At 35.8% G+C, this 61,696-nt stretch overlaps 5 protein-coding genes and 1 pseudogene across 5 annotated transcripts in view; all 6 read right to left on the minus strand.

Moving 5' to 3' along the window:
• Positions 1-9,552: 9,552 nt before the first annotated feature.
• On the minus strand, positions 9,553-10,530 carry LOC102005250 (olfactory receptor 51L1-like). The gene has a single exon (XM_005380492.1). It carries the CDS (start codon positions 10,528-10,530, stop codon positions 9,553-9,555), a length of 978 nt encoding a protein of 325 aa, XP_005380549.1.
• Positions 10,531-20,748: 10,218 nt separating this feature from the next.
• Positions 20,749-22,549, minus strand: LOC102027838 (annotated as a pseudogene).
• Positions 22,550-27,977: 5,428 nt separating this feature from the next.
• On the minus strand, positions 27,978-31,305 carry LOC102005588 (olfactory receptor 51L1-like). The gene is made up of 2 exons (XM_005380493.2): positions 31,237-31,305; positions 27,978-29,050 (listed from the first exon to the last, which is right to left on the minus strand). Exon 2 carries the CDS (start codon positions 28,974-28,976, stop codon positions 28,017-28,019), a length of 960 nt encoding a protein of 319 aa, XP_005380550.1. The 5' UTR covers positions 28,977-29,050; positions 31,237-31,305; the 3' UTR covers positions 27,978-28,016.
• An 8,365-nt stretch (positions 31,306-39,670) lies between these two features.
• Positions 39,671-40,621, minus strand: LOC102005927 (olfactory receptor 52A5-like). The gene has a single exon (XM_005380494.1). It carries the CDS (start codon positions 40,619-40,621, stop codon positions 39,671-39,673), a length of 951 nt encoding a protein of 316 aa, XP_005380551.1.
• Positions 40,622-48,463: 7,842 nt separating this feature from the next.
• LOC102028179 (olfactory receptor 52A1) lies at positions 48,464-49,402 on the minus strand. Its single transcript, XM_005380075.1, has one exon. It carries the CDS (start codon positions 49,400-49,402, stop codon positions 48,464-48,466), a length of 939 nt encoding a protein of 312 aa, XP_005380132.1.
• A 12,057-nt stretch (positions 49,403-61,459) lies between these two features.
• LOC102028523 (olfactory receptor 52Z1-like) overlaps positions 61,460-61,696 on the minus strand; it is a 17,843-nt gene continuing 17,606 nt past the window's right edge. The window contains 1 exon segment of the mRNA XM_013511730.1: positions 61,460-61,694. Coding sequence (XP_013367184.1) covers positions 61,460-61,694 — 235 coding nt within the window.

Here is a 61,696-nt window from a genome sequence, read left to right on the forward strand (position 1 = left end):
CCATGCTAATCTTCTCGGTAACGTTCCAATTTTAGTGTATGTGCTGCTGAAGTGAGCACTGTATCTTAGAAGTGTTATGGGGTTGACAAGTTTTAAAAAGGTGGCTTGGGGCTGGGGATTTAGCTCAGCGGCAAAAGCGCCTGCCTGGCAAGCGCAAGGTCGTGAGTTCGGTTCCCAGTACCGGAGAAAAACCAAAAAAAATAAAAAAATAAAAAAATAAAAAAAATAAAAACATTGCTCAGTTTGATATTATAAGCTTTTAACTCTAAAACATATCTTAATTTTTTGTAATACAGTCCTCCTTGGGAGTAATTCAATCACATTTTATGAACTTATTTACTTACTTTGTAACTAATACATAAAACATAAAAACTGTACATATTCATACAATGCTATTTGTTGTTTTAATATGTGTGAAAACTGTGTGATGCGTCAATCAAGGTAAATATCTCTAACTCCTGACACACTTATCTTTTCTTAATAGGGAAAGCTTTCAAAATTCTTCCAGTTTTTAAAACTTATAACATAGTTTTGATACCTATATTCAGCTGACTCCACAGTAGGACGCCAGACTTTCTATATCTATTACACTGCAATTTCATATTCTTTTTCCATTCCTTCTACCTCCCAATCACCCCTAACTCTTATAACAACCATTCTTCGCTCAACTTCTATGAAATGAACTTTCTGTAGTTAACGTATGAGAGAGATTATGTGATATCATCTTTCTGTGCCTGATTTATTTCACTTAATATAATGATCTCCATTCTTTCATACATATTGTCACAATCACAAGGCTACATTTTTTTTGTGGTTCAATAGTACTCAATTTTGAATTAGGTGTGGTGCTACACACCTGTAATCTCAGCACTCCTGAGGCTTAGGCAGGAGAATTGCTGTGAGTTCGACAGTCTGCGCTACATCATGAGTTAAATGCCAACCTAAACTACATAGACAGACACTGTCCAATAAACAAACAAAAACAGTACTATTCCATTCTGTAAATGTATTACATTTTCTTTATTCATTCATGAGTTGATGGACAACTACTTGTCTCCTTTCCTTGACTTATGAACAGTGCTGAAATCAACTCATTTGACAGACTGATTCGGATATACATCCAGCAAAAGGATTTCTGGATCCCATGCGAGTTCCATTTTGAAAGATTTAAGGAACCTCCATACCTGTTACTACAATGGCTAGATTGATTATGATCCTACCAGCAGTGAGTAAAGGCTCCCTTTTCTCTATATCATTACAGCATTTGTTATCTTTAGTCTTTTTGTATTAGCTATTCTTTCTGCAATGAGGTGAAAAGTAGTTATATTTTGATTTGCATCTTCATATAGCTATTGGTCATTTTCATGGCATCTTTTGAGGAATTTTTAATTCAAGTCTGATGTCCATCTTTAAAAATTATTTTCATGCTGTTAAGATTTCAAAAATTTTATATATTCTGCCTGTCAACTTCTTACCAAATGCATTCTTTGCAAATATTTTTCCCATACTGTAGGTGGTCTCCTACACTTGATGCCTTTCTTTTTGCCATTCTGAATCATTTTTATTTAATGTAATCTTACTCATCTATGTGTGCTTTCAAGGTCATGTGCTCAAACAGCTGATCATTACAATGTCTCAGCTTTGCTATGTCTGTTCTTATCTTTTTTTCCACTAATTTGGGGTTCTGCACGTTCATATTTTTTAGTTCATTGAAAAAGCAAAATAGCTTGTTTATTTAAGATATTTCTGCTTTTTGGTGGAACTACTGATTTCTATGAACTTCTTTTTTATAGTAATTGCTCTATTCTAGAAGATTTGGTATGTTATTTCTCCATTTTTATTGGCTTTGAAAATTTTAAATCACTTTCTGATGTCTTTTATGAGCCAGGTATGTTCAAAGTACATTGCTTGATTCCTATATTTTTGTATAGTTGCCAGAGTTTTTCTGGCTACTCATCTTTAATTTTATTGCATTATGGGTAGAAAAGATAATGTAATTTTGAAATATTTAAAAATGTTTAGAACTTGTTTTGTGCTCATGAGAAAAACATATATTTTCTAGTTTTTGGTTGGAACCCTTTATAGGTGTGTGTTAGATCTTTGATCTAGGGCAAAATTTAACTCTGCGCTTCCTCTCTTGGGTTCCTGTGAGGATGGTCTGTCCATGGCTGAAAGTGTGCTGGTAATCTCTACAAGCATGATGACTTTGGAGTCTATATCTCCCTTTAGATCATAATATTTGCATTATATATTTGGCTGCTCTGATATTGTGTTCATGAATATATTTAGGATTTTTAATTCCTGTTGTTGAATTGACTATTTTATTACTGCATACTGACTTCCCTCCTTTTATAGCTTTTGATTTAAAGTCTATTCTCTTTGGTAAACTCATGACTACTCTTTCTCTTTTTTTTTTTTTGAGGTTTTTCTTCCCTTTCTGTTTTTGATTCCATTTGCATGGAAGATCTTCTTTCCATCCCTTCATTTTTCAGTCTACATGTCACCTTAGAAGGGAATTGAGACAGGCATGGTAGTGCACATTTGTAATCCCTAAACTTGAGAGGCTAAAACAGGAGGATCACCATGAGTTTAAGAAACATAGTGAATTCAACAAAATGCCCTATCTAGAGAAAAAAGAAGGAAAGAAGGAAAGAACAAAAGAAGAAAAGAAAGAAAGAAAGAAAAAAGAAAAAGAAAGAAGAAATAAATTTCTTACAAGCAGCTTTTTAATTGGGAAATTTAATCCATTTACATTTCAATAACTACTGAGATATCGGATCTTAACTATTGCCAGTTGATTATTTTTTTCCTAGCTTTACTGCTATTGCTTTTGTATAATCCTCTTACATAATTTATTTATGAGTAAGTTATTTTTTTCTAATATTGTTTTGATTCCTTGGGTTTTATTTTTGGTGCATCTATTATAGATCTTATAAAATTATCTTATTATAACAATTTATTTTGTTACTATTTTTTATTTTAATGAGAAATAACAATAACAAAATAACAGCAATGAAGACAAAAGCAAAGCAACACAGAAACAATAAAAAATGATTCAGGATTTCAAAACAAGGTGATAGGAATTAACAATGGCTGTTATGTTACACATTGTTCTGTTCAGCACAGTTGCTCAGATTACCATATGTAAGAATGCAAGACTGATCAGACAGTGAATGACAAAAACAGGTAATAGAACCAGGCTTGGTGGCACATGCCTGTAATCCCAGCACCGGGCAGGGTGAAGCAGGAGGATCATTGTGAATTCAAGACCACCCTGTGATACAAAATAAGCCCAAGGCCAGCCTGAAATAGATAGGGAGACCCTTGCTCAAAAAGACAAAAAAAGTAATAAAAAACTTTAAAAACAATGCAGAGTTTCATTAAACAAGATGGTAGGAATTCAACAATGGTTGTTATACTGAATATTATTGTCTTCAAATCAGTTGTTCTGATTACCAGATATAAACATGCAAAATTGGTCAAGAAGGAAAATTTAAACATTAACTGCTCCTTTCAATAAACCAAAAGACATCAATAATACACTTATCCCAGGTATCCTTGTATATACAGAAATATTTTTTGTTTTTTTTTTTAAGAAAAAAGGACAAAAACAAAATAACAAAAATGAGAACACAAACAAAACAACGTAAAAACAATCAAATGATACAGAATTTCAAAACAAGGTGATAGGAATTAAAAATGGCTGTTATATTACATATTGTTATCTTCAAAGTGGTTACCCAAAAGACCAGATATAGACATGTAAGAGTGATCAAACAATTACACATTAACTCATCCTTTCAATAAGCCAATAGAAATTAGAAGTACAAATATCTCAGCTATCTTGTGTATATATAAACAAAGTTTTCCCTTCCTTCTTACATTTTTTTCTCTTTTCCCTCATTCCAGTTGTGTTTTTCTATTTGAGCATTGTCTTTCCCATTCACAATATCTATTGTACTTTTCAGATTTTATTTACTCTTTCAGGTTCTTATTCTAGGGAGGTAATACAATGTTTACACACAAGTCTGATTTATTTCACTTAGGAATATGGACTGTAGTTGCATCCATTTACCTATAAAAGCCTCTTTCTTTATAGCTGAGTAACACTCCATTATATAAAAATACTACATGGTTTTTATCCATAGCTCATTTGATGGACATTTGGGTTGATTTCCCTATTTGGTTATTACAAATGTCACTACTATAAACATGTGTGCACATATATCACTGGATATGATGTCTTCAGGCTTCCAGGGTCCAAGGCACCGTCCTGAGATGGTAGCGGGGTATACGTAGGGGTCTCAGGCTCCTAGACAGCTCAACAAGTCTTCTCAGGCCAAGGCAGTTCTCACCATTTTTTAGGGGTTTTCTCTTGTAAGAGGATATCTTCTTGTGGACAGTCTTCAAGTTAGGTTTTGGTTTATCTTGTTTGAACTCTTTTGATGCTATTCTAGATTTCTTGCATAAAGGTACAGTTGCAGAAATAAGATCATCTTCCAAGCCGCAACATGGCCCCCTTCAGGAGTGGGAATTTGCACCTCTCAAGGTCCTCTCTCATAACAATTTATTCTGAAGTTACATTACATTAACACGATTTGAAAAACAGAAACAACAAGAATGAGAAATTATATACTGATCAGAAAACTATAAGTGAACAATTTTAACTTTCATATACCATTTTCAGATTTCCATATTCCCTCTCTTAATGTATCAATGTAACTTGTTTTAATTGGTTAGTTTTTAATCTTTGTACTAACGATGTAAATGAATTCCCTGGCTTGATTCAGGTATTAGGGCATTCTGAATTATGTGCATAGTTCTTTTTACTGAGGATTTTTATTTTTACCTTCTCATGTTATTTTCTTACTCTTCTTTCAATTTGAAGAACTCCTTGAGGATCAGTCTGGTTAAAATATGTTCTCTCCAGTTTTGCTTGTGAGGATTGTTTGTAAATTCTCCTCTAAATGTCTAAAAGATCCTTTTAATGAGCACAGTATTTTTGGTTGATAGTTTTTTCCAGCAACTGTTGCCTGCTCTAAAGGATTTCCACAGAGAAGTTTTCTGTCATGCAAATTGGAAAGCATTCTTGTATTGTATCATTTCTCTTTTTTTCTTCTAATGCCAATTCATTCTTTGAATTGTTTATTGGTTCATTTTAGACATACATAGTAATCACATTCATTATAGGAAATTTGTACCTGTACATGATATAGCTTGATTTTTCCAATACCCCTGCCCTCCTTTCAACGTCTTTTCCCCTCCTTATTTACAAAAGCTTTGTTTCCATTTTTTCCTTCTTTTCTCATTTATTTTTTCCCTTCTTTCATTTCTCCTCCCTTCCCTTCTCCCCTTTCCCATTTGAACATTTTCTTCTTATTCTCAATATCTGCTGCACACTTTTGACCTTATTTTCATTTTCAATCTCTCTTACCAGAGAAATGATGGGTTCTGCATTTATTTCACTTGAAGTATGGTCTCAAGATGCCTCCATTTAGCTAGAAATGTCTCAAGCTTATCATTCTTTATGGCAGAATAATACTCCATTGTATTACAAAATTTTTCTTTACCCATTCACCAGTTCATGCTTTTTTGAGCTGTTTCTAAAATTTGGCTATTACAAAGTGCAACTATAAACTTGGGTGTGCATATATTACTGTGGTACAATGCTTTTAATGCTTTTGGAAAGATAATAAGTAGGGGAATAGCTGGAATTGACGGAACTTCTAGTCCTAGTTGTTCAGGAGTCTCCACACTGGTTTCCAAGGGGTTGCACCAGTGTACACGTCTACCAAAAGTAGACAAGGGCTCCTTTACTCACAGCCCCAGGGTTAGTTTAGTGCACAGTGAAGTTAAATGATCATTATTTGCAGATGACATGGTATTCTACAAAGAAAACTCCAGAAACATCATTGAAACAGTCTAGATTTAATAACCAAATTCAGCAGTGTAGCTGGATATAAAGTCAAAACTCAAAAATCAATAACTTTCCTATACACAAATAATAAACTGACTGAAAGAGCAATTATGGAAACAACTTCTTTCACAAAAGTATGCCAGATATGAGGTTCTTAGAAATCCATCTAATGAAGGAAAAGACCTCTGCATTGAAATCCACAGTACTCATAAAAAGGAGATTGAAGAGGTTATCAGGAAATGAGAAGATATCCATTGCCCTTGGATAGGTAGAATTAATAAAATGAAAATGGAGCATACTTCCACAATTATTATACAGATTTAATGCAATCCTGATCAAAATTCCAACAGCATACCCCCCAAAATTAGTGAAAACAATCCTAAAATTCATTTGTAAGTGGAAGAGACCTAGAATAGCAAAGGTAATTCTAGGCAATTATCCCCCACTTAAAATTTTACTACAGAACTACTATGATTTAAAAAAAAATAATAAAAGAAAAGCATGGGACTGGGGAGAAAAACAGACCCCATGATTGACTGAACAGATTAGGAAATGGAGAACAATGCCAGACATATTTCCCCTTTATCTTTGACAAGGGTACCACACACATTCAAAGGAAAAAAGATAGCCTCTTCAATAAATGGTTCTGGAAAGACAGACAGTCCATATGACAAAAATTAAAATCATTTCTCTTTTTATCTTTATTTTTTTACTATTGCATGTCTGCTGTATATAATGATCACATTCATCACGTGGGATTTATACTGTGCATAATGTATCTTGTTTTTCTTCTTATTTTTCTAATTTCCCTTACATCCTTCTGCCTCTCCCGTTTTACAAAAATTCTCTTTCCATTTTTCCAACCATTCTCTTTTCTTTTAATCACTTTCCCTTCCTTCCTCTCCCCCAGTCTTGTCCCACTTCCCATTTGAACAAATTCTTCCTACTTCCCAGTATCTAGTGTCCATTTGCTCCTTATTTGCATTTTCATATCTCTTGTTGCCTTGAGAATCTTCCCCTTAACTGTCACCTTTGGAGGTTAGATTACGAGACAGCTTGGGGCAGACTTGGTTGAGATCCACGTAAATCTGACTGGTGCATTTGACCGAACTACAACTTGAATTTTGTATTCTTCTCTAGTAATGAGACGTTATCTGGGATTATTTCTTTGAATAAGCTTTCTTCTTTGTCAAGTGTTTGAACATTCATAACCCGATTATTTGCTCCTATAATATTGTCCCTAATTTGCATAAGCTTTTTTTATATTATTTCTTTTTTTCTTCCACAATTGTGCTTTTGCAAAGAACCTGTGTTCTTATTCACTAATTTGTTCCTGTTTGACTTATTCTGTTATCGATGACTTCAACTGCGTTTTTAGTTTTGCTCAGAGTGCTTCAGCTCAAAGATTTCTGCTTAATTTTTTTTAAAAGTACTTTCCTCCTTGTATTAAAATTTTGGTTAAGGGACTGAAATATGTTTCTGTGTTTTTTTAAAGCTCTGAATATCCTCACAGAAGATGTTTAAAATTGTGTGTCTAAGAACTAACCTCTACTGATTACTACCTATCAATTCCTGGAAACCTACGTTGAGTATTACTTATGATTATGTTTTCCTGAAAGGCATTGTTGGTTACTGGCAATTTAATAATCTTCCAGGAGTTGAAGGATTAAGAATTTATTTTGGGAGTAAGTACTATTAAATATTTATCTGGCTTTGATTGGGCCGATATGTCTAGAAATTCTAAGCAGGTTACATATTCTTTCTGTATCCCAGGACCACACTGATTATTCAGCACTGGCTAGGTTCCATGTTAAGGTTTTCTGAGAGTTTGTCATTGGTGTGTTACCACTCCTAGTGCAAGAGAGAGATCTGAATCCAGGTTGACACAAGTGCATTGTTGTTATATTGCTCAAAATGAACTGGGGATGTAACTAGAGAGAATAGTTCATTCTTACCAGCCCCTTCCTGGGGCCAGAGTACCCTTAGATACCTTGTACACAGTTAGGAGTCTGGGATCAGGCATTGAAAGATTCCGCTTGGCTCTTGTATGTGAAATTTACATCCAAATTAATTTTCATTTATTCAATGATTGATTTATTTCACCATGAATTATACATATAGTGTTAAGTGAGTGACACTTTTATAACAAGGAAAAGCGCTAATTCTTTTGTTGTTGTTGTTGTTGTCTTTTTGAGACAGAGTTTTGCTATGCAGTTCAGATTGTACTTCAGCTCACTTTGTAGCCCAGGCTGGTCTTAAACTCAAAACGATCCTCCTGCTTCGGCCTCCTGAGTACTGGGATTACATGCATGTGCCACTATGCCTGGTTAAAAGTGCTAATTCTCACAGGTCTTGTTACTCATCATAAAAATGAACGTCAAGACTCATTGGTATTATTAAGACTTCTGTAAATATTAGGAGCTATAAAGCATTTTTACATTTTTTTTTCTTTCTAGTTTTCTTTGAGCCAGTATGAACAAATGAACTAATTTTTTTATATTTTCTTTACAAAGATTATAATACATGTATGACTATATGCAACATAATTTCAGAATTACAAGGACATATCAAACCAAAGATATATAAAAAGTAGGGAATTAGAGCTTTTGTGACATTAAGGGTACAAAATGACAGAAAGGAAGGAACTGAGGGAAGGAAAAGGAAAGGAAAAAGACACTCAGGTATACTATGTACGTGTTCCCATTCCCCATGAGGAATATAATCATTGTACAGTATCAATGTGTACTAGTAAAAATTAAAAACTGAAAAATGGTGAGAGCTTTGTATTTTAAAACTTACATAAAAATTAAAAGTTCTCCATTATCTGTTTCCTGCTGTTGCACACTTGTATGTCATTATGTCTCAATAAGCTACAGTTTCATATTAACATCAGTATGTTAAATAATATACATGAAGACATATTTAAGATCATGGGTTACAGTTACATTTACACTCTAAATATCTACAAATTTTAGAAAATGAAGTCTCAGTTTCCTATAATATAAGAATTGTTTTAAAAACACACAAATTAAACAAAATAATCCCTCCCCAAACAGAAGATGTTTCTAAAATACCTGAAGCAATTATATCTGTTCAGGTAGAGAGCATCCTGGATATAAATATTAGAAGGCGATTCTGATGTAGCATCATGGTTCACTGAATCTGCTCTTAGTCAAAATATAATTTTCTGTCAAAATAAAATGTTACCATCCTCAAGAAAGCTAAAAAAAAAACCCATTTATAAACACCACAATTAAATAACTAAAAGGCATAGGATTCTGTATTAAATGTTACAGAATGTCAAGAAGAAAATAAATAAAATATAGCAAATACAGGCTTAGCTATTCATGGAAAACTTCACAGATAAATAACATTGACTAAAGTTTGGGGGTAGAGGTAGGAGAAACAAATGGAAACTATTTGCAACACACACCTTTGCAATGCACTAAGGCATATACGGATATTATGAAGCATTTGTAAAGTCCAGCTACTCTATCCCACTAGACATAAACTTCCATGATGCTCTTTGGATTCTATTTTATTCTCTTACAGAAACTTTTCTGGCTACTTTTGCTCCAACGTATCTGGTGCACATATTTAATCATAGTTCAACATCAACTGTAGTGAGGAATTTGCTATTTTCTTGAGGACATGGCTATCACAACAGAACTACTTTTGGGGTGAAATAGTAGGTGGAGGAGCCCTTGGCGGATCTGCTCGGTTTTCACACTGTAGATGACTGGGTTGAGCACTGGTGGAACCATTAAGTAGATATGAGCCATGAAGATGTGGATGAGGGGAGAGGAATGCTTGGCAAAACGATGGACAATAGACAAGCCTATCATAGGCACATACAGAATGAGCACAGCGCAGATGTGGGAGGCACAGGTATTGAGCGCCTTTAGTCTCCCCTCACGGGATGCAATTTTTAACACAGAATGAAGGATGAAGGCATAAGACACTAAAATGCCCAGAGAGTCCAGGCCCCATAGCATAACAATCAAAACCAGCCCATATATAACATTAAATTTAGTGTCAGCACAGGCAAGGCGGATCATGTCCTGGTGCAGGCAATAGGAGTGAGAAAGGACATGGGAATGGCAAAAGGTGAAGAAAGCCAAACGAACCAGAACTGGGATGAGTGCAATAGCGCTCCTGAGCAGGGCTGCAATCCCAATCTTGGCAATCAGCGTTGGGGTGAGAATGGTAGCATATCGCAGTGGGTGGCAGATAGCTACATATCGGTCCAGGGCCATGGCCAAGAGCACAGATGATTCAGTGAGGGAGAAGGTATGAATCAGAAACATTTGGACCACACAGACGTTGAACTGGATCTCCCTAGAAATGGACCACAGCACCCTGAAAAGTGTTATCATCGGGGACAGGGACATGCCCATGTCTGTGAGAGACAGCATGGCCAGGAAGTAGTACATGGGCTCATGCAGCCTGGGGTCTGTCCGCACAATGTGCAGGATGCCGCAGTTGCCCATCACTCCAACAAGGTAGAGGAGACAGAAGGGGACGGAGATCCAGTGGTGAAATTCTTCATAGCCAGGGATACCTGTGAGATAGAATGTGGAGGACAGGGCACTGCTGGCATTTGAGGTTGCCATGGGGATCACTGTTCAATCACAGTCCAATTTCACAGTCACTCTCCAATGCAGAGAACATTTGATAAGTCCAAGATCTGTATCATGAAATGAGTGAGATAAACAAGTAACTATTAGGAAGTAGAGTGAAGTTTTTCAAATGGGAAGTAGAACAAGTGATTTAGGGAGGGGAGAGGAAGGGAAGGATAAGGGGATTTTTACAAAGAGTGGGTTAAAAATATTAGAAATAGATGTTTTGCAGATGAAGAGGGGCAGAAGAGTTGGTGGTAACAGGAAAAAAGTGACAAAGAGAGGAGAAAAGGAAATAAAATGTCATATGTACACCTACAAACTCCCGATGAGAGAAGTAATCGCTACATACTTAAAACATGTACTAATGAACAAAGGTAAACAGAAACCAATCAAGAATTTAGCATTTAGCTCTAGATTCATAATCCACTGGAACATTTCTGCTTTGCCTTCCCTTCATCTCATTGCTGGTTATTGTCTGTTATCCCTCTGTACTAACCGGGATCTGCCCTCCTGCCTTCTGTATGCAAATGCATTCAGTGTTCCCTTTAAGCGTAGAAGACTTTCCAAAGACCACACCGCCAGAGAAACACACACATGAACATGCACACAGACAAATTTTAGATTAAGTTTAATATGTAATTTTATTAGAAATTTTCTTGTGCAGTTTCCTGGACTGATATTAGCCCTTTTTAATGACACTTCAGGTGATTTAAAATAGTTCCTTTGTCTGCCTCAGCTTGTGACTTTTCTTTCCAGAAATAGAACACCATACAAGGCACACTTACAGAATTCAAGAAGAAGTGGACAATGTCACTCTTATTTCTACCCATCAATCCACTATTATATAACTTTTGTCACAGGCCTGGTTTTTCACACAATCAGCTCTTTTATCACTTTGCATTTACACTGTCTTCCCAAGCGCTGATTACAATTTAAGATAGACTTTACTGAAATAATATGTAAATATTTTAAGACAGTCTTTAAATAAAATCTACAATTTAGAGAACATTGAAGCAACCCTGACCATGGTTTTAAAAATGAAGAAACCTCTTCCTATTATGTTTCAAACCTGATGACTTGTTTAGAGAATAGTTCTGTCTGTGAAAAGAAAAAAAAAAGCAACATGATATGTCTTAAAGGAATGTATAAAGAAAAGAGTAGAAATGTATAAAGAAAAAACAAAATAAAAAGTAAAGCCAGTATTAGCCTATTAGCATCTGACATTGACGCTATGTGATTTCCACACAATCAAAACAGATAAATGTTTCACCACTCATTCTATGGTGGAGAGATATATCTCTAAAGGATAGAAAGTTGAGCTCGCCCTTTAAATCCAGCTTGTGCATTGTTTGCCAAGCATCCCTTCTCACTGAAATATTTATAGGATAATTTACAATCCACGGGACAGTTCCTCCCACACAAGTAAATAAACTGACATCTTCCTCTGGTGCAAAACCTCCCTAAGCCTTTTAAAATTCTCACTTTCTCTTTCTGTAAGTCTCATGTACATAAACATTTAATAGAGATGCTTAGCAATGATAATTTTCTGGGAAATAAAAAACTATCAACAAGAAATCAGATAAGCAAACCTGTCTGTCCTGCTGCTTATATTATCACCGAATTCTGTCTAGCATTGTCTGACCTGACGCACACAGTGACGCTGTCTCCCTCACTCTGCCTTACAGCTGCATCAAAGCTTGGTGCTCTGACGTTGGGATTTCACACCTCATCCCTTTTTCTCATTTGCTCTTCTTACAACTTTCAGCACTTGGATTTCCGGCATGCCTCATATTTTTAATCCTTCTTTTCAGTTTCCTCAACCATCTCCAGAACTAGAAAATCTACCTTTTTCCTTCCTCACTGCTTACTCAGTTCTGACCAGTTCTCTGATGCTGGGATCTTTGTCTCTCAATGGCCAGAGGAGGAAATACATAGTTAACTGAAGCTGGAAGTCACCTTACCTGAAGGCCCCACCTTGCTCCATGCTTAGTTATTTTAAAGCTTTCAATTGAGGTTTTATGAAGAGGCCGGCCATCAGGTTTCTTCTTAACAGCCTGTCTCTCTTCCTCTGCAGTCACATAGGCCAAACTTACACAGAATTCTGGGCTCAGAGTTTGATTGCTTTGTAACTATACACATGATTTTTTTTCAGTGTACACTAAAGTTGCCTTCTTGGCCAATTGATGATAATAACTGTTTGAAAGAACCATACTAGATATTAAAGAAATACAGTATTTTACAATGAACAAATTAGTGAAATTATATATATATTTACCACATCAAATATTATTCTTTGTGCTAAAATATTTTAAAATGTCAACTGAACATATGGTGAAGCAGAAAAAGTACTGTATCAAAAATACTTAAAATTATCGTTATGTGAAGTGATCACAAAATGATGATGGTGATGAAGATGAAGGCAGCAACTAACAACACTGACAATGAAGCCAGGAGCAATTTTTAACATGCATGAGAGGGCAGAAGAGATGCCCAGCATCTAGAGTATGCTGTCATGCAGTAAGATAACAAAAGTGGGAGGTTCACAAAAATTGATCTAGGTAGCTGTGTGATAAGATTAGCCATTTTCTTCACAATTTCTTTTTTTTTTTTTTCCTGGTACCGGGAATCAAACTCACGACCTTGGGGTTTCCAGGCAGGAGCTGTGCTGCTGAGCTAAATCCCCAGCCCCTTTTCTTCACAATTTCATTCAGTGAAAACACAGCAGAGAGAGATATGAATTGCTTCTTAAATGTTTCCTTTACTCCAAGATTGCTCTGACAATTATGATAAGTCTACCTGTGTGCTTGTTATTCTATATAGTGGTAATTTTGAAAGAAATATGTGCAGGAGAGAAAGTTTAGTTTTACCTTGAAGAGGAATGTGATGCTTGAGACTTCAGTGAGCTGTGACTCTGGTCAGTCATGTTAGTTATTTTGAAATCTCCCTCTCCCTCTCCTTCTCTCTGTCTTTCTCAGTATATATATATATATGTATGTATAATGAGTGTGTGTGTGTGTATATATATATATATATATTCACTAATAAAGAGTCTTATTATTATTCTATAAATTCTGTAAATCCTTATGGTGTAAAAATGCTTGACTTGAATATCCAGCTCCCATCCTTCCTGATAATATCATTTCAAACTTTAGCTCATGTCTTCCTGATCTCTTCCAGCATGCCTAGAAAAGGGTGAGGGAGTTTGTACAGTCTGTGCATAAACAAGAAAGTCTACTTTGTATGCAAAGTGGGGCTGAGACCTCTGGGCCATATTTAAGGTCATATTAAGAGCACTGACACCTGGGATTGGAAGAGACTTTGTATCTGGTGAAATTCAAATCTCATTTTGAAATTCTGCTTTTTATATCAAAAGGAGTCCTCCTCTCTGTGTAAATAACACACCATGGATAGAGATCACTTGCCCTATAGTCAAGAGCATTTTAAATCCTGTCTCTTTGGGAAATCTAACTCGAATTTGGAACTTACAATCATTAACATGAACAATAAAGATATTTTGCTGAAAATTGTGTCCTGAACTTAGGGGAGTGCTGCTCATGCCCTCAACTAGTCTTTGGGTTCTTTTCAACCTTTTTGTGCCTTCCCTCTTCTATTCGTTCATAACAGCACCTCTTGTGTTCTTTTATGTCCTCCAACTTATAAGTTCCCCCCAAGTCTTACGTACTTGATAGAATGGTTCCTCTTGTCATTAGTAAATGTTCTAGTTCTCAGTATAATCAGAAGGAGCTAATATGGCTTCTCCTAGTCCTTAGAGATATCAGGCCCCAGGATAAATGCAGGACAGTGGCTGTAACCCTGTCCCTGCCAACGTTTCAATTACGGTCTTTCCCAAGGTTGTTTCTCCCTCATGTGAATACTATAGTGGCACATTACACTTAGGAAAATGAAGGAATAATGAAGCAGAAATTCCCATATGATTGCTATGCCAATTTTCTAGATTTTGTCAGTAGTTAGGATAGAGGAGTAGCATAGAGGGCTGCAAATAACAATGTAGCAATCAAAAGACATAGCTAGGAGGACAGGGGAGTAGAACATGGGCTTGTGGAGGCTCGGCTCAGTTCGAATCACATGGAGCACCATGCAGTTTCCCAGGAACACCATGGCATAGATGATGCAGAGAGGTTTGGAGACCCACTGATAGTAACCTTCTAAACATTTGTAAGATCAAAGGTGTGGAGTATGGCCATGTGGGGTGTCAGCCAGAAGAGATTTGAAATACATAGGACATTTTGTCTTTAGTTTCACAGCTGTGACTTTTACTTCTTTCAACATGGTATAAAATTTCAAAAGGTGGCCTTGATAAAGTATTGACATTTGTAGAAAATAAAAACTTTCCACAACAAACTATACAAACTGGGGTGGGGGGTTTTATGCTGCATTCTACATTTGCTAGTCTCTCTATAAATAATTTATCTAAGTTGTGCTTTATTTTTCTTCTCTAATTTTCATCATGTATGAGCTTTGTTGCTTTTCTGAATCTCATAATATTGTGAGCTCACATCTGCCACTGAAAGAAAATATAGTAGATGTTAATTTTGAATTAAGGACACCTAAACCATTACCTATTGCAATTTCTGTGTTACCAATGGTGTAACCAGTTTTACAATAAAACATTAGTCATAGAGACAACCTCTTATGACCTCACTTCCTGTAGCTACTCCAGAATTATTTCAGAAATTACACCACAATAATAAGGTACTGTAATATTATGTAGAATTTTATATAAAAAGTCAGTGAAATATTGTTTGTAAAAAATATTTCTAGGATATCAGAATACAAATGTGTTGCATAAGCAGCCCAAATAATTTCTCTGGTTGAAGAATTAGAGTCTTTCTAAAAAAGGAGTAATGTGTGTTTTTGTAAGAATATAATAGCTACAAATATAAAGTTAATATTTACATTACATGAAAACCTAGATGTTATCTTCAGAACACAGTTGAATATTGGAATAAAAGCCTTATTGGAAGGAGTTAAGAAATCTAATACAAATTAAAAACCTACAGTATCACTGTATTCTTTGTTAGTCTCTTACTGGTGTTTGCTACATTAGCTTTTGTTTCCATGTTATATTATCTGTAACATACTTGGTGAGATTTTTACTTCATATATTTAGCACTTATATTCTAGATGGATAATTTTCTATAATTTAACTTTAGCCTGTTGAAGTTTCTTCATGTTGAAGAAAATTTCTCTGCCTACATTAATTCTCTGAAAGAACTTACCTACAATTTGTATTATTTGTTACTATAATTTCTACCAGAATCATAAGTGAAGCTGCATCCTGTAGTTTTCTTTGCTTGAATGTTTGAACTCAATATTTAATGACTGTACTAAATTCAGTGGTGCTCAGATTACCTATTTCTTCCTGAGTGCCAAAGTATTTCATAGGTTTCTTCTAAATTTATTAACTAATTGGCAAATGGCTTCTCACAACATCCTATTATTACCCTTTAATGTCAGTCCAATCTGTAGTGAGATCACCTCTCAATCTTGATAATGACAATTTGCATATGTTATTCTTTCTAGATTGATTTAATAGTGTAGATATATCAACAATATTTTCAAAAATGTAGTTGTTTCATTAAATCTGTCCTATTAGTCTGTACTGTATTTAATTGCAATCTGCTTTGGCATGTTATTGTCTTGAAGTTATTAATATTTTATTCAACATTGAACCTGTTGTTAATCTTACTTATTGTGTAGTTTACATAAGATATTTTATCTTTCATTTGTAAAAGGATAAACTTGTCCTCCTTAGATATTTGTTTGTATAAAATACCACTATAGTACTGTTTTAATATTCTACTCAGCAATTTCTAATATCAGTGTCCATTCTGAACTGTTCTGAACTGAAGGTTTTTCTCCTTCATTAATCATATTAGGGCCGGGGATATTGCTCAGCGCCACAAGCGTCTGCCTGGCAAGCAGAAGGTCCTGAGTTCAATTACCGATACAAAAACCAAAATAAACAACAACAACAACAAATAAAAACAAAGATCATAGTAGTGCCTCTTTTATGCCTGCTAATCATTTGTTTACATGAGAAGTTTACTTTGTTGTCTGCTGGGTAGCTTTATGTTCATATGTTCAGTCAGAAGAACAGTTCCTGAAGAATTGGAATTGCTGATTCGCTCCAGGAGTACTTCTGTGAATACTCACTTACACACGCTCTCTGGCTCATAACATTTTCACATCTGACACAAGGCAATAAATTTTATTAACACTCTAATGCATCAGTCGGGTAAGCATAACACTCTGTGCTGGCATTTCTCCATGATCATATACTTTACTCAAATTCTCCAAGTTTTGCCACTCTTTTAAGAACTTGTACTTTCTTGTCCCTTATATTCAGCTTCTTTTCATCATTCCAACAGTCTACCATGCTCCTTCTCAGTTTTCTGTACCTGTCTTACAGCCTTGTAACATGTATAAGTCAGTGAACCGGGGGAATCTCAATTTATCACTAGCCATGGCTAGAGGACTCTTGTTCATTCATCTCATCTACAACGTTACTTCTTTTCCTGTCTTTTTATCTGTTTCTAAGACAAGTGTTGCAATTTCCAGTTACATTTGGAGACTCAATTTTCATTTTAGTTTTTTTTCTTGCTTCAACTATTCTGAGGCTCTGCTTTTAAGCCTATGCACAATTTAACATTATAATATCACCATGAGAATTGACAATTTTATAATAATGATTACAATGTGATCATCTTAGATGGCCATCAATGGATAATAAAGACATTTAGTGTATGCACAGTATTATACATCCATACATAAGAGCAAAATCATACAATTGGCAAGATCAGGAGTGGAACTAGAGATGATTATATTAAATAGAATAAACCAGCCTCTGAAAGATATGCAGCATGTATTTTCTGTCATGTGGACAATATAGAAAAAGTTTTAAAAGATGACATGAAATTAGATGATCCGTACCTTGCTTGTTGAGAGTAGTGCCAGGTTAAGCCTGGGTGTGTAGGTGCCTTTATTCTAAACTGACTTTGATGGTTTCAGATACATACTCAGGAGTGACATAACTACATTTTATGGTAGTTCTATTTTCAGGCTCTGAAGAACCTCCATATTTATTACCACAGTGGCTGTACTAATTTACATTTCTACCAAACTGTGTAAGAGTTTCATTATTGTACATCCTCACTGCATTTCTGTGGTATGTTTTCTTGACACTGGCCATTCTTCAAGAAATGAGATGAATCTCAGTGTAGTTTTGGTTTGTCTTTCTTTTTTTTTTTTTTTCCAGTACCAGGAATCAAACTCATGACCTTGCACTTGCCAGGCAGGCGCTGTGCCACTGAGCTAAATCCCCAGCCCTGGTTTTTCTTTCTTAATGGTAAATATATTGAGCACTATAAAATGTATTTTAGCTGTCTGCAAAATATACATTAAGCTCACTTGATAAATTATTGAATGGAATATATGTTCTGTTGTGAAGTTTTTTGGGATCTTTACATAGTCTGGATAGCAGTCTAATGTCAGAAGAATAGCTTGTAAAGATTTTTTCCATTGTGTAGTTTGTCTATTCACTTTGTTATTCTTTCCTTCCCTGTGAAGCTTTTTTATTATGTATAATGCATTTGTCATTTGTGTCTATTATTTTCTGAACTATTGAAGTCCTATTCAGAAAATCATTGTCTAAACCAATATTTGCATATTTCTTATATATATTTCTTTAATCATTTCCATATTTTGGTACATATTTATATTTAAGCTTTTGATATATTTTAAATTCATACATATAGAGGGTGTAAAATGGAGATTTAGTTTTTACCTTTTACACATGGATGGCCATCTTTGCCAGTACTCCGTATTAAAGGTGCTGTGTTACATACAACAAGTTTGCCTCCTTTGTCAAGAATCAGATGGTTGTGGATATTGAGGTTTATTCTTGGAGCTTCTTTATTTTTCCTTTGGCCCACATGTCTATGTTTTATGTCAACAACATGTTTGTACTAAAATGACTATAGAGTGTATTTTTAAAATCACATATGGTGATCTTTCCAACACTGTTCAGTGCACTAAGGATTGCTTTGAAGATTTGGGATCTTTTGTACTAACATATAAATTTCAGGATTTTCTTTTTGTAGTACTGTGATGAGTGCCCTTGGTATTTTGGTGGGGATTCAACAGAATGTGCAGATCTCTCTTGGTCATGCAGTCATTGTAATATCATTACTTTCCAAATCAATGAACAAGGATGATGATTTTCATGTTCCATTGTGTCCTCTTTCTTTATTCTGTTTCTTATTTTTCTATTGCAAAGAACTTTCTCCTCCTTTAGTAGGTTTCTTGTTTGTTTTGATTTTTGAGGCTATTGTGAATAGTACAATTTCATGAGTTGCGTCTTAGTTCATTATTTGTGCCCAGGAATGCTACTCACAATACTATTCATTTGGTATGCTGCTCCTGTACTGAATTTATCAGTCTAAGAGATTTTGGAGGACCAGTTTTCTAGATATGGAAGCTTTTATTTTTGCAAAATGACAATGATTTAGCTTCATCTTTCTCTCTTTGTATATCCTATATTTATTTGGCCTAATTGCTCTAGGATTTCAGTATATTGAACCATAGCACTGATGGCTTATTCTTAATTTGAGATGAGATATTTTCAGTTTTTCCTTATTCAGTATTATATATGCTATGGATCTGTTACAAACAGCATTCATTATGTTACAGTAAAATCCTACAATGTCTAGATTATCCAGAGTTTTTATCATGAAGTGACATTTAATTTTATTCAAAGTTTTATCTCAATTTGTTAGAAAGATCATGTGATTTTTTTCCTTGATTTTATTTATATGGTGTTTATACTGATTAACATGTTTTGATATACAGTGCATCTCTGATTGCATCTCAGCCTATTGGCTAAGATCAAGTGTACAATGTCTCTCTGGTATGAAACCTATTTGCTACCTGTCTATGGTGTATATGAACGTGATGATATGATTGATATGTGATTATTTTGTCATAGATTTTTGCATCTATTCTCATCAGAGTTACAAAACATATGTTATCACTTCCTTCAAATATCTAAATATATTGCAACTGTATTTGGAGCTTTATTTTCCCTCAGAAAAAAGATATATTGTGACACTTTATGAAGGAAAATGTTGCCACAGAATATTTTTTACCTGTTCAAAAGTATTTATTATCAGTTTACCATCTTGGTTGAACAATGAAAAATTATATGAGGCTGTACATTTTTAATCTTCAATGTATTTTTCAAATTTCACTCTCTGTGCTTTTCAACATATCTAAGTGCCCAATTAAAGAACTGATTCAATCTTGCATGTCTGTATTTGTTTTCTTGAGTAACCACTTTGAAGTTATCAATATGTAATACAGCAACCATTGTTAATTCCTTGTCACCTTGCATGTAGTTCAGTGTTGCTTGTACTGTTCTTGTGCTACTTTGTACATGGTTGTCTGTTTGTTAATATGTTTTCATTCTTTTACTTTTAAAATAAAAAAAAGAACTGATTAAAGTGTACCTACCATGATCTTCAGATGAAACTCATATCCACTGGTGAATCCCTTGGAAATGATACATTTTTGAAAGACAGAACTTCTCTAACCATCCATATATCTCTTACTGTATCTTAATGTTCTATCTGCTTCAGACATTTGGTCAAAATATTCAATTATTATATGTATTTTACTATCTTTCTTCACCTATTCCAATGTGGGAAAATGTAATGTCTACATTATAACATTACTTAACTTCATCAATGTAGCATTCCAAATTGGTAGGACTTTCCTTTACAGAATTGAAGCAGAGTCAAAATGTGTATACTTTGTAAACATGCATGACTTAATTGTAGAGTTCTGTACTTTATTCATACAAACCTTTTATGGTGGTCACATAATCATTTAAAAACGTTATGTTAAAAAGAGTTAGAGCCAGGTGTGGTGGTGCACAACTGTAATCCCAGCACTCGGGACACTGAACAGAGAGGATCACCAGGAGTTTAAGGCCAGCCTGGGCTACATAATGAGTTTAAGGCTAGCCTGAATTTCAAAGTGAGACCCTGTCTCAAAACATTGACTGATTAATTAATTAATTAAGAACTGCATAGGAAAAGTAGAAAAAGGAAGACCTGTCATGAAATTTGAAACAGAATGAAACAGATATTACATACAAATCTGTTATATATTACCTATTAAAATTTTTCATATCACCTAACCTGTGCAGAAAAAAATCCATTTGTACAATACAAAATAAAGTCTACTTCACAGACTTCAGAGAGTGGCTCAGCTAGGAAAATATTTAGATTAGTTAGTCACAGTAACAAGGTATTCATTTTATATTCTTTCATCCGTGACGTGGTATTGGAATGAGATTAGACATATAGACAGATTAAGAGTAAGTAATTTCAAATGATCCAAATAACCTTCTAATCCCACTTGCAATCTGCATTGTTTGATTGTGTAAAACAATTATGAAAGTCAACTCACTACTTAATGAAAAGTTCTGTCACTGTTTACAAAGTGGACTTGGAGACATTGTTGAGGTTTCCAGCTATTCTCAAGATTACAGTTTTGACAATTGTTTTTCTACCTATCATTTAAATAATCTAAAATATTTGTTATATTTATTCCACAGTGTGCTTGTACAGTTGAACTAACTGTATAGTTATCATACAGTTACAAAATTTTACTAAAATATTCCTTGATCTTTTTGTATGTGACAGAATTTAGCCAGAAAAATCTACTTTTTCCAGAGTGATACAAGAATACCTTCACTACTGGTCAAAAGAAGGTGTACACACTATAAGACAAACTGCATCACATATCAATATGACTTTCAACACTTTGTATAGGCATATGACTAAATGCAAAATTAATTATCACACTATAAAAATAAAGTCACAGATATATAATAATTGTCAAAAAGAGATACAAAAGTACTGCTAAATGTGAAATACAATTAAAATAGAACTGAATAAATCCACACTGAGTTACTTACTGCTCTCACCATTTTAATTCTACTTTTCACTGTTAACTATGTTCACATTAATTCTCAATTCTTAAGCTGCTTTCAGGTAGAAAAGTCTTTGGATTCTCCTGTGTATCTGCTTAGTCTTGATGCTATAAATGATGGGGTTCATCAAGGGTGAGAAAAGGATGTAGACATTGCCCATGAGGACATGAACCAGAGGAGAGAGGTGTTTTCCAAAGCGGTGCACCATGGTCAGACCAATGATGGGGATGTAGAAAACCAGAACAGCACAGATGTGAGACACACAAGTTTGCAAGGATTTCATTCTCTCCTCCCGCGATGCAACGGCTAAAACTGTGTGCAGGATCATGGCGTAGGAGATTAGGATGAGCACAGCATCCAACAACAGAGTGCTGATCACCAGAGCCAAAGCGTAGATGCTATTGAAGCGGATGTCTGAGCAGGCTATTCTGATTAAGTCCTGGTGGAGGCAGAAGGAGTGAGAGAGGACATGAGGGCAGCAGTAGTTCAAAAACTTCAGGCGGATGATGACTGGAGGAATGAGTAAAGAACTCCTACATAAGATCATTATGCCAATTTTCCTTATGTTGTCATTAGTTAGGATGGAGGAATAACGCAGAGGGTTGCAAACGGCAATGTAGCAATCAAAGGACATAGCTAGGAGGACTGAAGACTCCATTAAGGAGAGACAATGAATAAAATAGCATTGGGCAATGCAAGAATCCAGACTGATCTCTTGAATGAACCTCCACATTATGCCCAGCACTGTGTGCATGTGGTGAACAGCCCCATGGACAGATTAGTGAGGGCCAGCATAGCCAGGAAGTAGAACATGGGCTCATGGAGGCTCATTTCAGTTTGAATCACATGGAGCACCATGCAGTTTCCCAAGAATACCATGGCATAGATGATAGAGAAAGGGAGGGAGACCCAGAGATCGTCAACTTTTAGGCCAGTAAAACCAGTGAGAACAAATCCAGAACTGCTGTGATTAGATATGGAGATAGTAAACATTAATAAAATACTGAGAAATATCTACAGTTATTGAAAACTACATTGGCTTGCAATGTCCTAAGTTTTAGTAATGTTTATCAGCTTTGGGGGAGAAAATGAAATGTGATACAATTTTCGTAAGGAAGAAAATAGATTCCTAATTCTCTACTATTTAGGATGAAAACTTCTTCTATTGACATGAAATCTGCCAACTTAGTGACAAGATGCAAAAATGTAGGAAATCTTATGCAGAAATACTAATGCTAGTGGACACTTGGGATTTAATCTTTAGGGTAGACTTCTGGGAGCCTATGTTCAGCCCTAAGAGGATAATGTGTGATAACAGGTGTGCACTTCTGCTGTGGGACACCACCCTCAGGAGAACGAGAAATACATAGATCAATTTTATCTTTAGTAACACAACTGTGCCTTTACTTTGATGCAACATTTCATGTGATCCCAAAGGAAATGGGGTGGTAAGGTGCTGTACTTTACAGAACAAAAAATTAGGCAAAAGAAGCTACACTCTTCAGTGGAACTTGAACTTTTTCCCACAGTTTCCTGAATAACTCAATGTCCTACAATGAAATTGAAAATGTAATAAAATACTTACCAACAAAGAAAAGCCCAGGCCCTGATAGATTCACTGCTGAATTCCACAAGAAATTTAGAGAAGATTTAATGCTAATTCTTTGCAAAATCTTTGATCAAGCTGAAAGGGAAACAATTCTCCCCAATTGATTCCTGGAGGCAAATGTTACACTGTTACCAATACCAGAGAATACCCAACCGAGAGAGAGAACTACAGGCCAATCTCCCTAATGAATACAGACGAAAAAATCTCAATAAAGTACAAGCAAACAGAAAGGCATCAAATCACCAAGATTATGTATCAGGAGTAAGTGGGATTCATCCCAGGAATGCAGGGATATTTCAATATATGCAAATCAATTAATGTAATACACCTTATCTTTAGAGCTAAAGGCAAAAATCATATGATTACCTCAATAGATGCAGAAAAAACTTTTGATAAAGCCCAACACAGATTTATAAGAACTTTACAGAAAATATGAATAGATGGTCTTTATCTCACTCTGATAAAAGCTATAACAAACCAGCAGCCAACATCATACTAAATGGACAAAACCTTCAAGCTTTCACTTTAAAATCAGGAAAAACACAAGGATGTCCACTGTCACCACTCCTATTTAATAACTGGAAATATTAGACAAAGGAATTAGACAAAAAAGAGAAATAATAAGAATAAGGATAGTAAAGGAAGAAGTGAAATTATCATTATTCACAGATGACATGATTCTCTACACAGAAGACCCAAAAAACTCCACCAAAATGCTTATAGATTTAATAACCAAATTCAGTAGCATAGCTGGATATAAAGTCAACACTCAAAAATCAATAGCATTCTTGTGCACAAAGAACAAACAGGCTGAAAGAGAAATTAGGGAAACCACATGTATGGTTTGTGTCTGGATGTCCCTCCAAACCCTCATGCAGTCAGGAGGTGAGCTTCCAGAGTTTACAATTGATTCATGGCCCAATGTTGGAATTATGAATGTGAGTGCTACACCTGCCCTGGGGTGAATAGTTTGCACACAGTGTAAGAGAGGGAAAGAGGCTGCTTGTCACTGCTTCTCCCTTTTGCTCTTGCTGATTTTTCTATCTTCCACCACCATGAACTGTTGCCCTCTGCCATGTGCTACCTTGCCTTGGAACCAGCTGAGTATGGACTGAAAACTCCACAACCCGTGAGCTGTATAAGCCTTTCCTTCCTTAATTTTGGGTGTTGGGTATTTTGTCCCCCAACAAGAGAAAAGTAACCCAAAACCACACCTGTCATAATAGCATCTAAAAAACTGAAATACTTAGGAATCAATCTAACAAAGGATCTATACTATGAAAATTACAGTACTCTGAGAAAATAAATTGAGGAAGATTTCATAAAATGGAAAAATATTCTGTTTCCATGGATTGGAAGAACCAACTTTGTCAAAATGGCCATATTCCCAAAATTTTTGTACATATGCAAGGCAATCCTAATTAAAATACCATTAATATACCCCACAGATCTAGAGAAAATATTCCTAAACCTCATGCGGAACCAGAAGTGGACTACAATAGCAAAAGCTCTCCTGGGCAACAAAGGAGAGGCAGGAAGCATCACAATCCTTGACTTAAAATTAAACTACAATGCCACTGTGATAAAATCAGCATGGTACTGGCAAAAATACAGGCCTGAAGATCAGTGGAACAGATTGGAAGATACGGACCCAAGTACAAACATGTTCAGCCACCTTAACTTTGACAAAGGGCCAAGCATGTTCACTGCAAGAAAAGTAGCCTCTTTAATAAATAGTACCTTGTTCACAGTTAGTAGCCTGGGGTCAGGCACTGAAAAGTTCTGCTTGGCTCTGGGATTACAGTGTGGATGCAACAGCTCCAATCTCTCCTCACAGATTTGTCTACCAAAGCTCCTGAGCGCTGTTATACACGGAGCCCACAATGTGCTGAAATCAGCACAAACTGAGTTAAGATCAAGGACAGCATCAAATAGCTTGTCTATTTGTGAACTAGACTTGCCCAAGATCATGCACCCAGCCACAGAGGTACTGTTTATTTGTGTTTGTTCCTTTGTTTGTTTTGAATGGAGGCTTGAACCCAGAGCCTTCAAGCTGAGCTTCATCCCTAGCTCCCCTTTTTATTTTATATTTTGACATACAGTCTCACTGAGTCACCACATTGCCCAGCTGGGCTCAATCGAGCAATTCTGCCTCAGCCCATGGATGCATGCCAGCATACTCAGCTCACTCTTGCAAATAGATGACCCATACTGTAGACTGAGATCCCATACTTTTCCCTAGGACTGGCACTTTTCCAGAGGATCTGCTCCCAAGAGTGGCTGGGAATGAGAAGTGGAAATCGAAATAATCTTTTGGTAATATACATACCTCTTATATGTCTGTTTTCTAGACATTTCCAAATGAATATTCAGTGATGTTGAACACGAGCATTGATCTCAGTGTCATTACAATATTAATAGGAATGATAGAATTCACATGAATGAATATTTGTCCAATAGATAACATTTTAATTAATCACATTGTAAAGGCTGATGATAACGCTATGATTTAAAAATATAAATCTAAACTAATATTTATTCAATGATTGATTTATCTCAGTATTATTTGTATATTCAGTGATGAATGAAAGGCATTTTTATAACAAGCAAAAGAGCAAATTCTTGTAGGTCTTGCCTAATGATTAGAAAATAAATGTTAGATTTCATTACCTATTATATTAGGACTTCTGCAAATATTAGGAGCTATAAAGGATTTTTATGTTATTCTTTTCCTTCTAGTTCTTTCATTGAGCCAGTGTAAATAAGTGAACTCAATTTTTTCACTACATTGCAAAGATTACAATAAAAGGCATGTATGACTATATGCTACATAATTTCAGAGACATAAGAAAAGAACAAAATGAAAGACAGGCAGTAGAAAAAAGGGAGATAGATCTTTTGTGAAAGGGAAGTGGACTAAGAGATGAAGAGAGAGGAATAGAGGAAAGGCAGAGTATGGTAAGGAAAGGAAGAAAGAATTGTTCTGTGTTATCCAAATGCACCAATGCCCTATGAAGAATGTATTCATTTTTTATTAAAAACGTGTACTAATAAAAATTAAAAATTTTTTAAAAAGGCAGAATTGCACTTTGAAAAAAACTTACATACAAATTAAAAGTTCTGTATTATTGTTTCCTGCTATTACTCACTTGTAATTAATTATATCCTAGTGTGTTACTGTTTTTCTATTAACATCAGCAGTTGAGATAACATAGATGATGACATATTTTAAAATTTAATTAAGTTTATTGGTACATTTTAGATGTACATCATGATCATGTTTGTCATAGGGAATTTGCACCCATACACGATATATTTTGATTCCTCTTTTTTCCTAATCCCCCCTAGTTCCTTCAAGCCCTCTTATGCTCCCTATTTACAGATCTTTGATTCTATTTTATCCTTTTTGTCTTTTTTTCCTTTTCCTTTCTTTCTTTTTCCCCTTCCCTAACCTTGTTCCTCTCTCCTTTTGAACAACTTCCTCACGTTTCACAATATCTGTTGTACATTTTGATCCTTATTTACTCTTTCAGTTTCTCACACCAGGGAGACAATGTAATGTTTACACATGTGAGTCTGATTTATTTCCCTTGAGTATGGTCTCAAGTTGCATACATTCACCAGGAAATGTCTCAACTTTGTCCTTCTTTGTGGCAGAGTTGAACTCCATTATATATATATATATATATATATATATATATATATATATATATATAAATCTTCTTTACCCATTCCTCAGTTGATGGGCATTTGGGATGTTTTACTATTTAACTATTACAAATAGGGTTGCTATAAATGTGAGTGCACATCTATCATTGTGGTGTAATGTTTTTAATTCTTCCAGGAAGATATCCAAAAGGGGAATAGCTGAGTGAAATAAAACCTCTAATCCTAGTTTTTTCAGTGCTATCCACACTGATTTCAACAGTTGTTGCATCAGTCTACACTACAGGAACTCATACAAAGAATCAATAACTGAGATCTCATCCTATTAAAAACCTTTTGCACAGCAAAAAAAAAAAAAAACCAAAAAACTAATATAGTAAAAAGACAAACCATAGAGTTGGAAAAAAATTTAACCAGTTATCCTCAAAGGACTTATACCAAGAACATATAAAGAATTGAAAAGAATCAGATCCCCAAACGTGAAGACATATTTAAATAACTGGTTATAACAACTACAATTGCACTACAATATCTGAAATTCTTAAAAAATATATAGTCTCAGCTTCCTATAAAAATAATCTCTAAAAAATGAATTAAACAAAAACAACCACCCCAAAAAAGTTTGTTATATTCCTGAAGGAATTAAACCTCAGGTAGAGAAGAATCTGGATATCAATATTTAGAAGGTGATGCTGATGTACCATGATGTTTCATCATATCTGTTTTTCATCAAAAATATATTTTATGTTACTATCACTAAGAAAGCTAAAATACATACAAGTACAATAATTACATAAGAAAAGGCATAAGCTTCAATGTTAAATATTACACAATCTCTAGAAACAAATAAATATGGAAATACAGCAAATATACATTTGGATATGCAAGGAATACTTCACAGATAGTGACTAAAGTTTGAGAGTGGAAGTGGGAGAAGGTAAATGGAAGCAAATTATCACACACTCCATTGCAACCTACCCATGCCTATAGAGACATTATAATGCATTTGTGAAGTGAAGCTATCCTGCCGCAGTGAACACAAATTCCATGATGCTCCTTTGGTTCTAATTCTCTTCCTTAAGGAATCTTTTCTGACTACTCTTCTTCCAAGATATTTAATGCAGATTCTTTAAAATAGGTTCCATCAATAGTAATGAGATAATTATTATTATCCTGAGGACATGCTTATACTACAACAGAACTAATTTTGGAGTGAAGCAGTAGGTGGAGGAGCCCTTGGCGGATCTGCTCGGTTTTCACACTGTAGATGACTGGGTTGAGCACTGGTGGAACCATTAAGTAGATATGAGCCATGAAAACGTGGATGAGGGGAGAGGAATGCTTGGCAAAACGATGCACAATAGACAAGCCTATCATAGGCACATACAGAATGAGCACAGCACAGATGTGGGAGGCACAGGTGTTGAGCGCCTTTAGTCTCCCCTCGCGGGACGCAATTTTTAACACGGCATGAAGGATGAAAGCATAAGACACTAAAATGCCCAGAGAATCCAGGCCCCATAGCACAAAAATCAAAATCAAACCATATATAACATTAAATTTTGTGTCAGCACAGGCAAGACGGATCATGTCCTGGTGCAGACAATAGGAATGAGAAAGGACATGGGAATGGCAAAAGGTGAAGAAAGCCAGACGAGCCAAAATTGGGATGAGTGCAATAGCGCTCCTGAGCAGGGCTGCAATCCCAATCTTGGCAATCAGTGTTGGGGTGAAAATGGTAGCATATCGCAGTGGGTGGCAGATAGCTACATATCGGTCCAGGGCCATGGCCAAGAGCACAGATGATTCAGTGAAGGAGAAAGTGTGAATCAGAAACATTTGGACCACACAGACATTGAACTGGATCTCCCTAGAAATGGACCACAGCACCCTGAAAAGTGTTATCACCGGGGACAGGGACATGCCCACATCAGTGAGAGACAGCATGGCCAGGAAGTAGTACATGGGCTCGTGCAGCCTGGGGTCTGTCCGCACAATGTGCAGGATGCCGCAGTTGCCCATCACTCCAACAAGGTAGAGGAGACAGAAGGGGATGGAGATCCAGTGGTGAAATTCTTCATAGCCAGGGATACCTGTGAGATAGAATGTGGAGGACAGTGCGCTGCTGGCATTTGAGGTTGCCATGGGGATCACTGCTCAATCACAGTCCAATTTCACAGTCACTCGCCAGTGGGGAGGACATTTGATAAGTCCAAGATCTGCATTATGAAAAGAGTGGGACAAAGGAATAACTACTGGAAATAGGGAGAAGTATTTCAGGACAACAATATGCAATAGAACAACCGTTGGTGAATTCCTACCATCCTGTCTACTGAAACTCTGTATCACCTCTAATGCTTTTTAATAATTATTTTTTATTCTCCTTAATGGTTTGAGCAGTCTTCCTCTCTTACATCTGGTATTCTGAGCAACCTCGCTGAAGATAACAGTAGGTGATATAACAACCACTGTTAATTCCTATCATTTTGTTTTGAAACCCTGTGTCATTTTTATTGTTCTTGCTTTGTTTTGTTTATGTCTGTGATGTTGGCATTTTGCTAATCTTTTTTTTATTACTCTCTTTAAAATAAAAATAAATAAATAAACAAATGAGAAGGGGAATAAGTGATTTAAGGAAGGGAGAGGAAAGGAAGGAAAAAGGTTTTTATTTAAAAACAAAAAGAGTAGAATAAAAAAATAGAAGCAGATCTTCTACAGATGAAGAGGGGCAGAAAAGTTGGTGGTAACAGAGGAAAAGGGGCAAAGAGGGGAGAAAAGGAATTAAAATGCCTTATGTACAGTAAACAGAAATCAAATAAGAATTTAGTGTTTAGCTCTAGATTCATAATCCACCAGTACATTTTTGCTGTGTTTTTCCTTCATTTCATTTGTGGTTATTGTCAGTTACCCTTCTGTACTAACCAAGATCTGCCCCCTGCCTCCCATAAGCAAATCCATTCCATGACTCCTCTAAAACTACCCAGACAGGGAGAAACACACACAGACACACACACACACACACACACACACACACACACACATACACACACAAGCATGCATACACATAAATTCTAGATTAAATTTTAATATGTAATTTTATTAGAAATATTTTTGTTCATTTGACCTGGACTTTTATTAGCCCTTTTTAATGACACCTCAGGTGTTTTAAAATATTTCCTTTGTCTGCCTCAGCTTGTGATTTTCTTTCAGGAAATGGAACACCATACAAGGCACACCTACAGAATTCAAGGAAGAAGTGAACATCATCACACTTGTTCCTATTCATCTATCCCCTAATTTATGTCACAGGCCTGGCTTTTTCCCAAGATCAACTCTATTATCACTTTGCTTTTACTCTGTCTTTGCAGGTACTAATTACAGCTTAAAATACACTTTACAAAAGTAACATATAAAATTTTAAAGACAGTCTTTAAATAAAATATGCAATTTGGAGAACATTGAACCAACTCTGGCAATGGTATTAAAAATTAAGAAACATTTTCCTATTATATTTCAAAGCTGATACCTTGTTTAGAGACTAGTATTGTCTGTCAAAAGAAAAAAAAGCAACATGAGAGGACTTAGAGAAACAGTAGAAATATATACTTAAAGAAAAAAAACAAATAAAAAATTAAAGCCAGTGTTAGCCTATTAGCCTCTGACATTGATGCTCCATGATTTGTATAAAATCAAATGAGAAAAATATTTCACCACTTATTCTATGATGAAGAGAAACATCTCTAACGGAAGAAAGTTGAGTTCTCTCTTTAAATCCAGCTTGTGCTTTGTTTGCCAAGTGTCCACGCTCACTGCAATGTTTATAGGGTAATTTACAATCCATGGGACAGTTCTTCCCACACAAGTAAATAAACTGGCATCTTCCTGTGGTGCAAAACCTCCTTAAGCCTTTTGTAACTCTCACTTTCTCTTTCCATAACTCTCCTGTACATAAGCTCATTTAGTAGAGGTGCTTAGCAATGATAATTTTCTGGGAACTAAAAAACTATCAACAAGAAGTCAAATCAGCAAAACCTGTCTGCCCTGCTGTTTATATTATCACCGAATTCTGTCTCGCATTGTCTGACCTGATGCACACAGTCATGCTGCCTCCCTCACTCTCCTTCCAGCTGCATCAAAGCTCGGTGCTCTGACGCTGGGATTTCACACCTCATCCCTTTTTCTCATTTGCTCTTCTTACAACTTTCAGTACTTAGATTTCCAGTTGGGCCCCATAGTTTTGATCCTTCTTTTCTAATTTCTCAGCCATCATCAGAATTAGGAAATCTGCCTTTTCCCCTCCTCTCTGCTTACTGAGTTCTGACCAGTTCTCTGATGCTGGGATCTTTGTCTCTCATGGGCCAGAGGGGGAAATACACAGTTAACTGAGAGCTGGAAGTCACCTTACCTGAAGGCCCCACCTTGCTTCATGCTTAGTTATTTTAAGGCTTTCAATTGAGGCTTTACGAAGAGGCCCGGCCGTCAGATTTCTTCTTAACACTCTCTCTTCCTCTGCAGTCACACAGGCTGAGTTTACATAGTATTCTGGTTTCAGTGTTTGGTTGCTTTGTAACTATAGACAAATGGTTTTCTCAGTCTATACTAAAATTGCCTTCTTGGCCAACTGACTATAATAACATTTGAAAGTATTATGTTGGAAATTAAAGAAGAACAGTATTTTATATTAAACAAATTAGTGAAATTAGCATAGTTAGCACATCAAATACTATTTTGTAATAAAATATTTTAACTCAATTTAAAGTAAAAGAAAGCATAAAAAAGTATGAACTGTCACAAAAATACTTAAAATAATCACTCTGTGAAGTGATCACAAAATGAGGGTGGTGACGATGATGATGATGAAGATAATGACAGCCACTAACAATGTTGACAATGAATCCAGCAGCAATTTTTAACATGCATGAGAGGGCAGAAGAGATGCCCAGCATCTGGAGTATGCTGCCATGCAGGAAGATAACAGGAGTGGGAGGTTCACAAAAATAATCTAGATAGCTGTGTGATAAGATTAGCCATTTTCTTCTCAGTTTCAACCAGTGAAAACACAGCAGAGGCAGAGATATGAATTGTTTCTTAATATTTCCCTTTACTCCAGGATTACTCTGACAATTATGATAGGCCTACCTGTGTGCTCATTACTCTGTATAGTAGCAGTTTTGAAAGAAATATGTCCAGTGTAGTTTTATCTAGACAAAGAATGAGATCCTTGAGACTTCAGAGCAATGACTCTGATGAGCAAGGTGTATGATTATGAACTCTCTCTCTCTCTCCATACTCATATAGTGAGTATATATGTATACTAATTATATATATATATATATATATGTGTGTGTGTGTGTGTGTACATACACTCAGTAATAAGTAGTCTTATTATTCTATAAATCTTCATGGTATAAAAATGCTTGACTTGAATGTCCAACTCCTACCCTTCCTGATAATATCATTTCAAACTTCGGCACATGTCTACCTGATCTCTTCCAGCATGCCTAGAAAAGGGTGAGGGAATTTCTACAGTTAGTGCATAAACTAGAGAGTCTACTTGGTACACAAAATGGGGCTGAGATTTCTGGGCCATATTTAAGGTCATATTAAAAGCACTGATATTTGGGATTGAAAGGGACTTTGTATCTGGTGAAATTCAGATCTCTTTTTGAAATTACTGCTTTTCATATCTGAAAAGAGTCCTCCTCTCTGTGTAAATAACACACCATGGAAAAAGATCACTTGTCCTATAGTCAAGAGCATTTAAATCCTGTCTCTTCGGGAAATCTAACTGGAATTTGGAACTTACAATCATTAACATGAACAATAAAGATATTTTGCTGAAAATAATGTTCCAAACTTAGGTGAGTGCTGCTCATGCCCTCAATTAGTCTTTTTTTTTTTTTTTTGGTTTTTCTCCGGTACCAGGAACCGAACTCACGACTTTGCGCTTTGCCAGGCAGGCGCTTTGCCGCTCAGCTAAATCCCCAGCCCCTCAACTAGTCTTTTCAAAAGGTTCTTTTCAGCCTTTTTGTGCCTGACCTCTTCTATTGGTTTGCAACATCCTCTCTTGTGTTTTCCTATGTCCTGCAACTTATACGTTCCCCCCAAGTCTTACGTACTTGATAGAATGGTTCCTCTTGTCATTGGTAAATGTTCTAGTTCTCAATATAATCAAGAGGAGCTAATATGGCTTCTCCTCGTCCTTGGAGATATCAGGCCCCAGGATAAATGCAGGACAGTGGCTGTAACCCTGTCCCTGCCAACGTTTCAGTTATGGCTTTCCCCAAGGTCCTCCTTCTCTGACCTCAAGAATGTAGTGCCACACTTCACTTAGGAGTATGGAAGAAAGAATGCTTTGGGAATTGTCAAATGTTTGTTGCTTTGATATCTGGAACAGACGAAACAATGCAATATGAGATGAAATATTGGTCTACATGTACAATATGAGAAGACAGCATAGAATTTTTAAAATAGTGTAGCCATTGAGAGGGACTAAGGATTTTAACTTTGGAAGAGCATATAGATTCTAAAACAACAGCTGTTTTACACAATAATGCTTGATAATAATAATAATTATTATATAGTTACAATTATAATAGTTATTTGATTTGCCTTCTTCAAAATCATACAATAAGCAATAGAGTGAAAGTTATCACTCAAATCTTTACATTCTCTCATGTGGCAGTTTTCTCACTCTGTCATAGAGATCTCAACAAAGTAAGTTAAGTAAATATGATCTAATTAAAATGAAAGCTTAGCACAATGAATAACACCCATACAGACTTATCAGTAATATTAACTTCTAAACGCCTGCTGGCTAGTTACATGAAGCAATAGGTTGGCTTGTGGACCAGTAACAGATAGAAAGCATTTAAGCAGGGTTAGAAATTTAAATTATAACACCATTTAGCACAGAGGCCGGCCAGTTCTACTAAATGTCAAGTGTCTGAGTCTCTCAGTGTTGAATGTATTGTTTTTAATATGTTCAGTAGTAGACGGCTTGGGCTGGGGATTTAGCTCAGCAGCACAGCGCCTGCCTGGCAAGCGCAAGGTTGTGAGTTTGATTCCTGGTACCGGAAAAAAAAAAAATCTCAGTAGTAGATGGTTATATAGGGAATTAATGCCTCAAAAAAGGTAACATTTCTCATAAAAATACTTTAATTACAATGATAATCCATAAACAAGAGCAACAATCCCCTATTATGAGAAAAACTTTCACATCGCAGTTTTTATACCTCCCTTTCTGAAACTATCACGAAAATAATTTCTTCTTACTTCTGTCCTTGACTCTGAATGCACTCCAAATTTTCTTTGCACTTTAATTATTCTAATACATTATTCTAATACAAATTTAAATGTCATTTTGATCATCTAAATTTGATGTGATCAAGGATCATAAATTCAGAGGATTGTTGTTAGTAGTCCATGCTCATATATACTTTTACACATATGGTGTATGTTTGTCAGCTATACAACAGAGGGTCATATAAAGCAGCTACACGTCCCTCCACCATCAAATTCTCTGCCATGCTTATGTTACAAGCTCAGTTCTGAAAATCACACTAGATGCCGAGAAAGGGATGGTTAAATGTCTGCTTTTAGAGCTGTGAGAAGAACACAACCTAGACCACCAAGCATGACACTGGGTCTAATTTGAAAATGAGGGATTTATCCGGGAAAACTGCATCTTGATTTATTTTGCATCTGCCCTGCTCTGGGTCTGACTGTAATAAATTGTGTCAACATCCATTCTTGCTCTCTGGGTTGACTTGGTCAATAGTGGATACTGAAAAAAAATAAGAATCCATAGGATGCTGAGTTTGGGGTGCTCATTCCTTCACTCCCATCCAGCCCCTCACTTTGAGTCCTCCTGGTGGTTTCATCTCTAGAGAGGCAGGGAAAGCCCTCAGGTGCCCTTCTTCATACACCGCCATTTTGGAGTTCTGGTAAAGGTTTCCATTTCCACTTTAAAACTATGATGACAGCTAACCTTCCACCTGAGCACTAAACATGGAAACTGTCTTGATTGTTCTAAGTCTTACTGATTTCAATGACTGCTTCACTAATTTCTTCAAATGACCCACATTTGAGGATGACATGATGTTTTATATTGGTTTTTGTCTTCATCCATTTATTTCTGCAGTGATCTTTATTATTTATTTCCCTCTGCTAAGTTAGGTTTTGCTTGGTTCTTGTTTTTCTATTTCTCTAAAATGGATTGATGGGTTGTATATTTGATGTTTTCCATTTGGTGTTTTACATAGGCAGAGATTGGCACATACTTCCCGCTTAGTACTGCTTTTGCAGTGTCACCATAAGCATTGGCATGTGGTGCTTTCATTATCATTTGTTTCAAGAATTTTTAATGTTTTCAACATAGTTTTTCTTTGATTTCTCTATTGCTCATGAGTAATTTACTCCACAGTTTTGTACTGTATATTTTTCATTTTTTTATTATTCATTTTTTATTTTACTGCATTAGATTCAGAAAAGATGAGTGGTATAATTTCAGTTTTTTTAAAAAGGTCTGATTTAGCTATGACAAATTGTGATATAACAGCCACTGTTAATTCCTATTATTTTGTTTTGAAATCCTGTATCATTTTTAATGTTCTTGCTTTGTTTTGTTTATGTCTGTGATGTTGGCATTTTGTGATTTTCTTTTTTTTACTACAGTCTTTAAAATAAAGAAAAAAACGTTTGATTTGTTTTGTGATCTCCCGTGTTCTATCCTGATACTACTCAATGTCCTGTTGGGAAGGATGCATATTTCACAGTTACTAGATGCAATGTTTGGTAGATGTTTAATAGGATCCATTAGTCAAAAGTGGAATTTAATCCCGTTGTTCTATTTTTCATTTTTTGTCAGATGATTTTCATTGCTGAGGGGTGTTCAAGTCTGCCACTGTATTTTTGGAGTTTATTTCTCTCTTTAGGTCAATTTGTGTTTCCTTTCAAATATTTATGTGGGCTAAAATTAAGGTATACAGATTTAGAGTCATCACTGTAGGCTAACTGACTCACTTATCACAATACTCTCCTCCTTTGTCTGTTTCATATTATTTTTACATTAATGTCAACTTTTGTCTGATCCAATATAACTGCTTATGCCCTCTCTTGGATTCCACTTGCAAGTAATGTCTGACTCAATTCCTTCTCTTCAGTCTGTGTGTGTCCCCAAAAGTGAAGTAAGTTTCCCGTAAACAATGTATTATTGGGTCTTGGGATTTTAATGCATTCGTGCACTCTGCTTCTTAATTGAAACATTTCATTCCTGCACATTCAAGACATCTCTTCACTGGTAAGGTCTTACCGTAACAATTTTGATACTCATTTTCTATTTTTATTGCAATTATTGGTTTCTTTCTCCTCTCAGACTTTCTTTCTCATAAACTGTGTCACCTTAGTACCATAGTTTGACTTCTTACTTATAATTTTTATTTTGTGTAGTATAGATTTTTGCCCTGCGGTTACCATGAGGCTTGCAGAAAATGTTTGCTTATAGCAAGCTATTTTGAAATAAGAGCAATTTACAATTGATCATAAATTTGTGAATAAAACAAATAAACCAAAAGAAAAATACTAATAAAAATCATTGCACTTGCCTTCCATTCTGCCCCACACTTGAAAATTTGATATCCTAATATATTTTCTTTTTCATAATCTATTAAATGTAGCCAGTATGATTTTATTTTGTTTTATATTCATACTAAAAAATGCATAGTTTATCCACCATCTTAACTTGAAATCATTTGAATTTCATTCCATGTGATAGATTCTTCCTACTCATTAACATCTCTTTATTTCTTTTGGAAGAACACCTGCTAGCATTTTCATAGGGCAGGTTTCATGGTGTTCAGTGTACTCAGCTTTACTAGAGACAGGTTTCTTAATTGGTAGGGCTTTATTTCCAGGAAATGTTTCTTTGTATTTTGTCTTCAGTAATATGAAAATCTCATCCAGCAATCTATAATGGCCTATAAAGTTTTTCATAAGAACTGGGTTGCCAGGAAAATTATGATAACTTCAGGTGTTATCTGGTTTCCTTTTTCTTTTGCTACCCTGAGAATCTTCTCTTTATCCCTAAACTTGGTGAATATGTTTATAGTGTCTTGATGTAGACTTTGTCCAATTGAGCTGAACTGGCCTTTGAACATACTGGATCTGGGTATTTGTTTCTTTATGTTTGGGAGCTTTCCAGTCATTGCTGTTTTAGTTAAACTTTCTACCACTTTGACATTTGTAAGTCCCTCTTGAATTCCAGTAGCATAAATATTTTCTGATGTAAAGCTTTCCTCAAAGCCCTTTAAGATTTCTCCATTCTTAATCGTTCATTTTTTTCCCTTCCAGCTGTGTATTTTCAAATGATCTCTCTTGATCTTGTTAATTCTGTCATCTATTTTGTCTAGTCAGCTAATTGCTCCCTTTACTCACAATTTTGATTTCTCTTAGTGCACTTTTCACTTAAGAATTGGTATTTGATTTTTCAAATTGCTTCCAAATGTCTATTAATTTTCAATTTCTCTGTGTTTTCTTGATACCTATAGGGTTTCTTTAAAACAGTTGTTTGATTACTCTGAGTGTTTGAATTCTCTATAAGATCAGAGTTGTCACTTTATTTTGTTCTTTAAGTGAGGACAATAGTTCCATGAAGTTCTTGATGTTTCTTGGCATGGAATAACATCCATTAAATAAAAGATTGCACATTTATCACAACCTTCATAGCCTGTGAATATTTTCACTATGTTACAATGAAAGGGCACCCTAAGATCTGGTTGGCCTTGAGGTGTATATTAACATGTTGTTCTTTCAGCACTAGAGGGTAACCCAAGCTCAGACTTGCCTGAAAACCTTAGTGTGTTGTACTAAAGGACCCAGAATAGTGTCTACAAAGGGTACTTTACTTGACACAAATATATATTGAAATTCCATGCCTGAGGCCATTGGCCTGTGGTCAAGTACCACAGGATTCTGCTTTTAAGGCTTTGTTTGACTGGCGTTGCCAGAAGAAGAAACCCAGGCAATGATTTTTCAGCTACATCATTTTTCTTGCCCTAAGGAGAAATTCCACTGTTTGTGTTCACTGCGGGGGGAGTTTAGGGAAGGAATACAGTGGTCAGTTCCAAGCTAATACAATGAGTATTTGTGCAGTGCCATGGGTACTACACCTTAGCCCACAGCCCACCAACAATAATACAAATACATTGAGGAATGTAACAGCCTTTATTTAAGGTCTGAGAATTTTGGTTACATTACAATAAAAGCATTTTTCTTTAAAAATGCATGAACTGTATGTTTCAAAGCGCTGAAAATATATTCAATATGTATAACTTTGAAAGGCTGAACTCGATGTGTATAATAACATTTGTATGCTATTATATCTCAGAAAAATGCCTATCATAATCAAAAAGAGTTACCACTAATTATGTACCAAATGGCTAATGTCACAATGTGTTGTATCAAGCAGTAGATAAACTGTGAAGCAACACAACGTTCCTATATTATGACGCTGATTTTAGTTGAGAGAAGTAGTTCTTAAATGCTTTATAATACTGAACAATATCAGAATATGTTTGACTTAGTTACTTCCTCATTGCTGGAAAAAAACACCAGACACATACCACTGGAAGCAGGAAAAGTTTAATTGAGATCATAGTTTATAGAGGTTTCCTTCTACATTTACCTGGCTCTGAGGAGTATGGCATGCCATTAGGGGAATGGCAGGAGGCATGCCAGAGGAGAAACAGTGTACGGTAAGACATGTAGGAAGCAGCAAGCACTGAGTTTGCATTCTTTCTTTTTCTAGTTTTTTCCATTCAGGTTACAAACGTATTGGGTGGTGCCACCCACAGTCAGGGTGAGCCTTCCTATCATCTAGACCCAAACCATGTTACAGCAATTAGTAGACTTAGTTATCACACACCCTCAACCCATATTCACACAACCTAGATCCAGCCACCTCCTAAGAGCCTCAGCTTTGAGCACATGAGTCTTTGGAGGGAAATCTAGATGAAAACCACAACAATGTTAGTATCTTATGAACTGGGAATTTGGCTGGTAAATGCATGATGATACATATATAACCATGTAATATTCATAACTGATCTTACTTAAGGCACATTAAAAAGAATGGGGAAACATACTTTAGTGTTCATTTGTCTTAGATTATTATTCAGAAAAACAATGAACATAATACAGATATAAAAAAAACTTAGGTAAAATCATCCAAAAGATGTACAAAACACATGGTTTGATTCCATTTACATGGACTTAAAAATAAGCAAAAATGAATTACTAAATACAAGAATGAATGATAGAAAAAGGGAAGAAAATAATTACACCACATGTTATCGTGAAATTTAAATTTGGAGGAATTATTATATTAATGAAGGATAATTTCCAAGCTTATTGATGGTATTCAAAAGTTCATTTCTTAGTCCAGAGGCTGCTTGTCTGGTTGTTTCCCTTGTCATAATTCAGTTATTTTATATTTTCCTGATTGAATTATACAACAAATAACAGGGAAAAATATACTTGCACTACTTAGTTTTTTCTCAATACTTAACACAAAACTATAATAATAACTACTTATAATTTTTTTCTATATAGGTCTAAGGGATGCCAGCGAGGAACTTTAGTTGAAAAGACCAAAAGCCAAATAAGTTAAACAACTTGAAATATTAATATAAATGAAGTATATTTTCCTTCACATCTGAGCCAATCAAGACTATTGTACCTTCTTAAATTATCAGCTTTGGGATTTGCAGGCTTTTCTCAGATGTACATATTTCAGAAAACACAAATAGTTTCATCATCCAAGTTGTTGGAGTCAGTGCCGATCAAGATGGGTTTTTGGAGAAAAACACTTTCAAAACATGGCTGCGGATTTGTTTCGTCTTGACTCCATAGACAATAGGGTTGAGGAAAGGTGGGATTAGCAGGTACAGATCTGACAAGAGAATGTGAACATACGGGGGGATGTGAGAGCCAAACCTGTGTGTGAAGAAGGAGAAGAAGGCCAAGAGGTAGAACTGGAGGAAGACACAGATGTGAGCGATGCAAGTGTTGAAAGCTTTCAGTCGGGCCTCCTTCTGAGGCAACTGAAAAACAGTGATAAAAATTCGAACATAGGACAAGGTAATAAAGATGATGTCAAACCCTAGTATGAGGAAGGCAACCAATAGGCCCAAAATCTTGTTGACTCGGGTATTTTCAGTGGCCAGTTTCACAATAGCCATGTGCTCACAATAAGAGTGAGTGATAACTGTAGTTCGATAGTGCTTGAGACGGCATTTGATAAGCAAGATACATGGAACAATAAGAATGAGAGCCCTGAGCGTCACCCCAACTCCAAGGTAACTCAGGAGCGGCCAGGAGAAGATAGTGGCATGTCTCAACGGGTGGCAGATGGCCACGTAGCGATCCAGGGCCATTGCCAGCAGGACACCTGACTCAGTTGCCTGGAAGGAGTGAACAAGCCCCATTTGCAATAGGCAAGCATCAAAAGAAATCTCTGGAGAATGAAACCAGAAGATGCCTAACATTTTGGGAAGTATAGAAGTGCTGAGAGCTATGTCTATGGCTGCCAACATGGCCAGAAAAATGTACATTGGTACATGTAAACTGTTTTCATTTTTTATTATAACTAAAATTGTAGTATTCCCAATCACAGCAAGGATATACATGACACAGAATGGAATCCCAATCCAACACTGCACTGACTCCAGGCCAGGAATCCCAGTGAGTGTCAATACAGAAGGCATGAAGACTGAGCCATTCAGTTTAAACATGGCTACTTTGCTGGCAGAGAACCAAGTAGTGGTATTGCTGTTTCATCTTCTATTCCATGTCAAGACCTGATGTGCAAGATAGAGAGGAATTATTTTAGTATAACATACGTCAGTCAGCTTAGTCTCCTTACAGTCTTACTCTGCTGTCATGGATCCCCAGAATGCATTCATATTTATTCTCCAAAGGTTCAGTGTTTCCCCAAGACCAACCACTACTTGCGCTTCTTTTGTTTCTACTCTTACTTATCTGAGAAAATAAGGCCATAATTTTGGGTTTAAGGTTTTCTCCGAGGTCATGCTCACCTTCCATGCCCTGCTATGTCCTATCCCTTGTATTTAATATCACATGCCAACCCATGTCTCCTGATTTCTCTGTTCAAGAATAACTACTTTAAATCTGAGGCTTGAGAAATCATTTCTGATGAACCCTTTAAAACAAGATGGAATGTTCTAAGCAAATCAGTTCTCTGTTCTTTAACATGCATGGGTTTAATCCACTCAAAACAAATATTCTCACAGTGCTTTCATGGCACCACCCACGTCCTCTTCTCCTCCTGTCCCTCTCAGCCTTTCACTGGTCACCCCCAGCCCAGGGCACAGCAGACTTCCAGAGCCTCCCTTCTCTTTCACTGTAGATTTGCTTCAGGGTAGGGAGACTTTGTTTTGTCTGCTTGACAGCCTGTGTTCCTAATACTTACAGCCTGTATTTTAAGCAGTATAGGTTGTACTTCTTTTAAGAAGTATAGCCTCTCTTTGCAGAAGTACTTGCCCCCCAGGATATGGAAACTATAAAACAGCTTACCAAATACATCAATTTTCTTTTAGTAATTACAAAGTCATTTTTGAAACCATTTAGGTAGAGTTTGAAATACATAAACCCTGTGAAGGTGGTATAGAACACCGGAAGGCTTAGAATACTGTGAATATTGTTTAAAACAGTTTCTATTACTAAAAAGAAACCCTCATGTCCTTATCATGCATTTATTGTTGCTTTTCCTGTAACCCCAATAAAATTAGATCAACTCTAAGCAAAGATAGGACACTTATAGCACATGTGAGATAAGCAGCAGGAGTATTTACTCCTTTATTTTCTTCACTTTCAACTTTCTGGGAAATTTTTCTTGTAACAAATATAACGTGTTAAAGTACAAAGTTCCTCATATCAGATTGTAGTTTAAAATGACATAAATTAAAAGATTTTTGCATAGCAATTGTATTCAAGAATTATTTATGAACTATCTATATTGCTTGAAATGTTTGAGAACAATACACTCATTTACTCTATATTTATGAAGTGCCTAAGTTGTGTTAGGTGCGTAGAATACAAAAGGCGGCATTTTTCCATTTATTGCATATGTATAAAATGTCATTTAGTCTTTTAAATTCTTTGAATATTTTGGGTTAGCTTACTTTCTTCAGTTTGTGACATTGACATCATTACTTTATAATATTAATGTTAAAAACTAAGAATTATCATAGGTAAATCTCCTTGGAGGCAAATTTCATGCCATATTGAGCCACAAAAAATAAAAAAACAAGTCAAGTCCATATGTATTGAGGTTTATCACAATTATTCAGCTGATAAAACATTATATATGTGTATATATTATATTATGTTTCTATTCTATATACACATATATCAGTATTACTGAGTCAGGTTGGGTTATATTTAAGTATACTGAAGATAAGTTATGGCGTTCCAGTTGAAATTCTGAAAGTACTCCATATAAGTACAAATTATACTTCATATAACTTGTGAATCTTCATAATTCACAAAATTGTTACAGATTTACAGAATATATTTATTTTATCAGGTTTGTAGAATTTTTTTTATCCTGCCCACCTCATGTATGGATAAAAAATCTTTTACATTTGCAAAAGTATAGCATTGATAGCATTCATATAATGGTCAGAAATCTTTGTGTTTTATCTCAAAAATATTTATCTTCCCTCTCTCAAGAATATTAAAATTGGAAAATCTAAATGGCCACAAGAACAATAGTTGACATGGAAAATAACTAGAACCCAATATACAAAGTACACTTTGAGAAAAATCAGATGCAGAAGTGCAAAAGTTTGTAAGAATGTAAGTCTAATAAACTAGAAAGTAAACCCAATAGTAATTCATGTTTTCAGTCTATTAGGTCACAGATCTTACTGGAAAACTAATGACTTTGCTCCTGGTAGTTATCAATTTCCTACTCCCAAGAGCTTGGGCTCACACTATCCTTGGGCAGGATTTCTTAGTCTCAACATAATTGACATTTTGGGCCAAGTAAATTGTGCGAATCTCCTATATACTGTCAATAATTTAGGAGCACCTTTGGTTCCTGCCCATTAGATGCCAGGGGTACTTTCCTATAGCAAAAATGGAAGATTCCTCTGGCTTCCACAAGTCCCCTGGATGTGGGGAGAGTGACATATCTCCCTGGCCCCATACTAACCACTGTGGCAGAGTCTTACACTGCGGAGGGGAGGAGTCCTTACTTGAATATGAATAAATCACTTTATTTACCTTTAATCAAATTTGGTAGAATAGGGCCGAAGATATAGCTCATGACACAAGCGCCTACCTGGCATGAGCAAGGTCCTGAGTTCGATTCCCGGTACCAAAAAGAAAAACAAATGGGCAGAGTGAAACTGTCCAGTGAGAGAAAGAATTCTTCTGTCAATATGCTATAAAGAAAGTAATTCCAAGAATAAGAAAGAGCTAACTCAAACCACAGAGGACAGAACACGTGCTGGCACTGTGAATCCATAAATATTGCAGCATGTAAATTATTCCCCATAAGCAGAAATGACAGGAGTTGTGGGTAATGAAGGTGGGGGGAGAAAGACCACAAGTAATAGTACTATTTTATGCCAAATAATTTCAAATTTTTGTTGGCAGCAGGTAGCGTACTTTCTGCTTACTAAGAATCTAATCTGCAACAGCTTTGTGAAGAATGTAAAGGGCGTGCATGGTAGAAGGCAAGAAGGCTATGACAGGAAGCTGTTTGCGGTGGCGGAGATGGCCTACAAAGGCGCTATGTGGCAACCGTGAAGGGATGAGAAGGGAGCAAATCTATGGGACTCACTGACTTGATGCAAAGACACTGAGAGAAACTGGTCTAAAACTGTTCTTGGATTGAGCATTACTATGCTGGTTTACGAAAGGTAATCTGGGGAAGAATTTTGTGTACACAAATGCACATAGGTTTTAAAAAAGAAATAAAGCTTTTTTCAACTACTAATATCCCTTACCCAAGGTGCACAATGTGAAAATTTGGGTTTTCTGTGTATTAATATAAACTGAATCACTAGTACTACCTACAACTCCAGTTCTGTCTCAGGCTAATTTCAAGGATTTAAAATTTTTTAAGGACTTGAGCATCTAAACCTAATCTAATTAGGAACACTAATTTTAATCCACATGCTCTACAATTTCAATACTCTCTTCTATTTATACTGTGTCCTATATTTTTTAAAATTTGATTTCTGCCTTAAACTCTCCACTGACACAAAACTCTTATTTTTTCCTGAGGTTGTCTTCCACATTATAAATGTGAGATGTATCCTCCTTATAATGGGCCCTAAACTACCTGCTCTAAATTTCTCATAAAAGTTCTAAATCTACAGTCAAACAGTAGACATTTCCATGGATGACAGTAATGAATTTTACAGAATCTGAAGCAGTCAGGAAAGCTCCAATTCCAGATCAACCGCTGGTCAGTTTTCAGGCTCTGAGCCAGGTATAAAAGAGAAAGTTCCTCAGTTCTATCTTTGGTAGAACACAGGGAATGGACAGAGACATTGCAAGACAACTGTGAAATTCAAATTACAAAATCCATTGATAATATTTATGAAGAATTATAAAATGTATTATTTTCTCAGCAAAAGCCAGTTATGAATCCCCCATAGAAACTTATCCTCCCCTTTGCATGAAACAACTTCAGACACTTGATGACACAGAGAATTTCCTCCAAATCTTCTCCATTCTAAGAATGTAGACTCCCCTGACTTGTTTTGAAAACAAGCTTACCAATAACATATTAGCATAGATACTATTCTATAAACGCCCTCTTATTTGTTAAACTCACTTTAAAATTTCTCATCCTATATTTCAGTAATTTAGAAATATTCTGGAAAGCACATGTTCCTATGAGACAAATCCTTATGGACTTAAAACACTCAAACATTTTAAGACACTGCAGTTTGTTATCTTCCTGCCATCGCAGAGGATCACATAAAGTGTGCACTCTTTTTGAAGCAAATCCTTTATTTCCTGACCCACAGAGCAGATTCTTAAGCCCACATACTTACAGGGACTGTATGTGGAAAAGTAAGCAGAAACTTCAGAGTGGAAACTTCTTGATGTTTCAGGCAGCGAAGGATGAGTATTTTGTACCCTAGGATGCCCCTGTGGGATTGGGCTTCTCTAATGCTTGCTGATCCTTAAGGTTCTCCTCTTGTAAGGGTGAAAAACAAAGCCAAATGCACTTCAGAGCTAAGAGGTCTATTATGCAACTGGGGCTCTGCATCAAATTATTTTTCTTTCTCAAACTATGGATATGGACATCTCTTGGAAACTTGCAAATGAAATGATACTTTTAAAAAATTCATATCAGGAGACAGTGTCATAAAATGACACAAAATAAACCAGGGGAACTTATATACAGAAAGAATGAGGTATAAAGGAAATAAAAATTCAGATTAATCACTATAAATGCATGCTGACATAAAACTAAATGTCATCATTTAATTCTAAATCCAGTATGATAACCAATGATTTTTTTTTAATTTTAGAAATAAAAGGAGGAAAATACTAACAGACTGACAACATTTTACAAAATAGCATAGGATCAGTACAGACATTACAGAGTTACAAACAGAGTGGTAGGGAATTAACAATGCTTATTGTATTACATATTGATATCTTCAATGTAGTTTCTCATGAAAACACATATAGACATACAAAGCTAATCAACCAATACCTCACTGACAGTTTCTTTCAGCAAGGACCAATGATTTTTATAGTACACAAATGGGCCAGCTTCAGAAAGTATACTTATATCTTCTGTCCTCTTTAGGCCTCTAAGGTTGAATTCTCCTTGTGCAGATAACATAAATATTTCCTACACGCAAACCAGGTATCACAAAGTTGGTCTATCATGTTTAGAATTTTGACCTGATGATTTGTATTTTCAATAACTTTAGTGTGAAATTATACATATATATAATATTTATATGTTCTCAGAACTATGTTTTGACTTTTATTTTCTTGATAGAAAAAAGAGCCTGTGCCTCAGGAAAGTAGTTTTCAAAATGGAAATAAAGAGTGAAATCATGGTAAGGACTGAAAGGTGGGTATGTTGCACTCTATGATAAGTCATGGTGACTCACTACTGTGGATAGCTATATATTGTGCACTTGAAAATTACTAATAGATAAGATTTTTAAGTGTTGTTGCTACAAAATGTGTGTGAGGTAATGAACATACTAAATTTTTTTGAGAAAAAAAAGGAGGCAATTGACAGTGATTTTATTTTTTTGTACTATATTAATTCATTTTTTATTAGAACACTTTTGCAGAGGATTACATTCCTCTTGGGAAGGTGATACAACCACATATTTCTTGATGTAGCCATTCCTAGATCAAAAATATCATGTTGTGTGCCACCAACTTACATAACACTTCAGTGAAGAGAAAAGAAAAGGGAGTTAAAATTTTGGTTTTAAGAAGAGGAAAAAAGATTCTTATTCTCTGCATTGTACAGAGAAGAGGCTGCCTACTCTGCATCGTTTGCACTTGTTTGGAAGACATAATGAAGATCCACGTCACAGCTGTTTGTCTTGTGTCACTTAGTCTGACCTTGTTCACCAAACCGTTTGTTTTCCATTTACAGCTCTTTTGACCTCATAGGTAATCACTAAATTCACATAAATTGGTAGCCCATCTCGTAAAAACAGTAGTTTAGCTAGGTTTGAGGTCAGCCATGTGCTAAAGACAGCTCCTACTACTTGGAAAATCAGTGGCCCACGTATCTTTCAGGTCTGCACTTAGTGACATGATGTTGGGAACTTGAAATTTGCCATTCCCAGACACCTATATGAGGAAAACCAGCAAACAGTACAAAAAGAGAGCCAATCCCCCACCCAAGGAGCAGAAGAAGAATCCAAAACAGAAGGATATATTTTTCAGGGAAAATAAGATAAATATTTTGCAGATAGTATGTTCAGGTAAGGTCAGTGGCTTCTGATAGCTATTTACTGTTCATATGTTCTATGGCCAACATAGCTAACCTTATTTATTGACTCCTAAGATATATTGGGAAAGGTACAAAAACTGTCTGAACCTTGAAGAATTATAGTACTATAGATTTCTATTATGAGGATTATTAGGAAGCTAAGCACACTATTTTACTCATTGCAAACACTGATGCAATTTTTTGGAAGATAACTTTGGGATTTCTAGAAACCTCGGAAAGTACTATCATAGAATATGTTTCTCTTTCAAGGAATCTTATGTCCATTAATTTATCTTTTAATTTTCTTGGTACAAATGTCTGAGATGGTAGTAAACACTCTTGCTTGCCGCATTTTCCTTGAGGAGATCCATTTTTTTAAATTTCTATTTGCAGATCTCAGTTTGAAAGTGGCCCTAACAATTTCAAGACTACTCCACTGGAACAGTCTAGCCTCTGACCTAGATATTTTATGAGGTTGTTGCCAGTGGAAATTGGTGCAAAAGTTTGTAGTTTCACATTCTCTTTCTTTGTTACTCCTACAGCCCCACCCTCTTCAGAATATTTGCCAAAGCTAGTAATTGCCAAGCCTATTTCAAAAGTTTTGTAAATAAGCTTAAAACTGTTGGAGGCCACCCAAACCTAGTCCCCCACTTTATTTTTATGTATCTGTCACTATCTAACACTCTTTAAGATGAACATTTTTAGTCAATGACATAGATTCACTCACTGAAATGTCCTACTACCTACCTGACACAATGTGTCTTCACTTTCTTGGTCACTCATTATTCCTTAAGAGTCAGATTACCTAACTAAAACACCAAATTCTCTCTTTTTTCCCCTTTTCCCTGCTCTCTTCTTTCCAGCCCTCCTATCTCTAATTTTCTGTTTTCTTTCTCCCAGAAAAAAACACTCAGCAAAAATGCATAACAGAAGGATATGTATTAAACTTATTACTATAGTACTATTCTCTTGCATAGAATTTGCAATAGTGTGATTTTCTTTAGCATTTGAAGAATGAAGATGTAAATGTTGGAGGTAGTAGAAAAATTATTGATACATAAAATTCAACATGTAACTCCCATAATCTTTGTGACTGAGACTTCTGAATGACCTTGGGAATATTTAAATTTTTAGACATTTTAATGGGCACTGTAAAACCTTTTTTGGATAAGACCATATTTAAGAATCTCTTCCTTCAGTCGTTTAATGACCAAGGTTTTTCAGAGCTAACAGAGTGAACAACTTGTATTCAGTGCTTGAACACACCAGGATGAGGAGCCCAGGGTACAGCTCAGTTCAGTGACATTTGTGTACCGCATGAATTCTTCTAGAAAAGATTCATAGAGGAGCGACTGAAGCAGGGATTAAAAACTAAAAGGGAAAATGGGATAAAATATGTTAACTATTTTTCTTCTGTTTGTATTCTTCACTCATTCCTTAAGGAGGATGTGCAAGCCCATTGACTGACAGCTGTCAGGGACTACTGCCATCTTGTGGGCAAATTTCACGAACCAATTGCCCTAAATGGAAAACTTTGATATCTCACATGATGTGGGTGGTTGCTGTCGTTTTGTTCTGAGAGATGGTTATATTGCACAGCAAGAAAGGGAGAATATTATGAGCAGCACATTTTTACCACATTTATACGGATCTGCTTGGTCTTTATCCCATAGACAATTGGGTTGAGGAATGGAGGGACCAGCGAGTAAAGGCTAGAAAGGAGGATATGGATCCACGGGGGGATGTGAGAGCCAAACCTGTGTGTAAAGAAGGAGAAGAAGGCCAGGAGGTAGAACTGGAGGATGACACAGATGTGAGCAATGCAGGTGTTAAAGGCCTTAAACCTCGCCTCCTTCTGGGGCAAATTGAAAACTGTGATAAATATCTTGATGTAGGACAATGTGATGAGTATGAAGTCAAACCCTGCGACAGTGAAGGCCACAAACAAACCATAGATTTTGTTGACCCTGACATTTCCTATGGCTAGTTTCACAATGGCCATATGCTCACAGTAGGAGTGTGAGATGACCGTTGTGTGATAAAATTGGAACCGACACTTTATCAGTACTAGGCATGGGGCCACAAGCATGGCAGCCCTCAGGGTTACAGCAGCTCCTATCTGAGTGACCAGCTGGTGTGTGAAAACCGTGGCATGTCTTAGTGGATAGCAGATGGCCACATAGCGGTCAAGGGCCATGGCGAGCAGAACGCCTGATTCTATGCCTTGAAATGTGTGGATGAGCCACATTTGAAACAGGCAACAATCAAAATCGATGTCTGGCAAATGAAACCAGAAGACTCCGAGCATCTTGGGCATAATGCTGGTAGAAAGTGCGATGTCTGTGGCTCCTAGCATGCCCAGGAAAATGTACATGGGCTCGTGGAGACTATGCTCTGACCTGATGATAAACAGAAGCACAGAATTTCCAATCATAGCGATAAGGTACATGGCACAGAATGGGATTCCGAGCCAGCACTGCACAGACTCTAGGCCTGGGATCCCAGTGAGGGTCAAAACAGAAGGCATGAAGACTGAGATGTTGGAGGTCAGCATAGCATTCTTGGGCTTCCTAATGTCAACAGAAAAAGATTCACACATCTACTGTAAATCTACTTTGAGTTTCTATCGAAAGCCACCGTACTGTGTCTGTTTAATACTGATGGAAGCCTAAGGTCATCTCAGCCAGCTCATTGATATTACGGATGGGGAAAGACAGCTCCACAGGGACACATGACTGCTTTCAGAGAGGGTTTCCACCATGACTCTGCCACAGTAAGATGTTACATGCATGAGAGATTGACTGCCTTCGAATCCGCAAAATAGATTGGGTCAGGACTATCCTGCTCATTGTCTGTTAATTCATTTCAAGACCTGTGGATGAAGAAATAGGGCTTGCTTATTTTTATTGGAAATTCAAAGTGTCATAAGATACTGATATGTCTTTCCAGATCCTGCATTTTATCTGTTCTTCTAGTAGTACTCTTATTCCTGTCATCTTTTAGTGAGAAAAAGTCAGTTTGGATCTGCAAATTTTTGGGTACAATTAGTGTAAAGTGGGCTCTACGAAAGAGAATAGAGATAGAAATAGTTAAAAGTCAATAGCAGAATATAAGCCAGGTGTGATGGTGCTCACTTTTAATCTCAGGGCTCTGGCAGGCTGAGGAGTTAGAAGTTGAAGACTTACTCAAGTTTTAAAAAGTGGATGGGCTGGGGATGTGGCTCAGCAGTGCAGCACCTGCCTGGCAAGTGTGAGGTCCTGAGTTTGGTTCCTGGTACCAAAATAAATAAATGAATAAAATAGAAAAGGGGGAAAAGACGGAGCTGTAGCTCAGTGTCAAGTCCCTGGGATCAACACCTAGTACCACAGAAAGAAAGAAGGAAAGAAAGAAAGAAAGAAAGAAAGAAAGAAAGAAAGAAAGAAAGAAAGAAAGAAAGAAAGAAAGAAAAAGAAAATGTATCTATATCATTTGTATCTATATAGAAATTCCAACTCATAGAAGTAAGACACATGGTACAGAATATTTGAAGAAATCCTTAAAGTATTCTGAAGAAAATTCTTCAGAAAAGAGAATTCGAATATTTTTCCCAATTTCTAGTTTTCTTCTTTTTTATTGGTACATGTTTGCAGTGCATGCTGATTATATTTACTGCTGGGAATTGATAATGTATATAATACATATATGAACTTTGATATGTCTGGGCCAATGCATCTTGCAATTTTGAATTTCTACTTTAATTGCTTACTTTTGATTAGATTTCCAATAGCTCATATCCTTACAGATAGTTGTTCACTTAAAGTGGCTAAAATTCTCTGACACATCACAGCATCCTAGAAAAGAAACACCCCTAAGAAACAAAATAATGAACAACTCTAATGCACATAACGAGAAAGAACATTCTTAATGAAATCCAAATATAGGAAAATGGGCAGATGTATAATTTATCCAGAATGAAAGCTAATTCCTTGGCTTTAAACTTCCCAAAACTATGATTAGCATAAGATATGACCCATGTAGATTCTTTAGTTTGTAATTAAATATCATTATTTTGTGAGCTTAGCTATAAGAAATCCACAATAAATAAAGTGTTAAAAAGATTTCTTTAAAAGAGCCAGATATAGTACCAGGTAAGGAAAACAGATAATAGATTTTGTCATATCAGAAATTATTCAGATGAGGACTTCCAAATAACTTAAAATTTAATCAGTTCTGGATTCCACTGACTGAATTTTCTCATAGCTTAGGCTCTGATACCTGATATGAAAGTTGTTTAATCAAAATCTTGTTATAGTTACAGATATTTAGTCAAGAAATTCTTAAACTGTGTATTAGAGAATTATCCACCTTTTGTGGAGAATAATACTAAGTTATTTTATTCATTCCTAGTCTTTCTAATGCATTTTCTGTATTTTGGCAGGCTCAGGATTCAGCTAAACTTATATCTCATATCAATAGTGCACCAGTAATTCCATAAGCACCTGGACTTAATGATCCTAAACCTACAGTAAAAGATTAGAATCAGCAGTAGTTGTTTTGTGCTGGAAAAGCTCTACCATTTGACACTTGTTAGGATAAATTTGTCAGTTAACTAAGTACGATGCTTTGCACAGATTTGCTCTCAAACGTTTAGTCCTATCACATTACTATCTGTAGGTCACTGACTCTTTCTAATAGGGGCAAATTTTCATCTCTTCTAAAGATAATCAGAGTTACAAGAGCTAATTCTTTAGGAGCAATCATCTCCTGACTTATTCCAGCCTAACCTGCTGACCCATGAGCTCTGCCCTACAGGTAGAGACATACAGAAGTGATGGTTAAGGGGAGCGGGTAAGGATCTAGTTAACTGACTTGTGCGGCTGTTATTGCAAAAGCTGGTAAAGACATTCTGGGGCAAAAACTTCAGAACATGGAGGCTTGCTCCCCAGGTGTTCTCTGTGAGCTGGCTGTGTTCTTACCAGGTGTCTGAAGAGCACTGTCAGTTCTCCTGTCACTGTCACTCATCACTCACTGATGCTCTTCCAGAGACTTCAGTCTCACTCCTTCACACCTTCTGCTGTGTGTTCTGTGTAACGGCGCCCATGTGGTGTCGGTCAGATGGTGGGAACATCTCTGCGAGAGCTTTTCACCCTTCTCTTTGTCTTGGCAATGCACATGCCTTGCTTCCTCTTTAAGTCTGTCTGAGCCCATGCTTGCCTGTTCACCTTCTAACAAATCTCATGGCAAGGTCTGTGGCATTCTAGAACACGGTGTAAATTTCTTCAGCTCAATTTGGAGAAGAAAGCTGCCGTGAGCAATTCTGATGCTCCCTGATGAAAGTTTGGAGAAGAAGGAGGAGTTATCAACCTGGAAGAGGGATCCTCATCCCTAGCCAAAACCGTGAGGGACCTACATACATATTGGCAGCCCTCTTGGGTTCATTCATACCTAACATGCCTCTAATTCCCTTGACACTTGCAGAAGTCTCCCTCTGTTTTTTTTTTTTTCTATCCCAATAGCTAAACTCAGAGGGACTGTGATGTTTAAGTTTTCTTTTTACAAGCTAAATTCCTTTTCTGCTGTTTTCTTATAAAAATCTAAATGCCTCTCTGCTGGATTTTTAAAAATATTTTTGTGGCACTAGGAATGAACCAAGGGCCTTTGCACTGAGTTACATACCTTGCATTTATTTGTCTGTTTGTTTGTTTGCATGCTTATTGAAACAGGAATTTCCCAGAAATTAAATTTCCTCAGGTGAGTTTCAAATTTGCAACATCCCTGCCTGACCTCCTTCTAAAGGGATTATATCCTCCCCTGGGTGTAAAGCACTCTTAGATACAGACATGTTTGTATAACAGTTTCACCCTGACTTAGAAAATCCGTGTGATAACTTCTTTCGTGGAAACAAATTTCATTTTCTTTCTACAAGGAAAAAAACCTATCTTCATAATTACTGCTTTATCCCATATTGACCTCTTGGTCTTTGGCAGTCTCATTTGTCCCAGTTTCATTTTGCTCACGCCCTTTTTGCAAATTTAGCAATGTCCCCAGAGTGACCCATCATAATAGACAGTCCTACCATGTGGAAGTCTAACTACACTGTGGCACAATTCAGTACATTTTTATTCATTCTTTATTTGTTACTTTGCTTTCTTCTTTCAAAAATCAGTGGTGATATGCTGCTTATGTGTTAAAGAATCTCTTCATGTACGTAGGATCAAAACACAAACATTCAAATATCACGGTCCTCCAATTACTGTTCTGTGAGTTAGGATGTCATTTATCATGAAAGCATCAAGAAAATGTACATAGATGTGCACACACCTGAGTACTTCACACGTCCACACCAGTGTCCCACACTCTCCTGTTTGTAAATGGCCCAGAGGTACCTGATGAAACATCAAAGTGTTGCCTTGCTTACGAAGACTAGTAATGGTACAAAGCTCCGACAGTGGATTCCAGGGAGAATACAAGGTAAAGAAGAACATGAAAGGAATCTGATACGCTCTGCCCTGAATTTCCCCTGTGAAAGAAAGTGAAGAAAGTATTAACTGAAGCTGGATGGACTTGACTCAAAGAATGTATGGGCATGTAGGATAACCCTCAGCTTATTCTTGAGTCATAAACAAATACTTTACAGTAGCTTGGTTCCTTTTTCTTCTGTTTTGTTAACTGTAATTAGATGTATCAACTCCCTAACCTTCTATCCTAGGTTCTTTTCATTCTCCCGTTATACACATTTTCTTGTAACTCCTTCCACTTAGAATAATTTAGCTGCCACTTTCATTAGGACAACTCTGATAACAGTGTTTCTAGTTTTATCTCTCGATTCCAGTCACAAAGATTGAACATGTCTCATTCAAATTTCACTTCATGTCACATATTTTTTAAGAAACTGTCACTGATGGCTTTATTTAACACTATGGGGGGTAAAATATGTTCTTCCTGTTTATTTTTAAAATTTGTTTTAAAGAGAATAAAACATAATAAAAAAACCATTAGAACTGATACAGAATTTCAAAAAGCAGGATAGTAATTCAATAATAGTTGTTATATTGCATATTGTCATCTTCAAAGTAGTTGTTCAGATCACCAGATAAAAGCACATAAAATTGATGAAAAACATTAAGCATTAACTGTTCCTGTCAACAAACCAAGAGAAATTAGTAGTATAATTTTCTTAGTTGTCACATATATATTTTTCCTTCCTTCTTTCTTTTCTCCTTTCCCTCATCTCAGTTGTTCTTTCCATTTGAGCAGTTGCTTTCCCTTTCATAATATCTGTTGTACCTTTGGATTGTATTTACTCTTTCAGTTTCAGCAGAAATTAATGCAACTGAGACTAAGAAAACAATTCAAAAATGAATGAAATAAAGAATTGATTCTTTGAAAAAATAAATAAAATTGATAAACCCTTAGCCAACCTTACAAAAAAGGAAATAAAAACTCAAATTCATGCAATAAGAAATGAAAAGGGTAAAATCACTATAGATCCTATGGAAATTCAGAAGATCATCATACCTTTAGATTTTTCAGAAAATCTCTACTGTCTTAGGATGGAAAACACAGGAGAAATGGACAGATTAATAGATAAGTTTGAATTACTAAAACTGAATCAAGAAGATATAAAGTTCTGAATAACCCAATATCAGTTAATGAAATTGAAAATGTAATTAAAAACTTGCCAACAGAGAAAAAACAGGGTTCTGATGGACACACAGCTGAATTCTACAAGAAATTTAGACACAATTTAATATCAAGACTCCTCAAACTCTTGAATGAAATTGAAAAGGAAGCAATTTTCCCTAACTCATTCCTGGAGGCAAGTATTACCTTGATACCAAAACCAGAGAAAAACTCAACCAAAAAGGAGAACTACAGGCCAATCTCCCTAATGAACATAGATGCAAAAATACTCAATAAAATACTAGCAAACAGAATGCAGCAAATCATCAAGATTTTACATCATGACCAAGTGGGATTCATCCTAGCAAGGCAAGGATGGTTTAACATATGTAAATCTATAAATGTAATGCACCATATCAACAGAGCCAAAGACAAAACCACATGATCATCTCAATAGATGCACAAAAAGCTTTTGACAAAATCTAAAACTCATTCATGATAAAAACCCAAAAGAAATTGAGAACGGATGGTCTTTAACTCAATCTGATAAAAGCCATCTGTGACAAAACAACAGCCAACATCATACTAACTGGACAAAAACTGAAAGCTCTCACTCTAAAATCAGGAACGAGACAAGGATGTCCTCTATCACCACTCCTATTTGTAAAGTTTTGAAGCACCTTCCAACATATATCACGGTCCATCAATCTAGATAGTGTATTTCTTGGTCTCTTGCTTGTTCTTGAAAGAGACATTATTCTCATTTGTGTACCTCAGGGCACAGACATGATTGCAGTTTGAAGTAGTCAATGATAGGACTAGGATGCCAGCTGGGTAAAACCTATTAGACCTGTATTCTTTTTTCTTTTGTGTTTTTTTTGTTTGTTTATTTGTTTCTGTTTTGTTTTCTGTCCTGGGAATTGAACCCAGAGCCTTCACCCTGAGATAAAACTCCAGTTCTTCATTGCTTTTTTTTTTTGTCTTTTTGACACAGGGTCTCCCTGCATAGTTCAGGCTGGCCTTGAGCTCTTTAAAAATGTTATTTTGAAGAAGGGTCTCTCTGAGTTGCTGAGTTACAACAAACAACCAACATCATCTGAGCTCAGACTTGAACCTACCTCAGCCTCCTACAGAACTGGGCACCACACTCAACTTATCTCTTATTTTTGTAAAAGCATAAATTTTTATTTGAAAATATTGTATAAAAGTTGAATACATTGAATGTCCATGACATCTTCCTTTTAAGCTTTAAGAACTTGAAAAACATCATTTGTACCAAAATGTTTTGTGAACACACAGTAGTGTGATTTAGGGATGCAGTCACAGGTACTTGAGAGGTTACAATGACATTGTAACGAATTCTACTCCAGCCTTAATTTCGCTGAGATAAAATGCATTTATGAAATAACTTCTAAAAAACACTTCTGTAAATCTAAATATTTCAGTGAATCTCTACTTCCTTTGAAATAGTTATCTTTTATGATCTTAAGTATTTTTTCTTTGTTCCTGTTAACTGCACAGAATATTGGATGTGATTTTGACTCAACTATAAATACATATACTTTGATCATTTACTCTCCTTCGACCCCTCCTTCCCTTCCCTTTGCTTCACACTCTTCATTTTTCTCATAGTATCCTTTTCACTTTCATGTAATCTCTCAGTTTTCCCATTATTCTATATATAAAAGAAAACATGCACCATTTATCTTCTGAGTCCCATCTATCTGCCTGAAGATGACAGAGTTTCATTCTTCCTGGCTGAATACTACTCCATTATGAATATGTAGCCTTTTTAAAAGATCTTTTTGACAAATGCTTGCCTATTCTCTGCTTGCAGAGAATCTTGTGTTAATTATGCCACAATAAACATGGTTAGTAGATTTTGCTATAGTATTTTTATGTCTATGTTCATTAAGGAGACGGGTCTATATTTTTCTTTTTTAATTGGGTCTTTGTCTGGTTTGGGGCTCAGGGTAATACTGGATTTCCTAAGTGAATTTGGATGCACTCCATCCCTTACAATTTCTTGAAGACCTTGAGGATTACAGATGATAGAGCATCCTTAGACATTTTGTAGAATTTAGCTGTGAATCGATCGGGTCTCGCATGTGGGTTTTTTAAGTTAGTGGATTCTTTATTACTGTGTCAATTTCTCTCTTTCTGGGTTTTTAAGCATACTCATGAATTCTTGGGTTACGTTTGGTAATTTTATGCTCCTAGGAATCTGTCCATTTCTTCAAAACTAATTTCTTGGAATATATTTTTTAAAAAATAGTTTCTAACACTCTTTTGGATTTGGACAGTATCTGTTCTGACTGTTAATATTTAATATCTAATTGCGCTGATGTGAGCCATTTCTCTCTTTCTCCTAGTAAGGCTGGTTAAGGGCTTGTCTATTTTATGTGTTCTTGCAGAGAACCTGTTCTTCAATTTGTGGCCTTTTATGGTAATTTTAGGCTCAATTTCATTGATTTCTTCTTTCATCATTTTAATTTTCCTCTTTATTTTCACTTGGTTTGTTGTTGTTTCTCAAGTATTTTATGATTTCTCATCAGGTTATTTATTTGGACTTGCACCGTTTTCTCAATGTGAGAAATTACTGTGATGAATTTGCTTCTTGGAACTGTTTCTATAATATCCTAGAGGTTTTGTTTTGTTGTACAGTCATTGTCATTAACTTCCAGAAATTGTTAAATTACTTCTTTGATTTTATTTGTTCTGTGGTCCACTGGTTGTTTAGGAGTATGTTGTTAGTTTTGCACAATTTTTCCTTTTCCAAACAGTGATTTCTACTTTCATTACACAATGGTCTGATAGTGTGTGCATGGTAAGTTCAGTTCTTTTATACTTATTTAAGCAGACTTTATAGACTAGTATGCAATTTATTTTGGACAATGTTCTTTGTGCTGCTGAAAAGAATGTATACTCTGTTGTTGAGGGATGGATTAGTCTGTAACTCTATCGAGTCCATATATGTAAGGGTATTACTTATTTCCTGCTCATGAGAAAAACTTTATTCTACAATTTTGGGCTGTAGTGCTTATTAAATACATGTTAGGTTTATTGGTCTAGGGCAAAATTAAAGTCTGCTCTTACTTTCCTGAATTTCTGTGTGGATGATATGTGCATTGCTGAAAATTTTACATTTATTAAAAGTTTTGACATTTACTTCTTGTTTTAGGTCTCTTAATATTTACTTTATGTATTTGGCTGCTCTATTATCAGGTTAATGTATTTTGAATTTTTAATTTCTCATGTTGAGTGGACCACACCTCATGACTTCCCTCTTTTTATAGCTTTAGATTTAAAATCTATTCTATCTGGTAAATCAGTGACTACTTGCTCTTTTCTATTGTATTCTCTCTTACTTTTTCTTCTTTTGGAGTCCATTTGTATGAAGTATTGTCTTACTATTCCTTCATTTCCTGTCTATATGTCTCTTTAAGAGTAAGGTGAAGCAGGCATGGTAGTGCACATTTGTAGTCCCCGCATTTGAGAGGCTTAAGCAGGAGGATCACCATGAGTTTGAGGCCAACCTGAGCTACATAGTGAATTCAAGATCTCATCTCTGTGGTTCTTACTAGGTTTACAAAAATGTCTTCTGATTATAAGAAGCTATTTTGAAATGATAGCAATTTAACATGATTTTGAGAACATAAACAATAAAAAAATGAGAAAGCATATACTAATGAGAAAACTCTGTAAGTGAACCTTTCAACTTTGGCATCCTATTTCCAGACCTCCATATTTCCTCTATTAATATATTAATGACACTAATTATTTTAACTGATTAATCCTCAGGTTCACGTGCCATACATCCAGCATGAAAGCATCTTGAATTATCTACATAACTCTTACTACTGTGTTTTCTTTTACCTTCTCATTTTTCTTCCTACTCTTCTTCCAGGTTGAAGAACTTCCCGCAGCATTTCTGTAGTATATACCTGGATGAATATATTCACTCAATTTTTTGCGTCTCTGGGATTTTTTTATCTCCTCTAAATTTCTAAAGGATCATCGTGTTGAACCCAGTATCCTTAGTTTACTGATTTCTCCAGCAAATGTTGCCTGACCTACAGGTTCTTCCCTGAGAAGTCTTTTGTCATGAAAACTGGATGATGTTTTTGTGCTGTATCATTTCTGTTTTATTATTACACGTTTGCCATACATAATGATCACATGCTTCGTATAGAATTTGTACCTGTACATAATGCATTTTTTGTCCCTTTACCTTCACCTTCTTTAAATACTTCTTCCCACTCCCATTTAAAATACTCTGTTTTCATCTTTTCTTTCCATTCTTTTTTTAAAAATCCTTTTCCCTTTCCTTCTCTTCCCTCCCGTCTCTTGCCTCCTTCCCTTTTGAGCAAGTTCTTCCTAATCCCAATATCAAGCCTCCATTTTGCTCCTTATTTACCCTTTTTTCCCTTGATGCCTTGAAAATCTTCTCTTCATCTTTCACCTTTGGAAGCTTGATTCCAAGATAATTTGGAGTAGACATAGTGGAGCTACGCATTAACCTGACCGGGGACATTTGACCTTACTATGCCTCGAATTTGGGGACCTTCTCTAGTAATGGGAAGTTATCTGGCACTATTTCCTTAGAGCAAACTTTCTTCCTTACCAGCATTCTCAAGTTCTCGAATGCCCATAATTTATTTGCTCTTATAATATTTTCCCTACTGTGCATGAGCGTTTAAAATCCTATTTCATTCTCTTTTACCTCTGCAACTGTGTTTTTTCAGGTAACCTGTGCTTTTATTCACTAATTTATTCCTGTTTAATTTATTTTATTAGTGATGACTTCAATGTTTTTAGCTTTGCTCAATGTGCTTCAGCTGTAAGATTTTTGTTTACTGTTTTAAAAGTACATCCTTCCCTATATTAAGTTTCTCAGTTAAAGCTCTGAGATATTTCTTTGTGTTTTGTTAGCGTTCTGAATTTCCTCACAGCAGTTTTAAATTCTATGTCTAAGAATTAACCTATACTGATTACTACCTATTAATCCCTGGTACTCTATGTTGAGTAATAGATGAGATATTGATTTCCTGAAAGGCCTACCTGGTTATTGGCAGTTCAATAATCTTCTAGGAATTGAAGGCTTAAGAATTTATTTTAGGATTAAGCATTTGTTAAATGGTTTTGTTTGGACCATATGTCCAGAAGTTCTAAACAGGTTGCGTACTCTCTCTACACCCACAGCACTCTGACTCCTCAGCACTGGCTGGTTCCTATGGTGAGGTTTGCTGGGAGTTTGTTGGTGATGTGCTACCACTCCTCCTGCGAGAGAGAAACCTAAACCCATGTTTACACAAGTGAATTTTTGTTATATTGCTCAAAATGAACTGGGGATGTATCCAGAGAGAGTAGTTCATTCTCATCAACCACTGCCTGGGTCCAGAGTAGCCCCAGGTACATTGTGCACAGTCAGTAGCCTGGGGTCAGGCATCGAAAGGTTCTGCTTGGCTCTTGTATTTGAAATCTATATCCAAACTAATCTTCATTTATTCAATGATTGATTTATTTCACCATCAATTATGCATTCAATGTTGAGTGCCACTGTTATAACAAGGAAAAGTGCCAATTCTCACAGTCCTTGCCTAATCATCATAAAAGTTAATGTCAAAATTCACTGGTATTGTTAAGATCTCTGCAACTATTAGGAGCTTTAAAGCATTTTTACATTTTTATTTTCTTTCTCCTTTTTCTTTGAGACAGTGCAAGCAAGTGAACAAATTTCTTTCTATTTTCTTTCAAAAGATTGTAATACAAGACATGTATGACTATATGCAACATAATTTCAGAAATATAAGAACAGACCATACCAAAGATAGATGACATAGGTAATTAGAACTTTTGTGAAATAAGGAGACCAAATGATAGAGAGGGAGGAATTGAAGGGAGAACAAGGAAAGGAAAAAATTAAGATGCGCTATGCACATGTACCGACTCCTCATGAGGAATGAAATAATTGTACAGTATCAAAATGTACCAGAAAAAATTAAGAACAGAAAAATGTTTTGTAGTTCTCTATTATCTGTTTCCTGCTATTACACACTTGTAAGTCACTGTGTCTCAGTGAGCTACAGTTTCATGCTAACACCAGCAAGTTAAATAACATGGATGAAGACATACTGAAGACCATGAGTTACAATTACATTTACACTTTAATGTCTGCAACTTTTAAAAAGTGAAGTCTCAGCGTTCTATAAATAAGAATTATTTTTAAAAAAACAAATTAAACAAAAATAAACCCTCTCAAACCATACATACTTCTCGGATCCCTGAAATAATCATACCTCTTCAGGTAGAGAGGATCCTGCATACAAATATTTAGAAGGTGTTTGTGATGTAGCAATGTGCTTCATTCCATCTGCTTTTAGTCAAAATATATTTTTACATCAAAATAAAATGCTATCATCCTCAAGAAAGCTAAAAGAAACCCATTTATGGACACCACAATTAAATAACAAGAGCATAAGAGTCTATGCTAAATGGTACAGATTGTCAAGAAGAAAATAAATAAAATATAGCAAATACAGGTTTGGTTATTCATGGAAAACTTCACAGATAAAAAACATTGACTAGGGGCTGAGGACATAGGGGCTGGGAATTTAGCTCAGTGGCACAGTGCCTGCCTGGCAAGTACGAGGTCATGAGTTTGATTCCTGGTACTGGAAGAAAAACAAAATGAAACAAAAAAAAAAAGCCAACAAAAAAAAAAACATTGACTAAAGTTTGGGGGTAGAGGTAGGAGAAACAAATGGAAACTATTTGCAACACACACCTTTGCAATGCACTAAGGCCTATACAGATATTATGAAGCATTTGTAATGTCCAGCTATGCTGTCTCACTGGTCACAAACTTCTGTGATGCTCTTTTGATTCTATTTTATTCTCTTAAGGAGTCTTTTTTTACTACCTTTGTTCCAACATGTCTAGTACAGATATTTAATCATAGTTCAACATCAGTTGTGGTGAGGAATTTGCTATTTTCTTGAGGACATGGCTACATCACAACAGACCTAATTTTGGGGTGAGGTAGTAGGTGGAGGAGCCCTTGGCGGATCTGCTCGGTTTTCACACTGTAGATGACTGGGTTGAGCACTGGTGGAACCATTAAGTAGATATGAGCCATGAAGATGTGGATGAGGGGAGAGGAATGCTTGGCAAAACGATGGACAATAGACAAGCCTATCATAGGCACATACAGAATGAGCACAGCGCAGATGTGGGAGGCACAGGT

Source organism: Chinchilla lanigera, unplaced genomic scaffold (assembly GCF_000276665.1).
Source record: "Chinchilla lanigera isolate Chin_1 unplaced genomic scaffold, ChiLan1.0 scaffold00013, whole genome shotgun sequence".
Taxonomy (NCBI): domain Eukaryota; kingdom Metazoa; phylum Chordata; class Mammalia; order Rodentia; family Chinchillidae; genus Chinchilla; species Chinchilla lanigera.

Coding starts and splice junctions, on each gene's coding strand:
- LOC102005250 (XM_005380492.1), bottom strand. CDS start 10,530: ATGGCAACCTCAAATGCCAGCAGTGCCCTGTCCTCCACATTCTATCTC.
- LOC102005927 (XM_005380494.1), bottom strand. CDS start 40,621: ATGTTTAAACTGAATGGCTCAGTCTTCATGCCTTCTGTATTGACACTC.
- LOC102005588 (XM_005380493.2), bottom strand. CDS start 28,976: ATGGCAACCTCAAATGCCAGCAGCGCACTGTCCTCCACATTCTATCTC.
- LOC102028179 (XM_005380075.1), bottom strand. CDS start 49,402: ATGCTGACCTCCAACATCTCAGTCTTCATGCCTTCTGTTTTGACCCTC.